Genomic DNA, 61,498 nt, shown 5'->3' with positions numbered 1-61,498 from the left:
ATTATAGAAACCATATCGCCAGAATTTAATAAAAATGTACTTTACAATATGTATCTAGTACAATGTCTACAAATTTTCATTTTTTTTTTACAATTTTCTAAAGAAAATACATTTTCAACCAAGTTATCTTTCATATTTGTCCCTTATACAATAGCCCCTTCTAATCATTGTTGTGTGTTTTCAGGAAGTGGGAGTTTGTGAGTGCAATACATTTTCCGCTCAATGTTGAATTTGTGTTTTTACCTTAATTTTTGAAGGAAATAATTATTTTTTTTAAATTTCAACCCCCCCCCCCCCCTCCAAACCCTACCCCTCCCCTGACCAATTTAAATTCCTAGTAAAACCTTGAGATTTAGAATTGTTTATGTCAGTATATAAGATTTAATTGATTTAGCTAAAGATAGCAAAACATTTGACACTGTTTGAGTCCTTTAAGTTTTCTGGAAATATGACTTTCATAATGCTTAAAAACCATGCAATACTATTGTTCGTGTTTGTTATTTTTCTAATTAATTTATCATGTTGCAAATATACATGTATAGCATATTTCTTTCTTATTTGTCTATACAGTTACCAATGATAAGGAGATGGAGACATGAATTCAAATCTATACAGATAAGATAAATTATAAATATAATGATTTATTTGCAAGCAGTCAGAATGCTCAATTATCAAAAACATTATCAAAATCAAAACAAAACAAGAAACAGATTCTTCTTAATATTTTATTTTCATTCAAATAGAAAGGCAATAAGGGTACTATAAACATATTACAATTTGATGGATATTTGAAGAAAAACACAATTTCTACTTCATACAGTTACATTTACGACAAAATTTATGTCGATAAAAAACCTCCTGATCTGAGTCCTAATCTCCTAACTGAGTTTCACAGTCCATCACATGTATGACTTTCAAGTAGTTCAAACTGCTAAAAAAGGGTGACTCATTTATTTAAACTAAAGACCAGCCTACAGTTACTTTTAAGTTATCAATTTTACCCCAAGGGTGACTGGGGAATAGAAATATAGTCATTTGGTCATCTGACCGGCAGTAAAACCCTGACCAGGCCAGGCTGTGCAGGATGTACAAGAACTCAGCCAAGTCTGATCAGGAGGGGGACCTGAAATTTGATGCTTTGATCTGTAGTAAATATATTTGAAAATCAGAAAATTCAAGAAGTATTGGCATATTTAGTTTACAAGTAGAATATCAGAGACATGAAATTTTGGTTTCTGAGCTTTGTTTTGGTTGAGTGCATATGAATGTTTATAGAAGCTGAATTTTGACAATCCTCGAGAATTGGATAATCCCTTCAGGGAATTGGGTACCGCAGAGAGGGTTTTTCTGTTTGACCGCCAACACAATCAGAAAAATTCTGCCTAGGTATCTTAAACCCCAAAGTGATTATCTGGTTCTCAAGGATTAACAAAATTCAGCTTCTATAAGCGTCAATATGCACTCAACTAAAACAAAGTTCAGAACCCAAAATTTTATGGTGCTGATTTTCAACTTGTAAACTAGATATGGCAATACTTCTTTAATGTCCTGATTTTCAAATATACTTGCAAACAGCTTCAGATTTAAGGTACCCATTCTGATAAGACTTGGCTAAATAATTGTACATCCTTCACTGCCTGGCCTTATAGAAAATTGGGTACATGTTAAACATCACATCATGATATCATTTGACAGAATTAGTGTTCTAACTAATATTTTATTTTTTTGGAAAACCACAAAGATTTTTACCATGACATTTGGTATATGGATACAAAACCCATGATAAGGAAGACTTTTTTGACTGATAAAATGACTTGTCATAAGATGACTCATGTCGCAATGTTTTAGTTTTATTTTTTATTGCTCAATCCACAAATTAGAGAGCCAAAGAATTTTCTATAGATCAATTGAAGGCTGACTTCAGGCCTCGACAATAACGCTTGTCTGATTGTCCGGTACCAGAGGGAAAAAAGGTCGGACAAGTAAAAGCTGTATCAAGCTTGTCCGTAGGGACAAGTGCAATTATTCTGCAGAAACTAAATTTAATCCAACTTTGATGAACAAAGTAATTTATTATAAACAAAAAACAAGAAAACAAATATTAATTTGACATGTTTCTGTATTCTGTTTTTTCAAATGCAAAACCTTTTCCTTCAACATGTTTACTTGCAATCGATAATTTTTTACTGGTTCTTTGTCAGGTACTTTTTAACAGGTAAAAGGTATACTATTCTCGGAAACCAGTTATGATCCGGAAACCAGTTATGATCCGAATCAATGATGCCCTTTGTAGGACAGTTCGACACCTCGAAAGATTCAGCTCCAAGTTTAATAGACAGTTTGGCACCGTAGGAGACATATTTAGTAGACATGATTGATAGACAGTTTGACAAGGCAGGAGACATTTCGGGACCAAGACAAATCAGTACCTTATTTTGCTACCTTATTCTGTTCCTTATAATAAATACCATGCCTAATTTTTTCACAATTTTTTTATTTTTATTTACCAAAAATTTCACAAAATCATATTTGATCATAAGTAGGAAAAAAACAATACTTGCAATATGGTGACCTATAGTTGTTAATTTCTGTGTCATTTGGTCTCTTGCAGAGAGTTGTCTTATTAGCAATCAGACCTATGATTGATTATCTTCTTCTTTTTATTGATTGCATTTGAATAAACTTTTTTTCAACTTAAAAAACAAAACAGAATACAAATCCAATGAGTGTACAGGCCTATCAGATGGTGCCTCATGTTTAGAGTAAGATGGGACTAGCTAGCATTGATAAAAACTAGAACCTAATTCCTGTGACATGACTAGTTTCGCAGTTGTACTTGACTCATATTTTTGAAAAGTATTTCAAAAGAAATACCTCAAATTCTGTTATATTGTTTAAATACGTTCTGCTCCTTTAATCAACTAAAAATGTAAAAAGGTTATTTTTAATGGAATTTTTTTGGACAAGTAACAATTTCATTCGGACAAGTAAATTTTGGTATGTACTTGTCCTACAGGACAAGTTGAAAAAAAAGTTATTGTAGAGGCCTGGACTTGATCAAACCTTATCAGATATTATAAAGAGTTGTCTTCGCCTAGATGCATTACCTCCAAAGGCTGATGATTTTCATCTGGTTAGCTACTAACCTATAACTGGAGCAAGATTAATGAGTGCTAGGCTATGTCCACAGGCAAGGAGCCTCACACTACACCTAGGGTCCCTTCTAATCAGATGATCTGGGTCTACAGTTATGCCTAGGATTCTAGATCCTAGTAACCATATGCTGTCACAATGAGGCAGGGACTAAACTTAACGGTTGCCAGGTCGCCTAATGCAACTAAATTTTTGGCTTGGTGAATATATATATCATCAAGTTTGCCAAGCTGGCGACAAATAATATTTTGCATTGAATCCCATGTCTATCCTTTCCCCACTTTATACTTTCGTCAATGAGGAAAATGACAGCTTAAGCAATATTGATAGACAGATGCCAAGTGATAACTTTTGAGACCTACATGACATGTAAGCACACAGGAGACGATGAATGCCAAGTGACGCCCCTAACACATTCTATGTAATCCTGGATACTACTAGTGGTGAATTTCGTAATGGTCATTTATTTATAAAACACCACTGGGTTGCTGAGAAATGTTCCTACATTCAGTGAAATATTGAAGGTGGTAGATTGGGGTGGATGGTGGGTGAAATTGAAAACTTATTCCTATCATAGAGTAAACGTCCTTTGTATTCAACAGCCAAATCAAAAGTGAGAAGCTGGCAGTCTGCAATTGTTACAATTTATACTTTTGTCCTTGAGGAAAATGACAGCTTAAGTAATATTGATAAATGGATGCCAAGTGGCGACTTGAGACCTACATGTGACATGTAAGCACATAGGAGAAAATGAATGCCAACTGCCATTTTGAATTTGAAAGATAGCTAAATCAAAACAAAATCTTGTTAAGTACACCAAATCATTCAAATATGTTGAATTTTGTGTTTCCAGCATCAAATCCACTGTGGGTTGTGTAATACTTGAAAATATTTTAAAATGTATGACAGCCATCTTGAAATAAGCCGCCATATTGAATTTTGAGGTTGGATCCATAGCTAATATTGCTCAGTACACAAAAATGTACCTTCATGCAAAATGTGGTGCTCAATTCTTCATTATTTGAGCAATTTTTTCACCAATCGGCCAGACTAGAATATTCATCAAAGAATTACACTTGCCATCAGGCCACATTGAGTCCACACAAATACTATAGGCAACCATGAAATTGAACTGTATTCAGTGGTAATGAATTGAAAAGCTTCTTTGGTCAAATACTAAATAAATGTTTTCATTGGTTACTTTCAAGTAGTTCAAATTGGTAAAAAAGGGTGACTCATTTATTTAAACTAAAGACCAGCCTACAGGTACTTTTAAGTTATCAATTTTACCCCAAGGGTGACTGGGGAATAGAAATATGGTCACTTGGTCATCTGACCGGCAGTAAAACCCTGACCAGGCCAGGCTGTGCAGGATGTACAAGAACTCAGCCAAGTCTGATCAGAAGGGGGACCTGAAATTTGATGCTTTGATCTGTAGTAAATATATTTGAAAATCAGAAAATTCAAGAAGTATTGGCATATTTAGTTTACAAGTAGAATATCAGAGACATGAAATTTTGGTTTCTGAGCTTTGTTTTGGTTGAGTGCATATGAATGTTTATAGAAGCTGAATTTTGACAATCCTCGAGAATTGGATAATCCCTTCAGGGAATTGGGTACCGCAGAGAGGGTTTTTCTGTTTGACCGCCAACACAATCAGAAAAATTCTGCCTAGGTATCTTAAACCCCAAAGTGATTATCTGGTTCTCAAGGATTAACAAAATTCAGCATCTATAAGCGTCAATATGCACTCAACTAAAACAAAGTTCAGAACCCAAAATTTTATGGTGCTGATTTTCAACTTGTAAACTAGATATGGCAATACTTCTTTAATGTCCTGATTTTCAAATATACTTGCAAACAGCTTCAGATTTAAGGTACCAATTCTGATAAGACTTGGCTAAATAATTGTACATCCTTCACTGCCTGGCCTTATAGAAAATTGGGTACATGTTAAACATCACATCATGATATCATTTGACAGAATTAGTGTTCTATTTTACTAATCTTTTTTTTTTTTGAAAACCACAAAGATTTTACCATGACATTTGGTATATGGATACAAAACCCATGATAAGGAAGACTTTTTTGACTGATAAAATGACTTGTCATAAGATGACTCATGTCGCAATGTTTTAGTTTTATTTTTTATTGCTCAATACACAAATTAGAGAGCCAAAGAATTTTCTACAGATCAATTTAAGGCCGACTTGATCAAACCTTATCAGATTTTATAAAGAGTTGTCTTTTCCTAGATGCATACCTCCAAAGGCTGATGATTTTCATCTGGTTAGCTACTAACCTATAACTGGAGTAAGGTTAATGAGTGCTAGGCCATGTCCACAGGCAAGGGGCCTCACACTACACCTAGGGTCCCTGCTAATCAGATCTGGGTCTACAGTTATGCCTAGGATTCTAGATCCTAGTAACCATATGCTGTCACAATGAGGCAGGGACTAAACTTAACGGTCGCCCAATGCAACCAGATGTAAGCACATAGGAGAAAATGAATGCCAAGTGGCGACTTGAGACCTACATGTGACATGTAAGCACAAAGGAGAAAATGAATGCCAAGTGACGCCCCTAACACATTCTATGTAATCCTGGATACTACTGTGCTTTATGATTACCTCAAGACCTCTAACTTAAATTCGGAGATCCTCTTATATGATAGTTTCTTCAAGTGTTGCTCTTTAACCCTGGAACGGCTGGTGTCAAATTATACTCAACATAAACCTGTACATGTATATACAACAGGGAACCAAATGCTACAGTCTCTGAACTTGTCTTTAGATGAAGAACCACAATTACTGACCACATAAAAACCAGAACCAGACAAATGACTAAACCTGATGCAAGTACTTCGACGAGTTGATAAGGCTTTTGATAACAAAGGCTTGATGAAGTTTTACTTTTATTATATAATATAAGTTTGCACTCTGGGAGTCAGTATTTCAGCTGGGAAAATTTTGCTCTAGGCCCTGTCAACGACACTTTGTATAGTGGGTAGCCCTGTGAACTTGGACACTCCGCCAATCAACTAGAACGCAGAGGGTTTCAAAAGACATAGAACAATCACTTTTGTCTATCATATCATTAACACTCATACATTCATCATTGTTTGGTGATGACAAATCTAAAATTAATCTTTTCTTATCTGAATATTTCCCTGTTGCTACCCCTAGAGGGCTTACTTTAAAACGAGGAAAAGGACTATGTTGAAATGGCCCAATACACAAAACCTTTTTCACATTCTTTCTTAATCAAATCTGAGACAACTGTAGATTGTGACCTAGCTGAGTAATTATTTTTGCATACTTTGGTATCCCATGTATCGTATCTTACCATAAAATCGAAACCATTTCTTAATCCATTTATCAAGTATGATCTGAAATTTATATCTGGATGATTATGATAGTTGATGTTTTCATCGAATAATCTTCCAAATGTACATGTAGTCATGATTTGTTATCAGGTTTAGTCTGAGTGAAATCTTTGCTACTAGTGTTATTTTTGTAGGTTTGTGAATATTTTTGAGGTACCTGAACATTGTGATGGTTTTTTCTATTACCTGTTCATGTAGGTGCTGGGTGACCTGTAGATCTACAAGTTGAGCAAGCGTGAAGAAGGTTGCATGTTGTTCTGAAACAACCCCTGACATTATGATAATTGTTACATACTTCCTTACCATTGTAAAATACTCTACTATGACCTTGTTTATCAGAAGCTTGTTTGGTATGTTTGGTCTAACTGACCTGTTGTAACCTAGTTGCTATCTTCATGTATAACCTGATGAGCAGAACACTGCAATGCACAACATTCTGTGGCATGATCAACTTGATGACATAAGTTGCATGCATTTACTCTAATACCCCCACTAACTAGTGAAAAAATGTCATGGTCTCTTTTACTCCAATCAACCTTGATGTGTTTCTCTCTTAGAAGTGTAACTACCTTTGCTGAGAACAGCTTATGGTAGGTATAAAATTGATCTCCATAAAATTTATGGATTTGAATCAAATCTACTTCATATGCATCCAGCTCTTCACGTCTTTCCGGATATGACGAACTTTAAATGAAGTTGAGATGTGGGGCAGGACTTTGGGTTATACCAGAAACTGGGATAAGTGGGACATCAGAAGCGTTTCGTTGTTCATACCATTAAGCTAGATCATAGGACTTGGTGAAGGAATCCGGTGTTGGTCTAATGTTGGAAACGGATGGTTGGTTAACCATTGTTGATGTAAACAAAGCGGCCATATTGTTAACATTGAAGTGCACACGTACGTCGTTTCCGGTTACACTATCCATGCACGTTGATATGGCAGAACTTCTTTGATCTGTGGCTTGAAGTACTTCTCTTGGTTGCCTAATATGGTCGTTTGCTGTGACGGTTGCACCTTCTCGAATTTCATCAGTAAATAGGCACTCCTTGTTATCTAGATACAGTTGTTTAAGTAGTTTTAGACCAGCTTTTTGGAATGTTAATTCCTAACTTCCGTAATTTGTCCTGAAATCTTGCACCTGTCCAATGTTTTGGATTTTCCATATCCCATTGTGAGCTTTGTGTTGCATTTTTAACCGGATTTTTGTGACAAAAATGTCGGTTATTGATTTGGGGATGTACGGCGGTCGGCCGGGCGGGCGGCAATCAAATGTTGTCCGTGCATTAACTCATGAACCGTTCAACCAAAGCTGTTAAAATTTTAATATGTTATTACTGACAACTATACGAAGGTCAAGTTCAATAATGGCGATTTTGACTTTTACCGTTCAGGAGTTATGGTTCTTGAAAGGCGGCAATCAAATGTTGTCCGTGCATTAACTCATGAACCATTCAACCAAAGCTTTTAAAATTTTAATATGTTATTACTGACAACTATATGGAGGTCAAGTTAAATACCAGTAATGGCGATTTTGACTTTTACTGTTCAGGAGTTATGGTTCTTGAAAGATTGAAAAATGGAGTTTTCAGTCGTGTCCGTGCATTTACTCATGAACTGTTCTACCAAAGCTTCCCAAATTTTAATATGTTGTTACTGATGACAGAATGGAGGTCAAGTTCAATAATGACAATTTTGACTTTTACCGTTCAGGAGTTATGGTTCTTGAAAGATTGAAAAATGGAGTTTCCCGTCGTGTCCGTGCATTTATGCATGAACTGTTCTACCAAAGCTTCCGAAATTTTAATATGCTGTTACTGATGACAAAATGGAGGTCAAGTTCAATAATGACGATTTTGACTTTTACCGTTCAGGAGTTATGGTTCTTGAAAGATTGAAAAATGGTGTTTCCCGTCGTGTCTGTGCATTTTCTCATGAACCATTCAGCCAAAGCTTTTGAAATTTTAATATGTTGTTACTGATGACAAAATAGAGGTCAAGTTCCATAATGACGATTTTGACTTTTACTGTTCAGGGGTTATGGTTCTTGAAAGATTGTAAAATGGTGTTTCCATTCACGTTGTTGCATTTACTCATGAACCATTCAATCTAAGCTTTTCAAATATTATTATTTCAAAATGTTGATACTGATGACAAAATGGAGGTCAAATTTGATATTGATGATTTTCACTTTCACCATTCATCAGTAATGGTTCTTGTGATATTGCCAGGACACAAATAAATGTAAATAAATCCGGTTTGCTGTCGTTGTGACAGCCTCTTGTCTTCGTTGTTATATGGATGTTGTGTTTCTTGAATGACGGACGGTTGCATCTGTTTGAAGAAGCCATGTTATTTACTAAAGTTTTTATACTAGTAGCTGAAAATCACGAAACTGTTGAATAAAACTGATTTAAGTTCTCAAATTTCGGGAAATAATAGTCCAATATTGAATATCAAGAAGTGATTGGAAAACCGAATTTAAACTGCAATGAATATTATGACCGAGATCACTAATATACGATGAGGTTTTCAAGAATTATCTACAGTTTTTCTGAATAATTGTAATCACTTTTAGGAAATAAAAGTCGTGTATAAAATACCTTGTGTCTCCAAGGCAGGAGAATGAAAATAAAGTTATATAAATCCTGACAATCTTCCACAATAAAGTCTTTAAGTTTAACAGCAGAAAATCAGTGTAATTAGTGAAACTGTAAAATGGAATTGAAAACAGAGTAAACGTCCTTTGTATTCAATAGCCAAAGCAAAAGTAAGAAACTGGCAGCCTGCAATTTTAATCTGAGAACCTAATCCCTGATATCAGACCAAATTAGGCATGACCTTTGACCTTATAATGAAATCGACTGTCCCATCTTATGGAAGAAACCATCCCGTCTGAATAAAGAACACTTACACTTTGCATAAGTTACAAGATATAATAAACAAAACACTGGCGTATAAAAACTGTTCCAATATGTAAACTGGATTGTTTTGTTAAAGAGGGAAAATAGAACGGCAGATTTCTGGTAACCTGTTAGGTCATTCTCATAACCAAAATCCAGTCGGACAACTAAGTTTTTGATGCGAAGTCACAATTTGACACATGTAATCACCTTCTCTAAACATAATTTTTTAAAGCTTCTACAATTAACTAATTATTTTTAAAGTGTTTTCGTTACGCTTTTGAATCTGAATTGTTCTAAAAAAAAACGTCCCAGTTGTTTAAGGAGTTATTACAAGTCTGTTTTTGACAAAATCTTGCAAAGACAACTTGTTCTTCAATGAAAAATATCATTATATCTAGTATGGGAACCAATCTTCGATGAAAAGTAATTGAATAGTATTTTTGATCAACACTTATTAGAGGATGGCTTGGATTTGAAATAACATTTAATTATTTATCGAAACAGCCCTATTGTCAACAGGAAGTTCTAATTGAAGGGAGACCATTTTGGCAGGAAATCTTCAAAAATCAGTACTGTCAAATCTTATGATATATTTCTGACGGCAATGATTTAAATATTATGAAGTTATCATACATTATCTTTTATAGACTCAAACATAACATATAGGATTACATAAAAAGGCTTTATTAGTATATGAAAAGAATATTTAAGTTTTATTTTATTAACTTTAATAGAAATTGGTTGTATATGGAGAAAACAATACCATGCTTTCTGCAAATGAAAACCCTCTCATCATTGAGGTGTCCAGTCAGGGGGGTACTTTGAATCTGAGGCCTTGTATATGGAGAGAACAATTGAAAACATCTACTTGAAAGTGGGTCTCATTGGGGTCTAAGCGTGACGCGGGATTGCCGATTTTTGGTAAGCGTGACACGGGAAAGTCAAATTATTGTGTCGTGAAAACGGGAAATGAGGTCTAGCGGGACCCGGGAAATGACAAAAAAATGAGAATTGCTTACGTACATAGTGTAAGCGGGATCCGGGATCGGAACCCCCCAATGAGACCCCCTTGAAAGAATGGTCTTATTCATCAAAGGCTGAAAATTCTCTTAAGAGTGAAGATCGTTATAATCGATGATGCTCAATAGTTTCAAAAAGACTCTTTTTTGTGTACACCAAAGTTGGATTGAAAATGTCTACATGAAAGAAAAGTTACTTGTTCACCAAATTTATGTTGAAAATTACGTAATGAAAGAACAAAACTCTTATTCACCAAATATAGGTTGTTAAATGTCTGTAGGAAAGAACTAGACCCTTATTCAGTAAACTTGGGGTTGAAAATGTTTCTTCGAAGGACCTGCATATTCACGAATATAAATCGTAGCAAATATGTAAAACTTTGATTATTTCTTACTTACCTACATCAAGTAAATTTGAGAGTCAAAAAATTAATTTGCTGCGAAATAGACTAGAAAGGGCTTTACACGAAATAAAGTATCCGCGAAAAATAAGTTGGTTTACAGTAGACAGGTGTTAATATCATATTATGGCAATTTTTTAGATTCTAACATTTTGTACAGCTACATTCTGATTTATTAAATTTTCAGACATGCAAGGGTATGATTTTTTTTTTATAAAGAAGTTCAACAAAAAAATGAAGAAGTACAACATAACTTTTAAGTCTTATTTGCAGATCCAAGTAATAAAGGGGGAAAAATCATTTGATTTAGTTTTTTGTAACGATATGGGCCTCGTCTATATATATTAGTTTTTGGGTTGCGACTAACTCAGAAATAAAAACATGTCTTACGTTAACGACTTTTAATAAAAGAGAGCGAGTAAAACAAAAAGGTGTATTCGGACATCACTTGTAAAATTCCGTAAAACATATATATCTAGATATATAACATTTACATATTCCACCATATCTCAAAGTATTAAGTTACCATAGGACATTAAATCAACTGAATGCACCACAAGTAATTTACTTTAGAAAAAATTCTATTCATTTGGGGAAAATTGGCCTCAACTTTTCAAATTTGATTTTTAGAATTTGAAAACTAGATTAGCCAAAGCTTTCATTATATCTTAATTTAAATTGTCCCAGAATAAGAATGTAAACAACTTTATAACTTAATAAGTATAACAATCATAATATAAAAAAAAATGCTTATTTTGATAATTACATGTATATCAATGTAAAGAGCTGACATTAAATGAGAAACATTATATTGTCAGCTTAGAAACACTCCATTTTGGGTTTGTGATATACTCAGATATGTTCTTGCACATCTATTGTGCAGTATTATTTATTTTATATTAAAGTATGTTATCGTATAATCAGTATTTGGAGATTTAAAGCTATTACAAAAACCATTTGTCTCTTCAAAATGTTTCATCAATCTTAAAATAATAATTTTAGACATCTTTAATTTTACATTTAAATTATAATAAATGAGAATTTAGTGTATGACAGCCATTTGTGCATTATGACATTCAGATCAACATCAGGTAAAATTGGGATAAGACAATCTGCAAATTCTTTTTCAAATAAGTCTTCAAAAACTAGGTAAAAAAATAATAGAATAACAAATCACTTACAGGGGCATAGCTATTATAAAATGAAAATTTTCCAAGACCATTTTATGCAGAATTTTTTTTTTTTTTTTTATTTCGGTCATAGGAAGTTTGTGCTCATAGGACTTATAGACATTCATTTACGCAAACCTATTCAGAATTCATTTGAATAGGGTAAATTATGGTTCATTGAATACATAAGCAACACACATATTTGTGAGACTGAATTGACTCAAAATTGTCAAAAATCTGCTCTTCGGGTCTTGGCAGAAACAAACTTCTCCATAACTTTGTCCAATGATATTCACACTGAAATTCTGATGAATATGCATTAATGCTAGCAATGATGATGACCTATCATTATTCATTGTTAATTGTACATATGTTTTTAACCGACATACTACACTGAACGATCTATCTGCATTAGTGCTTGTTACCAAGATTGTCAATACAAATGTACTCAAAATAGTATCTTTATACAGCACTGGGCTTGTCACATCGAGTGTCTCACACATCCAAGTTGGCGTCTGATCGCAAGGTGTTATACACCAGCGTGTTCTCAATGATGCATTGAGTGACCTCTCAATTGATGTGAATCGTAGTTTTTTTTATGATGCATGAAACCAAAGTAAGACAACAATTAAAAGAAGAATGTGTCTGAAGGACATTGAATCCTGGCCTAACTAGAAAACCATATATTGGATGAGGGCACAAATCAAACTTGATCTTTCTTTTATGGTACTTAGCATTGTGTATAAGTTTAAAAACATTTGGTTGAGGCTTTATATATGCTTTTACATTCTGGCTTTTGTTATGTACATATTTTTTTTTATATATATTTTTTGTATATATTTTTTTATATTATATTGTATATATTTTTTGGTGTATTATAGTGTTTATTTATTAAACTTGTTTATAAATATTTTTTGTTTTATATTGGTCCGAGACCACAATTGTCGTCCCTTGATTTTCTTTTTTCACGAATATAGTCCCTAGTGTTCACAGTGGGTTACTTGCCTTTAATTTTTATACCCCTTCCTAATTTATTTCTCCATGTTTAATGCCTCAAATTGCAAGTAGTGGGGTGAAATTACACTGTTAAAAAATTTGGGTCCAGAATTTTAAAGGAAAGTAGTGGTTTGGTCCAGCTGAAAAAGGTTAAAAATTAGCACTTAGAAAGCTGTCAAAAGATTTCAAGACGCCCTAAACATAAAATTGTCCATATTTTGAGTTAGAGCTGATGAATTTTTTTATAATTTTGATATAAATTGTCCCAAAAGTAGTACAACACACTGTAAAAATTTCTTGGAGAAAGCGCAGGTGGGATTTTTTTTATTTTCATTTATGTTCTAAAAGAAATGCACTAGTACGAAATAATTGTGGTCTCGGACCTATTAACCCGAATAATTCAGTCCCTCCTCGTAATTGATCTCTCCTACTTGTGAGGGCCTGAATTCCTACATGATAAAAACTCTTCATGAATCCTGGATTTTGATTGGTTCCCTATAGAAGAGGTGACATCAGCTCAATTTTATCAAGATAGGTTAATCCTGAGCTAATTACGATCGAATGGTTGATTGAAGATTTTTCATTGTCTATGCGTTCAGGCATTTAAATGTAGTGATCGTAGATCAGTGGAATATAACAACTGAATTATTCGGGTTAGTATTATATTTTTTAAACTATTTTATATTTTTTTCTTTTTACCTGCAACTGTTGTACAGATTGCAGGTATACAAATAGATATTTACTTAAATTGTACCATACCAATAATATCTTATTTTATACTTCTATGTTTTACAAATATTGCAAGTTCATTAGTCGCCTTGGTAGTTTCTCTTTTATGCCTTTTGAATTTATAACAAAAATAAGACTAGTAGTTGAAATTTTTAAAAGAATGTGAAAGGGTCAAAAGTGAAAATGCATGCTAAAAATGATATTTGTACATTTTCAGTAAATTGTAAAGCATTAAAATTTCTTGCAGGGTTGCCACATGAATACTTATTTCTCTAATTCTTAGGCAATTAAACCCTTTTTGAACCATTGTATAAAACGATTTAATCAACGTGTGGTTGCCAATGATCTCAACATGGTTGGCGGAGTTTAAGGATCGTAATCTTTATCAGCTCCCTGGATGTATTGAAATGTGTTAACAGGTGTTAGAGAAATTGACAATTTCATCAAATTTGGAAGGTGCAAAAAGGGATTTTTCGTTCATCAAAAAAGAAAATTTATTTGAGAATCGTTTTAAAAACAGATTTATGCATAGTTATTTGCGGATTGTCAGATTTATCCCATTTTTAAAGTCCTTGCCAAGGCTCAGAATTAAAAATTTGATCATACAACTACTTGTTACATAATCTTGATTTGATAAATTCTATAATTCACTGGCACCAATGTATATTTATCAAATTTGTGCACAATTATTCCCTGAAGAATACTCATTTTCATTTTGTTAAGTTTATATTAAAGTCACAATGCCAGGCTCACAATTTATTTTTAAAAATCCTCCGGTCAGAAAAACGCTGCAGTTCTTCATTTAAAAAACTCAACTACTGTATCAAAAGCCTGTCAACATGCATGAGATTGCGAGTGCAATCTTAATTGACTATAAATGTTGGTTTTCCCACTGAAGGTCTGTTGTTATATCCAAAATCTTTAAGCTTCCTCCACCAATAAAAAATGACTGCTACCTAAACAAAAGTGTTGAAAGTGGCATTAAAACCAAAAATAAATCAATGAATCATTCATTATAGAATGTAAAATAAATAGTTATTTCTAAAAATTGCATTAATAAATTTTTAATTAGCTTACTTATTACCTTTCTGTGACCATTAAAACTTAATTTAATTATGCGGGAACAAAACCAATTTTGATTATCAAGTAATACGTGGTGGAAATATTCCACATCTTGGGTGAATTTTTGGTTTTTGATAACAAATTGTTGCTCAATTCTATAAATAGTTTCGTTTATTCTTTTCACTGTTTGTTATTAAAATATCTCTGAAAATTTCTGTCTATTGAAAATTTAATCCTTATGATTATTGATTATCTATATGGTTTTGGAAACAAGAGTGAAATTCTGGGATGCAATCTCATCGAAGGCTGTAAGGCGCCAACCCCTGAGATGAATTGTAGCCTAGAAAACCACTCTTGTTTCTAAAACTGTAGATAATTATAGATTATCGTTGATTTTTTTCTTGAGCCAGTACGGTGAAAGGGAGTAAAGCAATCTAGTTGAGATGACCAATGATAATCTGTTCATCGCTATTTTACCTATAACGATGTCATTTTCATTAGCAACGACATGTGCCTCCTTAGTTTCTAGCGATAATTTTCCATCTCGAGCAAGAAGCATGATATGAAAAATTATCCCCCAAAAAAATCAAAGGAAAAATGCACAAAATAGCGATAATCTATAATTATTAGGAATAAAAATTTGATAGACAGAACTTTTCAAAAAGATCATGATTTATGTGTTTATAGCTTTTTCCAAAGCAATGTTATTGGCACATTCCCAAATCTATTTCACCAAAAGAGAGAAAAATTCTCAGTCAAGTAGCTTGTGACAAAAAATGATTAAACAAAAATTCAAAGATTTATGAAAATAGCAATATAAAAGAAATACATTACATTTTATACAACACGTACAATGATGATATATTAATAGATATGTTATATTTTGTATTAAAGAAATATTTTTGTAACTGTTTTTATTTATTATTATCATGATTGCAATGTGTTTCATATACAAACTTGATAGTAGGTAACCTTTTGATATACATGTAGGTCTTTCACTTAAGGAGGTATTATGGTACAACGTTGTCCTTCTGTCCATTGTCAACATATCAAACACAAACTTGTTCACCAGTTTGTATGAAACTTTGGTGAATTGTTTATTTCTATTGATGTAAGCTCCTTTTCTGAGTTAAGTGATTTTGCTCCTAGACAAGGGGGGATTTTCCAGTTTTCGGAACTGGTTTATTTGCCACAGATTTATGAAATAGATTTAAACCCTCAATGGTACTGACTTGATATTTAAATCTTCGAAAGTTTATTACTACTTTTGAGATATAGTGCAAAATGATGTTATACTTGTTAAGAAAAATATATAACTTGTTCAAGGTGCAGAATTCAATCTTACATCTGTTCTAAAAAATATCAATATGTCATTGTTAAAGTAATCTTTAGATTGGTCGTATCTTTCTTAAAGAATATGTTGGATAAAATCAAATGATATAGTATTACTGAACAATACTAGTTGAAATATAAGGTGAACAAAGTCTTTACACCAATACCATGTGAAGGTCTGCTTGGCATGACAATGGGTGCATTTCTGTTTTTAGTTTACTTGAATTCATTCACAGGCATATGAATAAAAGGAGATGCGACAAAAAATCTGAATTTACTATTTTTTGGTAGTATATTAGTACGACATTTGTGGCGTCGTCGTCTGAAGACGTTTGGTTTTCGCACTATAACTTTAGCTTAAGTAAATAGAAATCTATGAAATTTAAACACAAGGTTTATGTGTTTTGTCTGATGCTTGGTCCGTTTCTGTGTGTGTTACGTTTCGGTGTTATGTCGTTGTTCTCCTCTTATATTTAATGCTTTTCCCTCGGTTTTAGTTTGTTACCCCGATTTTGTTTTTTGTCCATGGATTTATGAGTTTTGAACAGCGGTATACTACTGTTGCCTTTATTTATGACCATTAAAGGAAGGTTGGGATTGATTTTGGGAGTTTTGGTCCCAACAGTTTAGAAATTAGGGGCCAAAAAGGGCCCAAATAAGCATTTTTCTTGGTTTTTGGCACAATAACTTTAGTATAAGTAAACAGAAATCTATGATACTTTAAAATAAGGTTTATAACCACAAAAGGAAGGTTGGGATTGATTTTGGGAGTTTTGGTCCCAGCAGTTTAGGAATAAGGGGCCAAAAAAAAGTCCCAAATAAGCATTTTTCTTGGTTTTTGCACAATAACTTTAGTATAGGTAAATATAAATCAATGAAATTTGAACACGAGGTTTATGAGCACAAAAAAAAAGGTTTGGATTGATTTTGGAAGTTTTTGGTCCCAACAGTTTAGGAATTAGGGTCCAAAGAGTCCAAAATTAAACTTAGCTTGATTTTTACAAAAATTGAATTCTTGGGGTTCTTTGATATGCTGAATCTAAACATGTGCTTAGATTTTTGATTATCGGCCTAGTTTTCAAGTTGGTCCAAATCAGGGTCCAAAATTATTATATTAAGTATTGTGCAATAGCAAGAAATTTTCAATTGCACAGTATTGCGCAAAAGCAAGAAATTTTCAATTGCACAGTTTTGCGCAATAGCAAGAAATATTCAATTGCACAGTATTGTCCCGTTTTCAAATTGGTCTACATTAAGAACCAAAGGATCAAAAATTAAACTTTGTTTGATTTCAACAAAAATTGAATATATGGGGTTCTTCAATATGCTGAATCTAACCATGTATTTAGATTTTTAATATTTGGACCCGGTTATCAAATTGGTCCACATTGAGGTCTAAAGGGTCTAAAATTGAACATTATTTGATTTCATCAAAAATTGAATTCTTGGGGTTCTATGACATGCTGAATCTAACCATGTATTTAGATTTTGGATATTGGACCATAATAGGTAAATGTTAAAATTTTAAAGTTTTTTAAGTTTAAGTTCTTAGACCACATTCATTCTGTGTCAGAAACCTATGTTGTGTCAACTATTTAATCACAATCCAAATTCAGAGCTGTATCAAGCTTAAATGTTGTGTCCATACTTGCCCCAACTGTTCAGGGTTTGACCTCTACGGTTGTATAAATCTGAGCCCTGCGGGGCATCTGGTTGTGATTTTTGTCGAGCCTTCGACTTTAGTCGAAAAAGCGAGACTAAGCGATCCTACATTCCGTCCGAGTCGTTGGCGGCGGCGTCCACAAATATTCACTCTGTGGTTAAAGTTTTTGAAATTTTAATAACTTTCTTATACTATACTGAATTTCTACCAAACTTGGACAGAAGCTTGTTTATGATCATAAGAAAGTATCCAGAAGTAAATTTTGTAAAAATAAAATTCCTTTTTTTCCGTATTTTACTTACAAATGGACTTAGTTTTTCTGCTAGGAATCATTACATTCACTCTGTGGTTAAAGTTTTTAAAATTTTAATAACTTTCATAAACTATTCTTGATTTGTACCAAACTTGGACAGAAGCTTGTTTATGATCATAAGATAGTATCAAGAAGAAAATTTTGTAAAAATAAATTTCCACTTTTTCGTATTTTACTTATAAATGGACTTAGTTTTTTTGCCAGAAACAAAACATTCACTCTGTGGTTTAAGTTTAAAAAATTTTATAATGTTCTTAAACTATCCTGGATTTCTACCAAACTTAGACAAAAGCTTGTTTCTGATCATAAGATATTATTCAGAAGTAAATTTTGTAAAAAAAAATTCACTTTACGTATTTTACTTATAAATGGACTTAGTTTTTCTTCCAGTTAACATTACATACAGTGCAGTTAAATTTTATAAAACATTTATTAGATTCATAAACTATCCTGGATTTTATACCAAACATGGAAGCTTCTTTCAATCAAAAGACAGTATCGAGAGGGAAATTTTTATTGATGTTTTTCCTCATTTTTGTTGAGTCTGCGATTAACAGCAAAAGTAGGCGAGACACTGGGTTCCGTGGAACCCTTACAAATTTTTTACTTTTTAATGATTACAAAAAATATCAGCAGGGCAAGATATACAATGAATAATTTACAAAAAATATCAGTAGGGCAAGATGTACAATGAATAATTTACAAAAAATATCAGCAGGGCAAGATATACAATGATTAATTTACAAAAAATATCAGCAGGGCAAGATATACAAATGAGGATTTTTGTTTACCCTCTTGTGTTTTGTGCAATGACTAGAGAATGTAGAGAGAAACGAAACAAAACAAATGATCAACAATACAAGATCAACAAAACAGAAGTTTTTGCCATTAATTTTATTCTCGTCTACAATGTTTAAGAAAGTCCTTTGTGGAATATGCACATTGACCAAGGTGAGTGACAATGCTGTTTAGAATCTTTAGTTTTATTATAATAGCTCTTCAACTGTTATAGTTTTTTTATACAGTTTTGCACATCATTGACTTCCAAAAATTCAGCTTTGATGTAAAAAAATCCAGTCGAGTCAATCCAGAAAATCACCTCAGACATATGACATTTATAGAGTGTTATTTTCATTTTTTGGTGTATGACACAATAATATTTAAAAAATATAAAGCAAAACTTCGCAAGTTACGAATACTATTTATACATTTTATAGGTATACTATGATAGATTAGACAACATGCTGTTTATTTAAATCATATATTATGTCATAATGGATTGAACTTTAAGATTTGGTAATGGATACATGTAAATGGATTTTTTTCTTTTTTTTTTGGCGAATTTTTTGCGAGAATCTATTTTATACATGAACATGTGCGCCCTGCGGAGAATCTGATTATCAATTGAATTGTTTTCATATTTTTCATGTCGGAGCCTTTTTATTATTTTTCAGTATTTTACTGATGTATCCACTTAGACCTGCACAGAGATCTTTTACAGATTGTCTTGACTCATTATTTTGACATGATAAATTTGTAAAACTTTATGGATTAAAATGAAACTAGGACGATCTTGGACAACAGCTTATCTTTAAGATCAAGAAATAGCATCTAAAGAAAATTTTTGATATTTTGTCTTGCCTGTGACGAAAAAATCATATATTGCAATACTTTGGGATTGCAATCCGGTGACAGTTGTATAAACGGCAGATACAGCCTTAAGCTTTATATTTCAGTAGGTAAAAACCCTGGGTGTCTCATACCTTGTATGCAGATACCTTATATTACGAAGTATCAGTCTATCATATGCACATATTTTCATGATTCAGCGACTGTTGTTGTCACTCACTTACATAAAATATATTATGAACAATAGAATAACTTTATTTAGTACTAAAACACACCCGTGCAATCGCGGGTCCGTGACTGAATTAAAGTAAATAACTGTGTAAGCCTTATTTTAGTATTGGTAGTGTCATCTCTGATAAAGGGGTGGACCCCCCTTGTTTTGGACGATCAATGCATTTCATTTGAATGGAAGCATATAGTTGGAACCCCCTTGTTTAAATTGCTGGTTCCGCCCCTGAATTATGACCCGTATATATAGCAAAATCCTAAATACACCGTTTGGTGGTGCACCTGTCAGATGCGGAACGTACAGATAAGATAATAGGTAACAGGTGAATATACTATTGGTATCGGTATCGGAATCGACCCGGGACTTGTTAATTATTGGCACTATTAATTATGTCGAAAACAAAAGTGTCTGGAGTAGTGTAGTTTTTAATCTACACCATTGTCCTATATTAGCTATATATAAAGTTGAATTCTTTGATTTGTCGTTTTTACCCCATGACGGCTAACAAATTGGACCTGGTTATTTTAGTATTATATATATATGTTATGTACATGTTATTATTTTGTACAGGTTATTACTTGTACAAACATTTTATACAAGTAGTTACTTGTATGATGCCAATTAATTACTAGTACAATTTTTACTGAGAAAAAGATAATAACTTGTACAAATCATTATTTTACCTTGGCCTACTCGAAGTTCATAACAAATCGTTTCCCTTTTCACGAATAATTTATAACTTAACCAAAAGAGACTAAAGATTTAGATATTGGAGACAATGTAATAATGCCAGTGTAAAGAGTAGACCAAAGACTGATGAACTGTTAAATTATCAAAGGTGTTGTGCTAAATATTGCAGAAAATGGATACAAAATAGGAACAAAAGTTGGAATCGTGATTGGATTAATGAGTCAGAACCAAATCGAAAAATTTCAGAGAAAGGATTTGACAATATTGAACACCGGACTGGTTATCATCAGGAAAGCAGTAACATTTGTGTTTGGATGGTTGTAAGGGAGCTACCATTTGATTTTTAGGGGGGGGGGGCTAGGATGAAATTTGAAAAAAATAGGCAGGACAGGAGTTTTGAGTAAAAAAAAAGGCAGGATGAGACACTTGCAAAAAAAAAAGTCAGGACTACAATTTAGGTAATAAAAAGTCAGGATAAACTAAAAAAAAAAAAAGCAGGACCGAACAGAGTGAAAAATAAAAAGGCAGGACAGAGATTACAGCTAAAAAAAAATGCAGGACAAAATTTTTCATCCTAGCCCCCCCCCCCCCCCCCCCCCATAAAAATCAAATGGTAGCTCCCTAAGACAGGCAAATGTAAACGCAAAAGATTGGAACTTATTGTGTCATTCCAGATGTAATGCTTCCTTGTCTTGTGCAAACAAATAGATTATTTAATCTATTAGGCTTGACTTTTGTGTCGAATATTTGATATTATGTATGCAATTTTTTGTCATGATTTATGTTTGAAGATAAAGGGTAGAAGGACCAGGTCCACTGTGTGTAGTATTTTTATGTGTATCCATCTGACATTTGTTACGTATTCTTCAACTGATTTAAGTTTTTCGTTCTTATGTTGTACTGTTACAACTTATACCACTGTCCCAGGTTAGAGGGAGAGTTTGGACCACTTGTGGAGTTATTGTCCTTTATTTTATAGTCAATTTTTAATCATTGTTCTAAAATTTTAGTAATCTTTTTAAAAATTCTTTTTCTCTGAAACTATTGGGCCAAATTTAACCAAACTTGGCCACAATCATTATTGGAGTATCTAGTTTTAAAAATGTGTCCGATGACCTGCCCAACCAACCAAGATAGCCACCATGGCTAAAAATAGAACATAGGAGTGAAATGTAGATTTTGGCTTATATCTCTGAAACCATAGCATTTAGAGCAAATCTGATGTGGGGGGGGGGGGGAGGTAAAATTGCTAATTAGGTTGAAATCTATCTGGCCTGAAATTTTCAGACAAATCGGACAACCTGTTGTTGGATTGCTGCCCCTGAATTTTTAATTTTGAGGAAATTGCGGTTTTGGTTATTATCTTGAATATTATTATAGATAGAGATAAACTGTAAACAGCAATAATGTTCAGCAAAGTAAGATCTACAAATAAATCCACTAAACCAAAATTCTCAAATGACCCCTTAAAGTCATAAGAAACCTCAAATCAAAAAAAAATTAATGCATATGATTTTAATAACTCAATGGATAGTTTTCATTATAAAACTTATGTACATATACTTTTTTCTGAAGAAAATTCTTTAATTTATTCATATTTAGAAGAAGTGTACTTTATTTTTATTGCTTCCTTCCAGCAAGCAATTCCCCCGATATATTCTCCGTATGCAAAGTGACCTCAGTGTGACCCATCTCGTAAAAATCCGGTGGTCACAATACGCATGAATGTCCTTAAAATAAACTATGATCTGAATTTACATGTTAAACACGTGCTCTCGTTCCATGCTTTTTTGTTTATTTTTTGTCGATTGTTGACAAACAGGTGAACATCGTTAAACCTCGGCTTCAAAACACGAACTTTAATTACCTGCCATATTCTCACAACAACACTGACCGATTGAAAAAAAAATTGACGATCATACGAAATTTACACAAAAATATGATAAATTACGTGCACAGAAGACTAAGTTTATGATGTTTGTATGCATTGGTAAAAGAATTGGAAGAACATTATTTTTCACCGGTCACTCGTTTCTTATGACTTTAAGGAGTTATTGCCATTTATAGTAATTTTTTAACCATTTTACTAAAATTTTAGTAATTTAAAAAAAAAAATCTTCTCTGAAACTACTGGTCCAAATTTAACCATACATGGCCACAATCATCATTTGGGTATTTAGTTTTAAAAATTTGTCCGATGACTCGACCAACCAACCAAGATGGCCACCATGGCTAAAAATAGTACATAGGGGTAAAATGTAGATAGAGATAAACTGTAAACATTAATAATGTTCAGCAAAGTACGATCTACAAATATGTCAACATGACCAAAATCGTCAATTGACCCCTTAAGGAATAATTGCCCTTTATTGTCAATTTTAAACAATTTTCATAAATTTTTGTAAAGTTTTAATAGGTCAAGTTCATTATAGATAGAGATAATTGTAGCAACAAGAATGTTCAGTAAAATAAGACCTGCAAACACATCACCATCACCAAAACACAATTGTCCATTGTTTAATATACACATAGACCAAGGTGAGCGACACAGGCTCTTGAGAGCCTCTTGTTTATATTTACAAATTTTTTTTGCCTTTAACGACTTTAGAAATAATCAATATACTTACATAATATGGCCCCGACGAGTGATGATGATCAATCAAAGATAACTCTTGCAAGAATAAATAAAGATGCATAGTAGATCTCTTTTGCAGAACAAAATTACTAAAAAAATAACATATTTATCATTGTCTATGTTATTTATATTTATAAATACTTATTTTATTATTATATTATATGTTATAACCTCAATAAAAAAAAATTTAAGTGTGGACGATACGTCTCTCAATGTGTGGCTGATATGTCCCATTGACGATGTGGCGGTCATGCGCGTAGCTACGTTTACGTCAAAACGCCCGGGCGTACACTTGAATTTGGTAAAAAAAAAAATTTTCATATAAATAGAAATAAAGGAATTGGTTAACAGTACATCAACATTCTAATTCTTTCTTCAATGGCTTGTAATTGCGAATAAAAGTGACGAAAATTAGTTTCATATTATTTCTGTCAAATTCTAAATCTACTGTTAATTCTTTACTCTCTCTCCTTAATTTTTTTAAGCAATTCATTATGAGCTAAGATTCGATTCAGTGGCGGATCCAGAACTTTCCCTAAAGGGGGGGGGGGGCCGCTTCAGTCATGCTTCAATGATTCCCTATATAATCAACCAAATTTTTCCCACGAAAGGGGGGCCCGGGTCCCCCAGGCCCCCTGGATCTACCTATGGATATGTGACTTTCATTTTTTGTCGAGCCAGTGACATTTATGTCGCGAAAGCGAGCTATTTTGATCGTAAATTTCGTCGGCAGTGCCAATATTATAACTATGTACATGCAGGTTCATTACGTTGTTTTAGTTTTAAGATATAAATAACTTTGTCAAACATTTGTGAAATTTTACGGTAGCTGGACAAAAACTGTTGATGCTCAAACGAGTATCCAGAGCATAATGACGAAATTATATATATATGATGAGTTTTCCCGTATTTTTTTTTTTTTTTTTTTTTTTTTTTTTATCTTTTTTGCCTTTACAGTCTGACGTTAAAAATTATTACATAACAATTACTTTGTTAAACCTTCGTCGAATTCACTTAAACTTCCTTGAATTTTTTTTTTCATGGTTAATTTCAGAAGCCATTTTTTTCCGTTTCTATTTTAGTTTTAGCGCGATTTAAGTTAGACGATCTGGTCACCGTTTAGTAACATATTGCAAGCTTTCAAATACTTGTAAGATCTAGTTACGTTGTTACATCAGATCGACAGATGCAGAAGCCATCGCTTTGCTGGGTTCAATTTCAGATGAAAACATTTTACGAAAGAAGTCGAGAACACTTTTCTGCGATTGATCCATCTTGTTTTCATAAAGTAAAATAATTCTAAATGAAAGACCACGCATACTGCTTCGGTAATGATTGAAGGTTATCCACGGCTCCCTTTAATCATAGTTTAAGGTAACTGGTTTGGACGTTTACTCCAAATTAAACCAATGACCGTCATTAGATTCATTCTAAATAGATTTTAAACACAAAAATAGATTAAACATAAAAAATAAATTATATTGAATCTAAAAAATGTTGTTATTGGTGAGTTTTCAATGACAGGAATTTTATGACATTCTCTATTACTCTAAAACTTCCGGAGGCTTGTCCCTGCTTATCAACTTCCAGTATTTATTTTTTTGGCCTGGAACCGTTTGGGCATTCAGGCCCCTTACCGAGGTTCGGGCGTACACGTAAAAATGACCTAGCTACGCCACTGGCGGTATGGAAAAAATAATCTATGGTCGACGCCTAACGTGCTATGAGACAGCTAGCTTTTTGAAAAAGCTTTTACTTGTTACAGATACAGATCTATACGGTATCCCTTAACAAACAATCAGAACTGCGCATGTCCTACACTCCATTTATGTTATGACTTTGTGTGTTAAGAGAAATATTATGCAGTATGATTTTAAAGTTTCATTGTTCGCTCTATGCGATTTTTTCCTGTCTAACAGTTATGACAGCAATATGTCATGGAAATCGCATAAAGAGAGGTAATGATTTCAAATTCACCTATTCTTTTTTTCCAGAAATTTAACGAAAATCTGTGTCCATGTGATGTACATATAATTTATATATATATATATTTATATACTAGTATTACTACATTTATGATGCTATATAGATACTTCGCAATACAGGAACACTTATTGCTATTGGTTATCTCTACATTGAAATGAGAAAAGTGGAACCGATTGTAAATATTACTCGCAGTGCTTGATTAAAGCGTACTCTTGTTATTATACGGTGTTACAATAATTTACGTCCTTGCTGCTTGCATGTATGCTTTTCAAGGTTAACAACCTGTCAACCTCTGAAACCTTCAAAGAGGGAGATCTCCCCCTCAGCTATGACAGCCAGAGACATGTCTCTGTGACAGATAAGGAGAGATTTTACGTATGACCTGTTTTACGTAATCATATAAATTAAATGTTCTATTGCTGACTATTAAAATTACTTCAATTGATTTATATCATATATGGACCATAATTTGTTATTGGGCTCGTTTCCTATAACGATAGAAAAGTGATAAAAATGTGTATTACTGTAAGAAAAGTTGTAACTACATCTAAAGATGCCTTTATTTTTATCAACATACAAGTGTATGCTACTCTTCCCTAGAAAAAAAATTGAAATTAACAAATTTCAAAGATTATACGACCATATTTTTGTGTCGTTTCTCGCGTTACTTTTCGCTTCCAAAGTGCATAACGCTGACTGATTTGTAGATAATCGTCACCGGTAAATTCGTAACTTTTGCTTTCAAATAATAAAGAACATCGACCAATAAGAATAGTCAGAAGAAAATGCCGAGAACTATAAGTATTTCTGTAGCAGGTGTGAGAACACTAGCATTACTTTGGTTTCCGATTTCGTAACGCAAATTTTAGATGATGTAATCTGCTTTGTTGCAATAGAATTCTTTATAACAATATGCAAATATGAACTCTCGCGAGATGTTCAAACAGGTAAATCAGAGATGATTTACATTCTAGTTTTGTTCTTCGTAATAATTAAGTTAGAAAATGACGTTATCGTTATGCGTTACATTTCACACGAAACAGAAGTCCAGTTATTTCCTTTTTTTTTTATTAAAATTGTTTTTGTCGTTAAGTTCTAATCATTACTGGTCATACGTGAAACATGTGACTAACATGTGATCACATCCTTACAGCCGGATATATGAAATACTAGGTCTAAACATTGTTTTTGTTTCCAACGGGATGTTAGCAAACATAATCTGTAGACTTGTTTCGTCTTGTTTAAAAAAGGAAAATACAATTTTCAAAGAGATTGCGCCGGGGGTCTATTATTTTTCCTATGTGCATAATGTTACATACGATCTTGTGTGAAAATAAATGCCCAATGACTTGACAAAATTGATTTCAGATTTGACAGACGTTATAACACACTTCGTTTTCAGATAACGATGTAAAGGGTCCTTGGAAAATTCAATCGACATTACGTCTCTTATCATTGTGCCGATGCTCGTTGGATTGATTTTGCTTCAGCAGTAAATATTACTGGATATTTTAGGTGAATAAAGATAATTTAAAAAAAATACATGTTAATGTACCGTTACACTTGGAATGTACAAAGTTGGTATCTTTGTCACAATATTTAATTTTTTTTTTTTATTCATGTTCTGCAAACACTTTTCAGAAACACAATAAACTTGTCAAAGGAGAAGTAAACTTTTACCATGCATGACTTGAAAGGAAGTACTTTATTGATTTTAGCCCACTAAAGTAGGTTAAAATGCGGAAACCATGTAGATGGTGTACAGGTCACAAATATCACATGGTGCCTATTTTAAAGATTTTAATTCCAAGTTAAAAGTTTTTTTCTTTACTGGATTTAAAGAATTTTACATTGCCAATGATTTGGAATAAATTGTATATAACTGGAATTTCAAAACCAAATATAAATACATTTTTTTGGCTAAAACATCAAGATACAATGATTATGGTATCCTGTATCAATGAAGAAAATATGGAAATTTCTGAATAAATTGTACTAATTGTTTTCAAAACAAGCACATATTTAGGAGTTTTATAATACTGTTACATTTAAGATAGATTTTAAGAAAAAGTATACTGTTCAGATTATTTTAAGCAGATTTTGCATTAAAATAAAACTAAAAAAATGCTTTCGGTTTCTTATGGTTTCCTGTGGCGTTTAAAAAAAACTTTAATTTAACATTGAAAATAGATTTTAAATATTAACATGAAGCAAGTAACACTAGTTATGGTGTTCATTTATGTCTTTTGAAATATATTGTGCAAAATAAAGAAAATAAAGATTGGTTTCCTGTTTGGTTTCCTGTCACGTAAACGGTGAATCAAAATGTATTAATTTTTTCTTGAAAAACTCAATTGTTCCATTAATACTATTCTAACACCAACACAACCCACAGAATAAAAGTTAAAGTTTTAGAACTTATAAAAAAGGATACAAAAAGAAACCAAAGGCCGAATACCAAATTATGGTCCATATATGCTGTGACTTTTATTTATATGACCATTATTTATGGCACTGTAAGTGTAAATTGGAAATCAGTGGCGGATCCAAAACTTTTCCTAAAAGGGGGGGGGGAGGGGCTCGCTGACTGACCTAAGAGGGGGCCCGCTCCAGTCATGCTTTAATGATTCCCGATATAATCAACCAAATTTGTCCAACAAAAGTGGGGGCCCAGGCCCCCCACCCCCCTGGATCTGCCTATGGAAAAAAATAATCTATGATAAAATATTTAATTGTTAAATATTGGGTATACAGGGATGTGCCAAAAATATGGGTAATGTTTTTGCTAGATTTTATATCTTTTAATGACATCCTGTCATGCCTGTAGATATTAAAATGCATTTATGTTTGATAAGTTTGATAAATGTATATACAAAAAAACGAGAAAAGAGAATGAGAAAAAACAGCTATGAAAAAAACTAAAGCTTAGATACAAGTAATAAGACAGGGGTGGATCCAGCCATTTTAAAAAGGGGGGGGGTCCAAACCCAGGACAAAAGGGGGAGAAAAAGGCTATATGTCCCCACTCAAATGCTCAAATGCATTAATCAGCCAAAAAAGGGGGGTTCCAGATAGCAAGTTAGAATGCCACTTATGCATCAAAATTGAAAAAGCTTTTAAATGCTCATTTTGACCATGTAATGCCAAAATGGTAAATTTTTGCAGATTTCTATCAAATAAAAGTTTAAATCCTTTAGTTTTATGCTTTTTGACAAATTGACACCATTAAATCATTCAGAGAAGTTGCCAAAGTACAGATTCTACATTGTATATTTCATGACTTCACCTCTTAGGTCCGAGTACACACTGACAGTTATTATGTAGTGCATTTCTTTAAGACAATAAATGAAAATAAAAAAAATCCCACCTGTGCTTTTCAATAATATTTTTACAGTGTGTTGTACTACTTTTTGGATAAATTATATCAAAATTATAGAAAACTTCATCAGCTCTAACTCAAAATATGGACAATTTTATGTAAAGGGGTTCTTGAAATCTTTTAACAGCTTCCGAAATGCTAATATTTTACCTATTTCAACTGGACCAAATCACTACTTTACATTATAATTCATGAATCAAATTTTTTTACAGTGTAATTTTATCCCCCTTCTTGCTACTCGAGGCATAAAACATGAAGAAATAAATTTGGAAGGGGTACAAAAAAAATTGACAAGTAACACACTGTCCACAATAGGGACTATAATTGCGGACAACGAAAATTAAGGAACGATAACTGTGTACTCAGACCACATGCTAGTGAGACTGGTGTTAAAATTATTGTATCAAACATGAAGTTTTGAAAAAAGTTTAAAAACTTGAAGTTGAAGTTTCAGAGAATGACAATCACAGGGGTAAATTTTATGGTATTAAAAACAGGTATAAAGATAGGAGACAATATAAAGATAAAACTCAAGATGTAAGATATCAAAGATATCCATACAATGATGTCAGACACACAGCTGTCGTGGCAGGGTAATCATTATAGCTACAACAATGAGACATCTCAAAACGTGAATAACAATTATAGATACAACAATCACCAGTCAAGGGCCTAACTTAAATAAGTTATCAGAGAAAAATAACATGCATGTGTTATTACAGACACTTTCATGAGTGTCTTTTTTCCTTAATCTGTAATAACATATGTTTGTTATCAGTTTAATATATCATAAATATTTTATCTTTAATGAGCACTTGGGAATTCTTAAAACTTTGGGCAGTAGCTTAATATATTAAATTACCTTGATAACTAATTTTCTAATTTCATTAATACTATTTTGATCAACCATGGTAAATCAATGAGACAAGGCTTTTAAGGGAAAACTAAGCTGTAATAACAAGGCTCAAGTTATTACAAGCATGTAACTTACTATATGCAGATATGAGAGTAAATGAGACACTTGGAATCTTGCGCAGTGCCTCATTACAAGCTCTGATATCATTTCTTACAATGAATTGAAATACATTGTTATGCATGTCAGAGCAAAGCCTTTAAAGAGATATAAAGAATCTGTAATAACACCCTTTAGTTATTGCAGGAATATATTTTCTGTAATGACATAGGTGTACTATGCATGATTGGTAAACTATGAGCTGTTATATCTTTGCAAAGATTAGTATACTTAAGGGACGACATCAAAAGATCGATGTAGGATAAAAAACTTAAATCAAATAGTTTGGGGGTGGGGGTTAAAATTCTGCAAGTTTTGTATATCTAAAATCGATTTTTACATATATCCCTATTGGTAAATCAATTTTTCCCAAATTAAGTTAAGAGGGGGGTGGGGGTCAGTGGAAAAAGTATGTGAATTAAGTTTTTTATCCTACATTGAACTTTTGATGTCGTCCCTAAAGAAAATTATAATATCAATAGAACTTGAGAAAAATTTAACAAAATAAAGGTTGTATATTTTCCCTTTGAAACATGTAACATACATATGTTATCACAGTTTTTTGATATTTTAGCCCACAATAACAACATGCATGTTATTAGGGCCCCGCCTTTAGGCGGGTCGCCCTATAGTGATCAGTCTTTCCATCCGTCCGTCTGTCCGTAACACTTAAACTTTGTGTCCGCTCCATATCTAGAGAACCATTATGATTTCATACTTTATACTTTACATGTTTATTAACCACCACCAGAGGGCGTGTCATGTTGTATGTACAACTTCAGAGGTCAAAGGTCAAGGTAAAAAAACTTTGGTTTCAGTTGACAACCCTGTGTCCTGTTTTGAAGATCGTGTCCGCTCTATATCTTGAGAACCGTTATGATTTCAAAGTTTATACTTGACATGTATATGAACCAACACCAGAGGGTGTGTCATAATTTATGAACGACTGCCTAGTGCAAAGTTCAAGGTCAAAAACTTTGGTTTCAGTTGACAATCCCATGTCCTATGGTAAAGATTGTGTCCGCTCTATATCTTGAGAACCGTTATCATTTTAAAGTTTATACCTGAAATGTATATAAACCAATATCAGAGGGTATGTCATAATTTATGTTCAACTTCCTAGGTCAAAGGTCAAGGTCAAAAACTTTGGTTTCAGTTGACAACCCCATGTCCTATTGTAAAGATTGTATCCGCTCTATATCTTGAGAACCGTTATCATTTCAAAGTTTATACTTGACATGATTATAAACCAACACCAAAGGGTGTGTCATAATTTATTTACAACTTCCTAGGTCAAAGGTCAAGGTCAAAAACTTTTATTTCAGTTGACAAACCCATGTCCTATGGTAAAGATACAATTTTTTAATGCACATTATTCACAGCGGGGCCCACAGAGATGGCTCCCATCTCAATGATATCTAGTTTTTCTCTAATAACTTATTTAAGTTAGACCCTTGACTTGATCACACAACACAAACTAACAACAGGGATATAATATGTTATCACTTATAGAATGTATAGGATGTATGTTAAAAGAAATGAAAAACACATAGTTCTTTGTTTTGAACTAATTGAAAAAAGCTAAATGATTTTAAACAATTGATAAATATATAGCAAAAAACAGGTATTTTTGTTGTTTTATTTTCATTTATTTATTGTGTTTGTTTGTGTTTTTTTTTTTTTTTTTTTTTTTCTTTATTAATTTCTGTTTTTGTTATTAAGATATTAAAGTATAGATTTTTAATTGGAGGGATGTAAAATTTTGCATCAATGTTGAAAAGAAATGTTTAATCTAATTGTTTTAAAGAAAAAATACAGTTCAGTCATTTTCAGTATAGTTAATTATTTTTGAATAATATTAGTTTAATGAAAAATATCTTGTATGATATCTGCGAAATAAGAATTGGTCATTTTCTGATTCATTAGGGACGACATCAAAAGATCAATGTAGGATAAAAAACTTAAATCAAATAGTTTGGGGGTGGGGGGGTTAAAATTCTGCAAGTTTTGTACATGTATATCTAAAATCGATTTTTACATATATCCCTATTGGTAAATCAATTTTTCCCAAATTAAGTTAAGAGGGGGGTAGGGGGGGTCAGTGAAAAAACTATGTGAATTAAGTTTTTTATCCTACATTGAACTTTTGATGTTGTCCCTTACAAAAACATTGATTGATTGATTGTTGGTTTGCTTAACGTCCAGTGGCAAATATTTCATGCATATTCAGGACAAGAACAAGTTCACAATAAATACAACAGGTAGGTCTTGTCTTAAAAGAGGCCATTTGGGATGATGGTCAGGGAAATAAGAACTGCCACTATAAAATGAGGGTATATTGGATAGGGACAGAAATTTTGCCTTGCAACAGGCCACCTACAGGCCCTCAAAGAGTTGTTGCAAGGGTTCTTAACATGCTTAACGTGCAAACAGTGTGGCACTCTCTTTACACGAGACATCAGATTTAACGTCCCCATTCTGACCGGACGTGACTGCGAACTTAATACATCCAGCACAGCCAAACGGACGCCACACTTCGGCAAGCGTTTTACTGCCGGGGTTAGGAGAAGACCAAGTGACCATATTTCTATTCCCCAGTCACCCTTGGGGTTGTTTTACAAAAACAAAATAGCTTTAAAAGTTATTAGAAACCAGGGCCGTAAATATATTGAGGCAAATGAGGCAAATGTTGGGAAAAAAACTGAAACAAAAGATTGTCTATATTCTTCAAATCAAATTGTTTTCACAGAAAGTTTCTTGCAAAAAGCAAGTTCTCCTCACTCTCTGATGTCGCCCCTGCATGTTTTTTGTGATCCATGTTTCTATTTTATTTTTAGTTTTCAGAGTTGATGGTCTATTGTTTGTACTTCTGTATCCCGGGTTTGTCTTTTGTTCATTTATTGTCCTACTTTATGACTAGAGTCTGATTGTTGATTTTCATTGGTAAACCTGTGGTTTTGCAATGTTGCATATCCATCGATGTCAAGACATTGTGCGATAAAATGTTTTAGGAATAAATGATGCTACTGACTACATAAAAAAATTGTCGTTTCTACATGGAGAATTGAACTTGATATCAAAGAATACAAAACTGGCTCTTTTTTTTTTTTTTTAGATAAAACTAGATAGCTGACATGGTTTAAATTAAAGTAAGACCACCAATTTCCTGGTATCAAATCATCTATAAAAAAAACATTAATGTATTGCCATTAGACCTTTTACATTAAAGGGTTAAACATGCATTAAGTCGTGTTCAGGCCCTTTAACAGAAATTAAAGAAATATGGAGTAAACGTGCAGGGTATCTAATCTCACACAATGTCAATGCATAGAAGAACGAGGATCAACATGATCAATGGTCAAAGTGTTTATTCCTGTTCTTCATCTTGATAGTTGCTGGAGGGTCTTCAACAATAAAAGAATAATTAATATCGTAAAACAAAGTCAAGATGGTCCTTAGTGTTGACTAAGCAGTACTAGTACTTAAAGTATTATACTGCACTGTCACTATATTTAAAACTTTTTTTTCTCAAATCTTCTGGGGGCCTTGAGTGGACCCTAGACCCTTTAAAAAAACCATCATTTTGCCTCGCTATTAAAAGAGGCTAGTTACAACACTGGAAACAACCATAAGATACACATTTGTGTATCAATTATTTTTATACAACCATGTCGTATAATGCTATCATGTCGTCATGGTAGTTGTCTGAAGGCGCATTTAGTTTCCGGACAATAACTTTAGTTTTAGTGAATGGATCTTTATAAATTTTACCGGAATGTTCAATACGACTAAAGGAAAGTTGGGATTGATTTTGGGGGTTATGGTCCCAACTGTTTTGGAATAAAGGGCCAAAAAGGGGGCCTAAAATAAGCATTTTTGTAGTTTTTAAACAATAACTTGTGTTTAAGAGTATGAATCTCTCTGAAACTATACCACAATTTTCCATACCATAGACAATTTAAAAGCAGTGTAAGGGAGATAATTCAAAAACATTTAACATACAATGTTGGGTATGTTCGGATTAACCTCCCTTGCATTACTGGTAAATTATGTATAAAGTAATGTCAGGTTTTAGACTAATTTCAAAAAAGGGGGGTAGAAGTAGTTTTCAATTTTTTTTTTCTCCAAATTTCAAATTTTTGAAAAGTTTGCAGAAGAAATCTTTAATTGCAAAATATTGTGCAATAGATTTGTAAGATCTTCACATTTGTTTTGGGAGAAACCCATATGTCAAAAATTTGATCACAATCCAAATTCAGAGGAATGTTGTGTCCATTCTTGCCCCAACTGTTCAGGGTTCAACCTCTGCTGTCGTATAAAGTTGCGCCCTGCAGAGCATCTGGTTTCTAGTGATTATATATGATCCCTAAAAATTTAGTGATTATATATAATCCCTAAACTAACCAGTGATTTTACATAATCACTGATTTTACAAATTCACTCTAACATATATACTTAACCATGTGTATATTAAATATTTATTATAGGACTAGGGAGTGATGATGAAGTTAGACTTGTTAATGACTTGTTTGGAGAAAAAAGTGGATATAATCCCTTAATCAGACCAGTTGAAAATGTCAATGACACCCTAACAGTTGCATTCAATGTTGCATTGAGCCAGTTGATCAATATTGTAAGTAATTTACTGATATATGCAAAAGTTAGACACACTATTTACATTTTTAATTTATAAAATTTAGGGCTTTGATAAACATTCCACAATAATATCTGTTAATCTTGGACTTGGAGTGAATCTGACCTATCTTATGATGGAGGAATATCACTTGTAAATTACATATTTAAAAAAATGTTTATAATTAGTGCTTTCCTAAATGCATGAAATGAGAGGCTTATAAATATTTTAATATAAACAAATATTCAAACACTCATTTTGAATTCAGAAAGATCACACAACCTCAGACAGTACACTGTACAGTAATATTAATGTGGAATCATTTATTAATTATAGAAATTCAAAATGTTACTGAATACAAGTTTTTAGATTCACAACTTACATCACTTTAAAAAAAGTAATGGTTGGTTACCTGAATCGCTCCCTCCCGGTGTAGCATTTTATTGCTGCATTGAAGACTCAGAGGTGGCCTTCCACTGTTATCTACTCTTTGGTTCCATTTTCTCTTTGACATATTCCCCATTTCCATTCTCCATTTTATTGTTTGTACTACTTCTGGATACCCATGATCTTGTAAATTCATGGACATATGACACTATTTTAATGTCGAAGCAAGTTTTGATGAATGTCAGAAAACATTTTTGATATGCCACAGGTGTGTATTTTAAGTTCACAGAGTGCTGAAACTATGCCATGAATATGTTACAGACACGCTAGAGCCAGATAAAAATGTTTATGCTGCATAAAAAGTTAAAATGTTCACCAAGTATATACCTTCTCATTTCGAAGTACTTCGAACTTATGCAATATTTGCCTGTTAATAATAGATATATTGTTATTCCTTTTTTATGTGTATGGCCAGCTCTGGTCTGGCTGTGGTTTAACATCTCAGAATTGAAATAGTTAAATTCATATTTATGATTTACATGTATGTCAACATTATTGTAACAATTATAAAAATCATTGTAATAAATTACTTTGCTCTTCATGGGCCCTTTAATTGGAATAAAAATATCTTATCTTATCTTATGCAATACACGTCTAACAATTGCTTATCAGTCCTCTTACTGCACCTGACTTAGTCAATTTTAGCAAATTAGTAGGCCAGTGTGGATTTCCAACTTAGAAATTTCAGAAATGGATATATAAATATTTATAGTTATATGACCTTTCATAGGGCTAAAAAATGGGAAAAGTTTAGATTCATTCTATTTAATAGACAAAACTCACTCTGAAAATATATATGTTCATTTTAATCTTTTGTAAATTTATATAATTCATATACAAATCACAGGCACTTGTCTCAGAATTTTTCCCCCTATATATCTTAAAGTCATAAGAAACGAGTGTTTATCCAATTCTTGCACCAATGCATGCATATATCATAAACCTCTTCTGTGCATGATTTTATCATTTTTTACGCAACCATATCGTATAATTGTCAATTTTTTTTCTCTCCGTTTGTTATGAAGTGAAAATATGGAAGCTACTTAAATGTCGTGTTTTGAAGCCGAAGTTTACCGATAGTCACCTTATAGTAAACAAATAACATAAAGCATGGGTATTGAGCACGTGTTTAACATGTACAATCAGATAATTGTTTATTTTAATGACAGATACATGCGTATTGCGATCACTAGATTTTTACAAGGAGGGTTACGCTCAGGTCACTATGCATACGGAAAATATGTCGGCGAATTCCTGGAAGGAAGCAGCAATTAAAAATAAGTAAACTTCTTCTAAATGTGGACGAATTTAAGAATTTTCCTCAGAAAAAAGTATATGTACATAAGTTGTATAATGAAAACTATCCATTTTGTTATAAAAATATATGCATTTTTTTTTTTTAATTTGAGGTTTCTTATGACTATAATATAAAATGTGTTATAAGTGCTTCTGATACAAATGTATATTGTGAATAAAAAAAGTTAACCAGTAAAACATTTTCATTTCAATGAAGTCTTTAATTCAGACTTCACCACGAAAACATAAACACCCTTTCAACGGAGGCTTTTGTGTTGTCAAAATCTCTTGACATTCATGCTTTACACATGTCAGTAATATTGTGTACCTTGTTGTGATATCACGCATAAAATAGAATAATGTAAAAATTTGAAAGAAATTAAACCTCTAAACTTTTTTATGAAGAAGAAATAGACAACAAATATGATATGAATACAAAAATATTTTACATTGAAGACATATTAAATAGATATAATAAGAAACTTAAGTTATTTACATACAGACACAAAAAACTTTGTCAAGATAAAAGCTTTTAATTTTGATATGGTACAATGATTTTATTGTAATGAAATATGTTACCAAATTCTGTATAAGCATAGAAGTTATATTTACTTCCATGGTATAAGTGACCAAAATCTAGAAATTGAAAAGAGTAAATATTTAAAATTCCCTTAATAGACTTTGCAAACTTTACAATGTTCTTGAAAACCAGGAACATTTCACTTTGGAGTGCAATAAATAATAAATCATGAAATTGGATTTAAAAAAAAATTTAAAATGGGAAACAAATTCATGTCACTTTCAACAGATAAAAAAATAATAAAATCATTAAAACTTTTATCATCTAATCTGAACAGATAAAATATATGCAAAATTATGGATTAAATTCAGTAATTAATATATGTATTGCAGGATGAAAAGAATCAGATAATGAAGACAAATGTCTGGCTTCAGATGGTAAGTTTATAATCATTTCAGATGACTTTAATTTCTATAGTATTAAGTTTGACATTTTCAGAATCCAAACTGTAGATGAGCTTTAAAATATATCAGCGTCAGCATGGTACAAAATAAACTGATAAGGAGTTTTTTAAAACTGACTGTGCCATGATGATAAGAAATAAAAATTAAAGCCCATGTTCAAATAATTCATCATAGAAATTCAAGTCAAAATATTACTTATTTATCATGAATATAGCAGTATAGATATAAAACAATTCATTATAGCAATTTGGCCTATTATATATACCAGTGGCAGATCCAGAAATTTTCATAAGTGGGGGCCCACGGACTGACCTAAGAGGGGTCACGCTTCAATGGTTCCCTATATAAGCAACCAAATTTTTTCCCAAAAAGGGGGGGCCTGGGCCCCCTGGGCCCCCCTCTAAATCCGCCTCTGTATACTACAACTGTTTGTCTTCACAACTCATCTGAAACCAAACTAGAGAATTTCTAAACTGTAGGTAATAAGGACAAAGTATGATATTAATTTTTTATACGACCGCAAAAATTGAAAATTTTTCGTCGTATATTGCTATCACGTTGGCGTCGTCGTCGTCCAAATACTTTTAGTTTTCGCACTCTAACTTTAGTAAAAGTGAATAGAAATCTATGAAATTTTAACACAAGGTTTATGACCACAAAAGGAAGGTTGGGATTGATTTTGGGAGTTTTTATCCCAATATTTTAGGAATTAGGGGCTAAAAAGGGCCCAAATAAGCATTTTCTTGGTTTTCGCACAATAACTTTAGTTTAAGTGAATAGAAATCTATGAAATTTTGACACAAGGTTTATGATCACAAAAGGAAGGTTGGGATTGATTTTGGGAGTTTTGGTTCCAACAGTTTAGGAATTAGGGGCCAAAAAAGGGCCCAAATAAGCATTATTTTTGGTTTTGGCACAATAACTTTAGTTTTAGTAAATAGAAATCAATGAAATTTAAACACAAGGTTTATGACCACAAAAGGAAGGTTGGGATTGATTTTGGGAGTTTTTATCTCAATATCTTAGGAATTAGGGGCTAAAAAGGGCCCAAATAAGCATTTTCTTGGTTTTCGCACAATAACTTTAGTTTAAGTGAATAGAAATCTATGAAATTTTGACAGAAGGTTTATGATCACAAAAGGAAGGTTAGGATTGATTTTGGGAGTTTTGGTTCCAACAGTTTAGGAATTAGGGGCCAAAAAAGGGCCCAAATAAGCATTATTCTTGGTTTTGGCACAATAACTTTAGTTTTAGTAAATAGAAATCAATGAAATTTAAACGCAAGGTTTATGACCACAAAAGGAAGGTTGGTATTGATTTTGGGAGTTAAGGTTCTAACAGTTTTGGAATTAGGGGCCAAAAAGGGGCCCAAATAAGCATTTTTCTTGGTTTTCGCACCATAACTTTAGTATAAGTAAATAGAAATCTATGAAATTTAAACACAAGGTTTATGACCATAAAAGGATGGTTGGTATTGATTTTGGGAGTTTTGGTCACAACAGTTTAGGAATTAGGGGCCCAAAGGGTCCAAAATTAAACTTTGTTTGATTTCATCAAAAATTGAATAATTGGGGTTCTTTGATATGCCGATACTAACTGTGTATGTAGATTCTTAATTTTTGGTCCCGTTTTCAAATTGGTCTACCTGAAGGTCCAAAGGGTCCAAAATTAAACTTAGTTTGACAAAAATAGAATCCTTGGGGTTCTTTGATATGCTGAATCTAAAAATGTATTTAGATTTTTGATTATTGGTCCAGTTTTCAAGTTGGTCCAAATCGGGGTCCGAAATTAAACTTTGTTTGATTTCATCAAACATTGAATAAATGGGGTTCTTTGATATGCCAAGTCTAACTGTGTAGATTCTTAATTTTTGGCCCTGTTTTCAAATTGGTCTACATTAAAGTCCAAAGGGTCCAAAATTAAACTTAGTTTGATTTTAACAAAAATTGAATTCTTGGGGTTCTTTGATATGCTGAATCAGAACATGTACTTAGATTTTTGATTATGGGCCCAGTTTTCAACTTGGTCCAAATCAGGATCCAGGGGTATCAATTTTTATACGACCGCAAATTTTGAAAAAATTTTCGTCGTATATTGCTATCACGTTGGCGTCGGCGTCGGCGTCGTCGTCGTCGTCGTCGTCGTCGTCGTCCGGCGTCCGAATACTTTTAGTTTTCGCACTCTAACTTTAGTAAAAGTGAATAGAAATCTATGAAATTTTAACACAAGCTTTATGACCATAAAAGGAAGGTTGGTATTGATTTTGGGAGTTTTGGTCCCAACATTTTAGGAATAAGGGGCCAAAAAGGGCCCAAATAAGCATTTTCTTGGTTTTCGCACCATAACTTTAGTTTAAGTTAATAGAAATCTATGAAATTTTGACACAAGGTTTATGACCACAAAAGAAAGATTGGGATTGATTTTGGGAGTTTTGGTTTCAATAGTTTAGGAATAAGGGGCCAATAAAGGGCCCAAATAAGCATTTTTCTTGGTTTTTGCACAATAACCTTAGGTTAAGTAAATGGAAATCTATGAAATTTAAACACAATGTTTATGACCACAAAAGGAAGGTTGGTATTTATTTTGGGAGTTTAGGACCCAACAGATTAGGAATTAGGGGCCAAAAAGGGACCCAAATAAGCATTTTTCTTGGTTTTCGCACTATAATGTTAGTATAAGTAAATACAAATCTATGAAATTTAAACACAAGGCTTATGACCATAAAAGGAAGGTTGGTATTGATTTTGGGAGTTTTGGTCCCAACAGTTTAGGAAAAAGGGGCCCAAAGGGTCCAAAATTAAACTTTGTTTGATTTCATCAAAATTGAATAATTGGGGTTCTTTGATATGCCGAATCTAACTGTATATGTAGATTCTCAACTTTTGGTCCCGTTTTCAAATTGGTCTACATTAAGGTCCAAAGGGTCCAAAATTAAACTTAGTTTGATTTTGACAAAAAATGAATCGGTTGGGTTCTTTGATATGTTGAATCTAAAAATGTACTTAGATTCTTGATTATTGAAGTTTTTTTGGTCCAGTTTTCAAATTGGTCTACATTAAGGTCCAAAGGGTCCAAAATTAAACTTTGTTTGATTTCATCAAAAATTGAATCCTTGGGGTTCTTTGATATGCCAAATCTAACTGTGTATGTAGATTCTTCATTTTTGGTCCTGTTTTCAAATTTCAAATTCTACATTAAAGTCCAAAGGGTCCAAAATTAAACTAAGTTTGATTTTAACAAAAATTGAATTCTTGGGCCTCTTTGATATGCTGAATCTAAACATGTACTTAGATTTTTGATTATGGGCCCAGTTTTCAAGTTGGTCCAAATCAGGATCTAAAATTATTATATTAAGTATTGTGCAATAGCAAGTCTTTTCAATTGCACAGTATTGTGCAATGGCAAGAAATATCTAATTGCACAATATTGTGAAATAGCAAATTTTTTTTTAATTAGAGTTATCTTTCTTTGTCCAGAATAGTAAGCAAGAAATATCCTATTTGTGCAATAGCAAGAATTTTTTTTAATTGGAGTTATCTTTCTTTGTCCAGAATCAACTTAAATCTTTGTTATATACAATATACAATGTATATACACTTTTTACTACCAACTGATAAATTTAAATAATCTTTACCATTCAGTGATAACAAGCAGTTTTTTTACATCTTAATATTTTATGATGTATTTAAATGAGTAGTTATTGTTGCAAACTCCATTAGAAATTTGAATTGATATCAGTTTTGAAAAAGGGAAACGGGGATGTGAAAAAAAAGGGGGGGGGGGTTAAATTTTTCTCATTTCAGATTTCATAAATAAAAAGAAAATTTCTTCAAACATTTTTTTGAGAGGATTAATATTCAACAGCATAGTGATTTGCTCAAAGGCAAAAAAACCCTTTTAAGTTCATTAGACCACATTCATTCTGTGTCAGAAACCTATGCTGTGTCAACTATTTAATTTTAGATTTAAAAAGTTTGAAGAAGAAATCTTTAATTGATTTGTAAAATCTTGGCATTTGTTTTGTGTAAAAAAAAACCATGTAATGTCAAAAATTTGATCACAATCCAAATTCAGAGCTGTATCATGCTTGAATGTTTTGTCCATACTTGCCCCAACTGTTCAGGGTTCGACCTCTGCGGTCGTATAAAGCTGCGCCCTGCGGAGCACCTGGTTCTCATTTGAAATTTCATAAATAAAAATAAAATTTCTTCAAACATTTTTTTGGGAGGATTAATATTCAACAGCATAGTGAATTGCTCAAAGGCAAAACAAAAATTTTAAATTCATTAGACCACATTCATTCTGTGTCAGAAACCTATGCTGTGTCAACTATTTAATCACAATCCAAATTTAGAGCTGAATCCAGCTTGAATGTTGTGTCCATACTTGCCCCAACCGTTCAGGGTTCAACCTCTGCGGTCGTATGAAGCTAAGCCCTGCAGAGCATCTGGTTTTTTCTATGCTTCTTTGAACTTATAATTATACCCCCGCTTTGAAAAAAGGGGGGTATACTGTTTTACCTCTGTCTGTCCTTCCGTCTGTCCCATGAATATTTTTCGTCACATTTTTCTCAGGAACTACACTACCAGGATTTCTGAAATTTGGTTTCAGCTTGATATAAGTCAGCTATACCGTGTGATGCATTTTCAGATTCATCACTCAACAACTTCCTGTTTACCGAACACTTGTTTGATTTTACACATGATAGCCAAGTTGAAAATTTTTCGTCACATTTTTCTCAGGAACTACAATACAAGGATTTCTGAAATTTGGTTTAAGGGTTAATATAAGTCAGCTATACTGTGTGATGCGTTTTCAGATTCATCACTTGACAACTTCCTGTTTACCGAACACTTGCATATTTTTACACAATTAATATTATCCACTTGCGGCAGGAGTATCATCAGTGAGCAGTAGCTCGGAGTTTCACTTGTTTTAACATAAATATACAGCTGCAACAGTCTGTCATGGCTACTCCTCCTAAAACACAAAACACAGAATTTCACGAAGCTTTCTAGTTAATGAATCCATTATATGTAGATGTGGATATCCATAAGAATTTTTTATCCGTTGACCCTATAAAGAGTTGTACAAAATCTTATAAACCAGGTCAAAGGGGACTAATAGGTTTGCACTCCATCCGTCTGTGTTTTCAGAGTTGTATACCTATATTTCTTAATATTTGTCATAAATAATTTGTGATGAAAAGAATCAAACTAAAGCTCTATTGGAGTAGTTGTGTTCAGAGACCTCAGTGTTTGTATTTCTCTCTATTTCTTAGTTATACAAGGTTACAGGTAGTGTTAAGATTTTTATTTTTATTTTTCAGTATTGGCATGACTACCAAATTAGATGGGACCCTTCACTTTATGGTGGCATTAAAAATATACGCATTGATCATGAGAAGATATGGAGACCAGATATTGTCTTATTCAACAAGCAAGTATATGTTTCTTAGTTATCTTACCTCATATACATTTCCAGTAATATCCTTGGTTAAAAGTGACCTCGTGGAGAGTGTTTATTTCATATGGGGTTAGTGGGTGTGGTTTATTGTAATACATGGTTAGTAGTGGTGTTACAACCTATTATAAAAAACAAAACAGCGTTGAAGAAATGTCTGAAAAGTTTTGCCGTGACAACAGATGAAGAAGTTGATAATCAAAAAATGCAGATAACACATTAAAAAAACTTACAAGTTATTGTTAGCATCTGATTTTGTATAGACCATTGGAAGTAATGATAGCTAGATCATTTATATTGAAGACTTGATCACTAGTCTAAATGCCACATGTTATAATAGTCAGTAAGATAAATTTGTTACACAGTGTTCTAGTGACTTTAATATGTATAGTGTCAGTAAATATGATATGGGGTTCGAGCTTAATTTCACTCTCACCCCTAAAAGATATATGTATTTTTGGGGTTTATGGCCCTTAACACTCACAATTCTGCATGTTCTGTGTACCACATTCACATTTAATTTTCTGACCAACTGAGAATATTTTCAAGGAAACACATGTTATTATTTTACAAAGATTTAATAAATTTAAATAGCATTCTTGATCACCTTTGTCTCAAAATGTACGGTAATTCTGATCTACGGTCATGCACATTTTATAAAATATACAAATAAATTTTAACAAATTTCAAATAACACAGAGACATTTTAGACTTTTTTTTGTTTCATTTTATAACCTAACAATCATAATGAAAAGGCATTCCTGTCCACAGTCCTGGATTTAGTGGTCCAAGAGGGTTGTTAAGCTTATATTGATACTCTTAATTGCTCATTTAAAAAATCCTTCATACGTTATTAACTTTTTCTGTTGTAGTGCTGATGGAAATTATGAAGTATCTTACAAATCCAATGTAGTGCTGAATTTTAGTGGTGATCATTACTGGGTACCACCAGCAATATATAAAAGTTCTTGTACAATTGATGTGCAATATTTTCCTTTTGACCAACAAATATGTGAAATGAAATTTGGATCATGGACATTCAAGGGAGACCAATTACAATTTAAGTTTTATATGAATATGGATTTTGTTGATCCAACTGACTATCTAAAGAGTGGTACCTGGGATATTATTGAATTTCCTGGCAAAATTCAAAGAATCAATGATACAGAATCTCATGATTACAAATATCTTATTGTTTTCAAATTCATTCTAAGAAGGAAAACATTGTTTTATACAGTGAATTTGATCATACCATGTGTTCTTATATCCTTTGTTAGCATTTGTGTGTTTGCTTTACCAGCTGATGCAGGAGAAAAGATAACTCTTTGTATTTCTATTTTACTTGCATTGGTTGTGTTTTTATTGCTGATTTCAAAAATTCTACCTCCTTCATTAAAGATACCATTGATAGCAAAATATCTACTATTTACGTTTATAATGAACATATTTGCTATTTGTTTGACTGTAGTTGTGATTAATAGGAACTATAGAACTCCTAGAACGCACAAAATGCCTTACTGGGTGCGATTTGTATTTTTATACATGCTTCCAAAACTACTTTTTCTTGAACGTCCAAATCATGATATCAGATGGCGTCACGTTAATGAACAGACTACATCTAATCAAGCAAATCAAGTGAAACAACAACAGCAAGTTCATCAAACAAGCTATTTTTCTCCAGAGCATCATCAAGTCTCAAGTAGTAGACAATCCAGTTTGTTGGAGTTAACTGAGATCCATCATCCGAGTTGCAGACTAAGTCCAAACCAAATCAATTGTGAAATGAGTGATGAAAATGGTGAACAGTTCCCGAAGAGAGTTACAGCTGAATTACATAAAGCTACAGAAGCTCTAAGTTTTATAACATGTCATCTGGAAACTGAGAATGAGTTTGAAACAGTAAGTATATAGATCGAAGAACTGGAACATGAGTTGGCTTTTACTTCTGGTTGACACATTTTTCACAGATTTTAAATATTTCACATATTATACCATAAATGAAGTTTTCCTACTTTGATTTAGTTGAAACTTTACATAACTGTTGGAATTGTTGAACATAACACTTTGATTTAAAAACAGGTATCCTAGGGCATGATTTTCTACAGAGCCATTGTATTTGCTAACAATTAAACGCCTTCGAAATATTCCATATTATTCTTGCAACAATTTTAATATACATTAAAATTGAGAATGGAAATGGGGAATGTGCCAAAGAGACAACAACCAAACCATAGAAAAAAACAACAGCAGAAGGTCACCAACAGGTCTTCAATGTAGCGAGAAATTCCCGCACCCGGAGGCGTCCTTCAACTGGCCCCTAAACAAATATATACTAGTTCAGTGATAATGAACGCCATACTAATTTCCAAATTGTACACAAGAAACTAAAATTAAAATAATACAAGACTAACAAAGGCCAGAGGCTCCTGACTTGGGACAGGCGCAAAAATGTGGCGGGGTTAAACATGTTTGTGAGATCTCAACCCTCATTGTATGTTTAAAAAAATTATATCATGCCCTCATGGCATCAGGGATGGGGTCGATTACATTGAAATGTAATCTATTAAATTACAATTACTTTGCTAATAGAATTACTTTGGATAACTTATGATTACATTGTATATTGCATTATCAAAGAATTTTTTATACTTTTTTCTCATCGTCGTAAACTTTAACAAAAATCTTCTTCTGAAACTACTGGGCCAAATTTAATCAAACTTGGGCACAATCTTCATTGGGGTAGCTTGTTAAAAAAAATGTGTCCGATGACCCGGCCAACCAACCAAGATGGCTGCCATGACTAAAAATAGTAGGAGTTATTGCCCTTTGTAGTCAATTTTTAACAATTTTTCTAAAATTTTAGTTATCTTTTAAAAAAGTCTTCTCCTCTGTAACTACATAGACAAAGGACAAGGTACGATAAGGCCTGTTTTTGCCCCCCCCCCCCCCCCCCCCCTCCCTATGTTTTCATTTTTCAAATTCTGTTTTGGAAAGCTACTTATTATGTTAAAATATTCCCTGATGTTTGAAGTATGTTTGGATAAACATAATTGTAATTATTATTCATTTTGCAGGTGATTTTACAACAATTTTTAGCTCACCTGTCCCGAAGGGACAAGTGAGCTTATGCCATCACTTGGCGTCCGTCGTCGTCCGTCGTCTGTCGTCTGTCGTCGTCTGTCGTCGTAAACTATTTCAAGAATCTTCTCCTCTGAAACTACTGGGCCAAATACTTTCAAACTTTAACTGAATGTTCCTTAGGGTATCTAATTTATAAATTGTATCCGAAGTTTTGATCTATCAACAAACATGGTCGCCATTGCTAAAAATAGAACATAGGGGTCAAATGCAGTTTTTGGCTTATAACTCAAAAAACAAAGCATTTAGAGCAAATCTGACATGGGGTAATATTGTTTATCAGGTCAAGATCTATCTGCCCTGAAATTTTCAGATGAATCAGACAACCTGTTGTTGGGTTGCTGCCCCTGAATTGGTAATTTTAAGGAAATTTTGCTGTTTTTGGTTATTATCTTGAATATTATTATAGATAGAGATAAACTGTAAACAGGAATAATGTTCAGCAAAGTAAGATTTACAAATAAGTCAACATGACGGAAATGGTCAGTTGACCCCTTTAGGAGTTATTGCCCTTTATAGTCAATTTTTAACCGTTTTTCTTAAATCTTAGTAATCTTTTACAAAAATCTTCTCCTCTGAAACTACTGGGCCAAATACTTCCAAACTTTAATTGAATGTTCCTTAGGGTATCTAGTTTGTAAATTGTATCCGAAGTTATGATCTATCAACAAACATGGTCGCCATTGCTAAAAATAGAACATAGGGGTCAAATGCAGTTTTTGGCTTATAACTCAAAAACCAAAGCATTTAGAGCAAATCTGACATGGGGTAATATTGTTTATCAGGTCAAGATCTATCTGCCCTGAAATTTTCAGATGAATCAGACAACCTGTTGTTGGGTTGCTGCCCCTGAATTGGTAATTTTAAGGAAATTTTGCTGTTTTTGGTTATTATCTTGAATATTATTATAGATAGAGATAAACTGTAAACAGGAATAATGTTCAGCAAAGTAAGATTTACAAATAAGTCAACATGACGGAAATGGTCAGTTGACCCCTTTAGGAGTTATTGCCCTTTATAGTCAATTTTTAACCATTTTTAGCTCACCTGGCCCGAAGGGCCAAGTGAGCTTTTCTCATCACTTGGCGTCCGTCGTCCGTCGTCGTTAACTTTTACAAAAATCTTCTCCTCTGAAACTACTGGGCCAAATTTAACCAAACTTGGCCACAATCATTATTGGGGTATCTAGTTCAAAAAATGTGTGGCGTGACCCGGCCAACCAACCAAGATGGCCACCATGGCTAAAATAGAACATAGGGGTAAAATGCAGTTTTTGGCTTATAACTCAAAAACCAAAGCATTTAGATCAAATCTGACATGGGATAAAATTGTTTATCAGGTCTAGATCTATCTGCCCTGAAATTTTCAGATGAATCGGACAACCCGTTGTTAGGTTGCTGCCCCTGAATTGGTAATTTTAAGGAAATTTTGCTGTTTTTGGTTATTATCTTGAATATTATTATAGATAGAGATAAACTGTATACAGCAATAATGTTCAGCAAAGTAAGATTTACAAATAAGTCAACATGACCAAAATGGTCAGTTGACCACTTTAGGAGTTATTGCCCTTTATAGTCAATTTTTAACCATTTTTCGTAAATCTTAGTAATCTTTTAGAAAAATCTTCTCCTCTGAAACTACTGGGCCAAATTTAACCATACTTGGCCACAATCATCATTGGGGTATCTAGTTTTAAAAATGTGTGGCGTGACCCGGCCAACCAACCAAGATGGCCACCACGGCTAGAAATAGAACATAGGCGTAAAATGCAGTTTTTGGCCTATAACTCAAAACCAAAGCATTTAGAGCAAATCTGATGGGATTAAATTGTTTATCAGGTCAAGATCTATCTGCCCTGAAATTTTCAGATGGATTGGACAACTGGTTGTTGGGTAAGTTCTGGATCCGCAACTTACTGTTTTCTTTTACAAAAATACCACAAGGTTTGTCTTCGGCATAAAGACATCGATCGAGGGAGACCTTTTCCATTTTTATTTCAAGGGCTTTCTTGTGATTAACAGTCACGATAACGTAAAGATATATATATATATAGATATATAGACGTACGTTGCTTTCCTTGAATTGGTAATTTTAAGGAAATTTTGCTGTTTTTATACGACCGCAATATTTGAAAAAATTTTCGTCGTATATTGCTATCACGTTGGCGTCGTCGTCGTCGTCGTCCGAATACTTTTAGTTTTCGCACTCTAACTTTAGTAAAAGTGAATAGAAATCTATGAAATTTTAACACAAGGTTTATGACCACAAAAGGAAGGTTGGGATTGATTTTGGGAGTTTTGGTCCCAACAGTTTAGGAATTAGGGGCCAAAAAGGGCCCAAATAAGCATTTTCTTGGTTTTCGCACTATAACTTTAGTTGAAGTTAATAGAAATCTATGAAATTTTGACACAAGGTTTATGACCACAAAAGAAAGGTTGGGATTGATTTTGGGAGTTTTGGTTCCAACAGTTCAGGAATTAGGGGCCAAAAAAGGGCCCAAATAAGCATTATTCTTGGTTTTTGCACAATAACTTTAGTTTAAGTAAATAGAAATCAATGAAATTTAAACACAATGTTTATGACCACAAAAGGAAGGTTGGTATTGATTTTGGGAGTTTTGGTCCCAACAGTTTAGGAACAAAGGGCCCAAAGGGTCCAGAATTAAACTTTGTTTGATTTCATCAAAAATTGAATAATTGGGGTTCTTTGATATGCCGAATCTAACTGTGTATGTAGATTCTTAATTTTTGGTCCCGTTTTCAAATTGGTCTACATTAAGGTCCAAAGGGTCCAAAATTAAACTTAGTTTTATTTTAACAAAAATTGAATCCTTGGGGTTCTTTGATATGCTGAATCTAAAAATGTACTTAGATTTTTTATTATTGGCCCAGTTTTCAAGTTGGTCCAAATCGGGGTCCAAAATTAAACTTTGTTTGATTTCATCAAAAATTGAATAATTGGGGTTCTTTGATATGCCAAATCTAACTGTGTATGTAGATTCTTAATTTTTGGTCCCGTTTTCAAATTGGTCTACATTAAAGTCCAAAGGGTCCAAAATTAAACTAATTTTGATTTTAACAAAAATTGAATCCTTGGGGTTCTTTGATATGCTGAATCTAAAAATGTACTTAGATTTTTTATTATTGGCCCAGTTTTCAAGTTGGTCCAAATCGGGTCCAAAATTAAACTTTGTTTGATTTCATCAAAAATTGAATAATTGGGGTTCTTTGATATGCCAAATCTAACTGTGTATGTAGATTCTTAATTTTTGGTCCCGTTTTCAAATTGGTCTACATTAAAGTCCAAAGGGTCCAAAATTAAACTAATTTTGATTTTAACAAAAATTGAATCCTTGGAGTTCTTTGATATGCTGAATCTAAAAATGTACTTAGATTTTTGATTATGGGCCCAGTTTTCAAGTTGGTCCAAATCAGGATCCAAAATTATTATATTAAGTATTGTGCATTATCAAGAAATTTTCAATTGCACAGTATTCAGCAATAGCAAGAAATCTTCAATTGCACAGTATTGTGCAATAGCAAGAAATCTTCAATTGCACAGTATTGTGCAATAGCAAATATTTTCAATTGCACAGTATTGCACAATAGCAAGAAATATCTAATTGCACAATATTGTGCAATAGCAAGAAATTCCAATTGGATTTCAATTGGAGTTATCTTTCTTTGTCCAGAATAGTAGTTGAATCAACTTAAATCATTGTTTTATACAATTTACAATGTATATTCACTTTTACTACCAACTGATAGATTAAAACAATCTTTACCATTCAGTAATAACAAGCACTTTTTTTACATTTTAATATTTTATGATGTATTTAAATGAGTAGTTATTGTTGCAAACTTCATTAGAAATTTGAATTGAGATCAGTTTTGAAATAAGGGAAAGGGGGATGTGAAAAAAAAATTGGGGGGTCAATTTTTTTCATTTCAGATTTCATAAATAAAAAGAAAATTTCTTCAAACATTTTTTTGAGAGGATTAATATTCAACAGCATAGTGAATTGTTCAAAGGCAAACATATTTTTTTTAAGTTCATTAGACCACATTCATTCTGTGTCAGAAACCTATGCTGTGTCAACTATTTAATCACAATCCAAATTTAGAGCTGAATCCAGCTTGAATGTTGTGTCCATACTTGCCCCAACCGTTCAGGGTTCAACCTCTGCGGTCGTATAAAGCTGCGCCCTGCGGAGCATCTGGTTTGTTATTATCTTGAATATTATTATAGATAGAGATAAACTGTAAACAGCCATAATGTACAGCAAAGTAAGACCTTAGATAAGTCAACATGACCAAAATGGTCAATTGACCCCCTAAGGAGGTATTGTCCTTTATAGTAAATTTTTAGCAATTTTCATAAAATTTGTAAATTTTTCTAACATTTTCAACTGAAACTACTGGGCCAAGTTCATTATAGATAGAGATAATTGTAAGCAGCAAGAATGTTCAGTAAAGTAAGATGTACAAACACATCACCATCACCAAAACTCAATTTTGTCATGAATCCATCTGATTCCTTTGTTTAATATTCACATAGACCAAGGTGAGCGACACAGGCTCTTTAGAGCCTCTAGTTCGTAAATCTTAGTAATCTTTTACAAAAATCTTCTCCTCTGAAACTACTGGGCCAAATACTTCCAAACTTTAACTGAATGTTCCTTAGGGTATCTAGTTTGTAAATTGTATCCGAAGTTGTGATCTATCAACAAACATGGTCGCCATTGCTAAAAATAGAACATAGGGGTCAAATGCAGTTTTTGGCTTATAACTCAAAAACCAAAGCATTTAGAGCAAATCTGACATGGGATAATATTGTTTATCAGGTCAAGATCTATCTGCCCTGAAATTTTCAGATGAATCAGACAACCTGTTGTTGGGTTACTGCCCCTGAATTGGTAATTTTAAAGAAATTTTGCTGTTTTTTGTTATTATCTTGAATATTATTATAGATAGAGATAAACTGTAAACAGGAATAATGTTCAGCAAAGTAAGATTTACAAATAAGTCAACATGACGGAAATGGTCAGTTGACCCCTTTAGGAGTCATTGCCCTTTATTGTCAATTTTTAACCATTTTTCGTAAATCTTAGTAATCTTTTACAAAAATCTTCTCCTCTGAAACTACTGGGCCAAATACTTCCAAACTTTAAATGAATGTTCCTTAGGGTATCTAGTTTGTAAATTGTATCTGAAGTTATGATCTATCAACAAACATGGTCGCCATTGCTAAAAATAGAACATAGGGGTCAAATGCAGTTTTTGGCTTATAACTTAAAAACCAAAGCATTTAGAGCAAATCTGACGTTGGGTAATATTGTTTATCAGGTCAAGATCTATCTGCCCTGAAATTTTCAGATGAATCAGACAACCTGTTGTTGGGTTGCTGCCCCTGAATTGATAATTTTAAGGAAATTTTGCTGTTTTTGTTTATTATCTTGAATATAATTATAGATAGAAATAAACTGTAAACAGCAATAATGTTCAGCAAAGTAAGATCTTCAATTAAGTCAATTTGACCTTTGTCCTTAAGGAGTTATTGCCCTTTAAAGACTTTTTTCACAATTTGTTCATCATGTTGACTTACTTTAAAAAATCTTCTCCTTTGAAACTGCTGTATCAATTTCAGCCAAACTTAGGCTAAATGAGTTTCAGAGTATCTAGTATAAATTTTATATTTTATTTCTTTGTATGTCAAGAAACATAGCTCCTATGGCTAAAATAGAACATAGGAGAAAATGATTATTTTTTTTGGCTTTCGAAGAAAATAGGACGATCCAAAAAACATTTAAATAAATTGAAAAGCCAAAATAATCATTGATGAGAGATTTAACCAAAAGAATTAAGGTGAGCGATTCAGGCTCTTGAGAGCCTCTTGTTTAGTTTTTTAGTGCCTGCGCCAACTTGACCCAGGAATATTTTAACGTGATAAGTAGCTTTCCAAAACAAATTTAGAAAATGAGAAAATAGGGGGGCCAAAAACAGGTCTTATCGTACCTTGTCCTTTAAACAAACTTGGCAACCATCATCTTAAGGTTTGAAGTAATGAATGTAATCTTAAATTCTAATATGATGTGCTTCTTTCGCTAAACAACACTTTGATAAAATTCTTGATATATCTATACTTAGCGCAGACTCAGAGATAAACATGAAAATGAATGTTGAAAACAATGAACCTCCCATATAAATCCACAAGTATTAGAACCTATTTGCAAACGCTTTGCCGATTTGTTTTGTTTTAATAAAATTGCAATTAAAAAAAGACAAAAGAACTTTTATTCTTATTCCGATGCAAAATAAAAAGAAATAAGGCACAAGATCTTGGAGAAAACAACAAAATTGAAATAAATTAAAATTCCGCGAAAGTTTATTAATGTTTTTGGCACATTTAAGTCATTTCAAAACATGACGTCATACTTATGAAAAAAGCTAGAGTTGAAGGTTCACCGTTACGTAAACCATCGAAATTCATATGATTTTGTATTCAAATGGAATTTTGAGGTAGGTTTTGAATCATTCTCTATTCTATTGTATTATTCACATATTTACTGATTTCAGCAAGTCAACGTGGCCACTCCTAACTAAGTTATGAAATGTCAATTTTGGATTTGACAATAGCTTACGAGAAAAACATGTAAATTGAAAATGGCAAATGTTGTGTTTGAGCATTAAAAGAATTGAACAGATTTTTTTCTATCAGTTATTCACAAAATGATCCATGAAAACTACAGATTTATTAGAATTTTTTAGCTTTATCTAATAGGGGGTAAAAGATAACAGCGACACACACGGCATACTTACCCTCGCTTCAGTTTTTTAATGCCCGTATTTGTGCTATTAGAATCGAAATAATTCATGGAAGCCATTGATTTGTTGGAAATTAACACATGGCCTGGGCCGTGATATTTGTTAATTTTATCCCTCTCTAACACGCAGGATAAAATTCGAATATCATGGCCAAGGCCATGTGTAAATTTCCAACAAATCTATGGCTTCCATGAATTATTAAGTAATCTATTAGTAATCATGATTACACCTGTTTTATGCAATGTAATTGATAGTATTATAATTACTTCTAATCAGAAATGGCATGATTACTGATTACATAGGAATACTCTGCAAAATGTAATCGATTACAGCTGATTACGATTAATGATTATGATTACCCCATGCCTGCTTGGCATAGCTGTTAATTTGCATGGCATTATCACCCTTTAATGTCTTCACCTGTTTAAATTCTTCAAGACTTTAATTTGACTTCATGTCGTCTATGAAAATAATGCCTAAAATTTGTATACACATATTATTAACATTATAAGTCATTTGAAAGAAAAGGCAGTATATTTTTCAATTGCAAACCAAAATCTCCAATTTAATCTTTGTATTATCTCTCCTAATCTGATGTTTGTTGATATGTATATACTACAAAGTTATCTTTTCTTAATTTGATTTCATTTCAGGTTTTAGATGATTGGCGGTATGTAGCCTTGGTTATAGACCGACTTTTGTTTTATGTCTTCCTGATTGTAACCATTGGTGGAACTCTGGGAATTTTAATGCAAGCCCCTCATATTTTAGAGTTTGTTGACCAAGATGAAATTATTGAGAATGTGATAAGAAAAATCAACACAATAAAGAATTAAAAGTTGAATAGAACATGAAAGTGTCTATGATCATGATGAGTGTTACTGAAATGGAGTTTAACATATAACTATTGAAGTTACTGTGCATTAGTGGTATGGAGATACACATATATACTATTAGTTGTAATGTGCATTAGTGGTATGGAATTAAACATGTATACTATTTTAAAAAGTTACTTTGCATAAGTGGTATATACTATTAGTTGTAATGTGCATTAGTGGAAGTTGTAGATGAAAGTGCACTTATCTCATCAGTGATGATTTGAACTTAACTCAATATCATTGTATAATTTTATTTTTGTTATTTAGTATTTATGGAGGAAAGGGTTAAGAGAAAATCATATATCTAATCAAATCTTAAGAAATGTACTTCTTATAATTCAACAATAGCTTTTCTGTAACCATGATACCTCTTGTTTGAACTTTGGCGAACGCACAGTGAAAATTTGATTGGAAAACTATGATTAATTGGGTCAACAAACATGGTAGAGTTAGAGTTTATTGATTCTGGAAGAACCAAATCATGTAGCAATTCTTATTTTTTAATTAACAAATATAAGCATGGAAAATTAATATGAAGTAAAAACATAGCATATCCCCATCATGCTCAACTTTCCTGTGTTGACTATTTATTAAGGCTACAATTGATAAACTTCAGCATTAAAACATGTGGGTTAATTAGAAGGGAAGTTTTTACTGAATAAAATTTTTTTGTCGATTTATGTAATGGATTTATCATAAATGTAAAAAAAATTGTGCAAAGAGGACTTTACATAAATTTAGTATATGCTTTCATAATGTTGGATGAAATACAGTCTTAGAATTTTATTGATTTGATTTGGCTTCTTCCTAGATTAAGGATAATGTAATCAGAAGGTGGCACCTGACCCTCAACCAACCTATAGAAAAATAATAATCTCTTTTGCTTTTGTCAGTCTTTAAATGGTGATAGCTCTAGATGTTGCATCATATTTGTGATGCATCCATCATCTCTTGATTTGTAGTCATTATTTATAAAATGCACCACCCTTCTATGTATCCTTTCTAGTTGGTCTTTTCCTTTCCTTGTATACATATGGTTTCCATATAATGGCTCCATATTTATGCATTTTTAACCAGATTTTTGTGACAAAAATGTCGGTTATTGATTTGGGGATGTACGCCGGGCGGGCGGCAATCAAATGTTGTCAGTGCATTAACTCATGAACTGTTCAACCAAAGCTTTTAAAATTTTAATATGTTGTTACTGACAACTAAATGAAGGTCAAGTTCAATAATGGCGATTTTGACTTTTACCGTTCAGGAGTTATGGTTCTTGAAAGATTGAAAAATGGAGTTTCCAGTCGTATCCCTGCATTTACGCATGAACTGTTCTACCTAAGCTTCCCAAATTTTTATATGTTGTTACTGATGACAAAATGGAGGTCAAGTTCAATAATGGCGATTTTGACTTTTACCGTTCAGGAGTTATGATTCTTGAAAGATTGAAAAATGGAGTTTCCAGTCGTGTCCATGCATTTACACATGAACTGTTCTACCTAAGCTTCCCAAATTTTAATATGTTGTTACTAATGACAAAATGGAGGTCAAGTACAATAATGACGATTTTGACTTTTACCATTCAGGAGTTATGGTTCTTGAAAGATTGAAAAATGGTGTTTCCAGTCGTGTCCGTGCATTTTCTCATGAACCATTCAACCAAAGCTTTTGAAATTTTTATACGACCGCAAAATTTGAAAAATTTTTCGTCGTATATTGCTATCACGTTGGCTTCGTCGGCGTCGTCGTCGTCGTCCGAATACTTTTAGTTTTCGCACTCTAACTTTAGTAAAAGTGAATAGAAATCAATGAAATTTTAACACAAGGTTTATGACCACAAAAGGAAGGTTGGGATTGATTTTGGGAGTTTTGGTCCCAACATTTTAGGAATTAGGGGCCAAAAAGGGCCCAAATATGCATTTTCTTGGTTTTCGCACTATAACTTTAGTTTAAGTGAATAGAAATCTATGAAATTTTGACACAAGGTTTATGACCACAAAAGGAAGGTTGGGATTGATTTTGGGAGTTTTGGTTCCAACAGTTTAGGAATTAAGGGCCAAAAAAGGGCCCAAATAAGCATTATTCTTGGTTTTCGCACAATAACTTTAGTATAAGTAAATAGAAATCAATGAAATTTTAACACAAGGTTTATGACCACAAAAGGAAGGTTGGGATTGATTTTTGGAGTTGAGGTCACAACAGTTTATGAATTAGGGGCCAAAAAGGGGCCCAAATAAGCATTATTTTTGGTTTTTGCACCATAACTTTAGTATAAGTAAATAGAAATCTATGAAATTTAAATACAAGGTTTATGACCATAAAAGGAAGGTTGGGTTTGATTTTGGGAGTTTTGGTCCGAACAGTTTAGGAATAAGGGGCCCAAAGGGTCCAAAATTGAACTTTGTGTGATTTCATCAAAAATTGAATAATTGGGGTTCTTTGATATGCCGAATCTAACTATGTATGTAGATTCTTAATTTTTGGTCCTGTTTTCAAATTGGTCTACATTAAGGTCCAAAGGGTCCAAAATTAAACTTCGTTTGATTTTAACAAAAATTGAATCCTTGGGGTTCTTTGATATGCTGAATTTAAAAATGTACTTAGATTTTTAATTATTGGCCTAGTTTTCAAGTTGGTCCAAATGGGGGTCCAAAATTAAACTTTGTTTGATTTCGTCAAAAATTGAATAAATGGGTTCTTTGATATGCCAAATCTAACTGTGTATGTAGATTCTTAATTTTTGGTCCAGTTTTCAAATTGGTCTACATTAAGGTCCAAAGGGTCCAAAATTAAACTAAGTTTGATTTTAACAAAAATTAAATTCTTGGGCTTATTTGATATGCTTTATCTAAATATGTACTTTGATTTTTGATTATGGGCCCAGTTTTCAAGTTGGTCCAAATCAGGATTCCATATCAAGTATTGTGCAATAGCAAGAAATTTTCAATTGCACAGTATTGCACAATAGCAAGAAATATCTAATTGCACAATATTGTGCAATAGCAATTAATTTTCAATTGGAGTTATCTTTCTTTGTATAGAATAGTAGTTGATAATATATGTTGGAAATTTGCCAGACATGACTATGATGTCATTTACTATTTTTATTTGCCAATAACTTTATGTAAATAACTTCATTGGAAATTTGCCAATATAAAATGTTGCTGATGAAGCTTTTTTTCCTTATCTTATCTAAAATGTTTTTAGATAATGTATGTTGGACATTTGCCAGACATGACTATGATGTCATTTTCTATTTTTATTTGCCAATAACTTTATGTAAATAACTTCATTGGAAATTTGCCAATATAAAATGTTGCTGATGAAGTTTTTTTTATTGTTTTATACAATAAACAATGTATATTCACTTTTACTACCAACCAATCTTTACCATTCAGTGATAACAAGCACTTTATTTTACATTTTAATATTTTATGATGTATTTAAAAGAGTAGTTATTGTTGCAAACTCCATTAGAAATTTGAATTGATATCAGTTTTGGAGAAAGGGAAACGGGGATGTGAAAAAAAAGGGGGGGGTTTAAATTTTTCTCATTTCAGATTTCATAAATAAAAAGAAAATTTCTTCAAACATTTTTTTGAGAGGATTAATATTCAACAGCATAGTGAATTGCTCAAAGGCAAAAAAAAACTTTTAAGTTCATTAGACCACATTCATTCTGTGTCAGAAACCTATGCTGTGTCAACTATTTAATTTTAGATTTAAAAAGTTTGAAGAAGAAATCTTTAATTGATTTGTAAAATCTTGACATTTGTTTTGTGTAAAAAAAACCCATGTAATGTCAAAAATTTGATCACAATCCAAATTCAGAGCTGTATCACGCTTGAATGTTTTGTCCATACTTGCCCCAACTGTTCAGGGTTTGACCTCTGCGGTCGTATAAAGCTGTGCCCTGCGGAGCACCTGGTTATATGTTGTTACTGATGGCAAATTAGAGGTCAAGTTCAATAATGACGATTTTGACTTTTACCTTTCAGGAGTTATGGTTCTTGAAATATTGTGAAATGGCGTTTCCATTCACGTTGTTGCATTTACTCATGAACCATTCAATCTAAGCTTTTCAAATTTTAAGATGTTGATACTGATGACAAAATGGAGGTCAAATTTGATATTGACGATTTTCACTTTCACCATTCATCAGTAATGGTTCTTGTGATATTGCAAGGACACAAATAAATATTAATAAATCCGGTTTGCTGTCGTTGTGACAGCCTCTTGTTCTTACATTCTTTGAGGCAATATTGTAAAATCTGAGGGATTTCAAGGTAAAACCTTTTTTTTTTTTTTTTTGCTAGTGTTTGCTAAATGTATCCCTCATTTTGGGTCGAAAGAGATTTTAATTCTGGGGTAAAGGGGGTACAAGAAATACCACAAAGGACCTTCTTAGTGCACTTAGACCTGAATTAGTATAAGGGACCTGATGGAATGATACGATTGGCACAAAGGACATACCATATAGAAGTAGACTTTGTAATAATACATAATTTCAAACTGTATAATCATATCTTTAGTAATTAGAAAGTGATTGAATGTTTTATTAACATTCACCAAACTCAGTTGATTGTCACTTACAAATGTATGTATTGATAGAAATTTATTTTTGTTCAATCTTGACTTGTCTAGAATCTGCTTGTATACTGTTTAAACATGTATTAGTATATGGTATTTTAAATGGTTCAATTTTTTGTTTGTTTGTTACTGCCATATTTATATATTTTGTATTTCTGTCTGTTATATTTTAAACTTCTATGTGATTGTGTATTTCTACTTTGTTTTTGTTCTTTTTTGTTTTGTTTGCTTGTTTGTTTAGATCATTTTTATACGACCGCAAAATTTGAAAAATTTTTCGTCGTATATTGCTATCACGTTGGCGTCGTCGTCGTCGTCGTCGTCGTCCGAATACTTTTAGTTTTCGCACTCTAACTTTAGTAAAAGTGAATGGAAATCTATGAAATTTTAACACAAGGTTTATGACCACAAAAGGAAGGTTGGTATTGATTTTGGGAGTTTTGGTCCCAACATTTTAGGAATTAGGGGCCAAAAAGGGCCCAAATAAGCATGTTCTTGGTTTTCGCACTATAACTTAAGTTTAAGTTAATAGAAATCTATGAAATTTTGACACAAGGTTTATGACCACAAAAGAACGGTTGGGATTGATTTTGGGAGTTTTGGTTTCAACAGTTTAGGAATTAGGGGCCAAAAAAGGGCCCAAATAAGCATTATTTTTGGTTTTCGCACAATAACTTTAGTATAAGTAAATAGAAATCAATGAAATTTAAACACAATGTTAATGACTTCAAAAGGAAGGTTGGTATTGATTTTGGGAGTTTAGGTCCCAACAGTTTAGGAATTAGGGGCCAAAAAGGGACCCAAATAAGCATTTTTCTTGGTTTTCGCGCCATAACGTTAGTATAAGTAAATAGAAATCTATGAAATTTAAACACAAGGTTTATGACCATAAAAGGAAGGTTGGTATTGATTTTGGGAGTTTTGGTCCCAACATAATAAGGGGCCCAAAGGGTCCAAAATTAAACTTTGTTTGATTTCATCAAAATCGAATAATTGGGGTTCTTTGATATGCCGAATCTAACTGTCATAACTGTGTATGTAGATTCTTAACTTTTGGTCCCGTTTTCAAATTGGTCTACATTAAGGTCCAAAGGGTCCAAAATTAAACTTAGTTTGATTTTGACAAAAAATGAATCGGTTAGGTTCTTTGATATGCTGAATCTAAAAATGTACTTAGATTCTTGATTATTGGCCCAGTTTTCAAGTTGGTCCAAATCGGGGTCCAAAATTAAACTTTGTTTGATTTCATCAAAAATTGAATAAATGGGGTTCTTTGATATACCAAATCTAACTGTGTGTGTAGATTCTTCATTTTTGGTCCTGTTTTCAAATTGGTCTACACTAAAGTCCAAAGGGTCCAAAATTAAACTTAGTCTGATTTTAACAAAAATTGAAATCTTGGGGTTCTTTGATATGCTGAATCCAAAAATGTACTTAGATTTTTGATTATGGGCCCAGTTTTCAAGTTGGTCCAAATCAGGATCTAAAATTATTATATTAAGTATTGTGCAATAGCAAGTCTTTTCAATTGCACAGTATTGCGCAATGGCAAGAAATATCTAATTGCACAATATTGTGAAATAGCAAAATTTTTTTTAATTAGAGTTATCTTTCTTTGTCCAGAATAGTAAGCAAGAAATATCTAATTGCAAAATATTGTGCAATAGCAAGATTTTTTTTTAATTGGAGTTATCTTTCTTTGTCCAGAATCAACTTAAATCTTTGTTATATACAATATACAATGTATATTCACTTTTTACTACCAACTGATAAATTAAAATAATCTTTACCATTCAGTGATAACAAGCAGTTTTTTTACATCTTAATATTTTATGATGTATTTAAATGAGTAGTTATTGTTGCAAACTCCATTAGAAATTTTAATTGAGATTAGTTTTGGAATAAGGGAAAGGGGGATGTGATTAAAAAAATTGGGTTCAATTTTTCTCATTTGAAATTTCATAAATAAAAAAGAAAATTTCTTCAAACATTTTTTTGAGAGGATTAATATTCAACAGCATAGTGAATTGCTCTAAGAGAAAACAAAAATTTTAAGTTCATTAGAACACATTCATTCTGTGTCAGAAACCTATGCTGTGTCAACTATTTAATCACAATCCAAATTTAGAGCTCAATCCAGCTTGAATGTTGTGTCCATACTTGCCCCAACCGTTCAGGGTTCAACCTCTGCGGTCGTATAAAGCTACGCCCTGCGGAGCATCTGGTTTATTTTTCTCTAGTAAATTTTATACTGAGACTATTATACTATTAGTTTTTTTATATAAAGATATGAAAATAGTAAAAAAACTTATATATTTTTTTACCAACACATTAGAATACATACACATTTTAAGGTAAAGATTGTATGAAATGTAATCCAAACCCTATGGGACTGACTTGATATCTAAATGTTCAAAGGCTGATCACTACTTTTTTGATACATAAAATAGAGTGCATTGATAATAACATTCTATACATACTATACATGAACATTTCCAGAAATTTGTCGATGTAATATATGCTCAGATATTCAAGGCACAAAATAATGTTTCTCTTCAATACATAACTTTTGCAAGGTGCAAGAATCTAATATCTGTTCCAAAATGATAAATGTGTCATTGTTAACCTTACCTTTAAACATTGGAGTTATCTTCCTTTGTCTAGAATAGCTGTTAAATCAACAACAACCAATGCAATATTTAAATTTACTTTCACTGATAAATTGAAGCAATCTTTACCATTCAGTACTTTCAAGCACTTTGATTAAAATATAACAGTTTATTACATGATTTAAGTTCATTTACATTTACAGGTATATACATATTTAGATGCACCATGTAACAGAAAGTGCAATCATCATTTGGGAAAAAGGCATTATTCTTGCAGCGGCACTTTATGGTCTATGTCCTTGACCATCTTTTAGCTGCACTTTTTATACAACTACAAACTATTTTGCAGTTGAATATTGGTTTCACGCCATTATCGTTGTTGTTATTTGAAGACATTTGGTTTTCACACAATAGCCCCAATAGAGGTTAAAAAAATCGGGCGAAGGGGGAAGATTTCAAACAAAAAAAATTGGGGGGGCAGAGGGGCCTATTTGAAACAGCATAGTGTATTGCACAAAAGAAAAAAAAATGAATATAAATTCAAATCACATAGCAAAGTTGGAGTGAGTAACAACCTTACTCAAGCAGAAGAAGAGGTTTCAGGGGACTATCACTACAAAGTAAGGATCCCTCCTTGGGCAAGAAATATTTCAAACTACAGAAGCCAGACTTTTAAACAGAAAACAGGAAATGAGAATGTAAATAATTTTAATTTAAAAAGGTTTTTAATTGGTTATCAAGGTACCAGGATTATAATTTAGAACGCCAGACGCGCGTTTCGTCTACATAAGACTCATCAGTGACGCTCATATCAAAATATTTATAAAGCCAAACAAGTACAAAGTTGATGAGCATTAAGGATCCAAAATTCCAAAAAGTTGTGCCAAATACGGCTAAGGTAATCTATGCTTTTAAAAGTGTAAATAATTTTACAGTTTTACTCAAATTAAGCT

At 32.6% G+C, this 61,498-nt stretch overlaps 1 protein-coding gene across 1 annotated transcript; it reads left to right on the top strand.

Annotated features, from left to right (window-relative positions):
- The first annotated feature begins 25,127 nt into the window (after positions 1–25,127).
- LOC143072463 (acetylcholine receptor subunit beta-like 1) lies at positions 25,128–60,729 on the top strand. The gene is made up of 6 exons (XM_076247385.1): positions 25,128–25,267; positions 34,174–34,319; positions 36,975–37,019; positions 42,376–42,485; positions 43,382–44,408; positions 53,125–60,729. Exons 1-6 carry the CDS (start codon positions 25,177–25,179, stop codon positions 53,305–53,307), a joined length of 1,602 nt encoding a protein of 533 aa, XP_076103500.1. The 5' UTR covers positions 25,128–25,176; the 3' UTR covers positions 53,308–60,729.
- Positions 60,730–61,498: the final 769 nt, after the last annotated feature.

This window comes from Mytilus galloprovincialis, chromosome 4, assembly GCF_965363235.1.
Source record: "Mytilus galloprovincialis chromosome 4, xbMytGall1.hap1.1, whole genome shotgun sequence".
Taxonomy (NCBI): domain Eukaryota; kingdom Metazoa; phylum Mollusca; class Bivalvia; order Mytilida; family Mytilidae; genus Mytilus; species Mytilus galloprovincialis.
The sequence above is the reverse complement of the archived record's forward strand: the minus strand, read 5'-3'. Positions and strand labels throughout refer to the sequence as shown.

Coding starts and splice junctions, on each gene's coding strand:
- LOC143072463 (XM_076247385.1), top strand. CDS start 25,177: ATGATTTTAAAGTTTCATTGTTCGCTCTATGCGATTTTTTCCTGTCTA. Junction 34,320..36,974: donor TGAGCCAGTTGATCAATATT/GTAAGTAATTTA, acceptor TATGTATTGCAG/GATGAAAAGAATCAGATAAT. Junction 44,409..53,124: donor CTGAGAATGAGTTTGAAACA/GTAAGTATATAG, acceptor ATTTCATTTCAG/GTTTTAGATGATTGGCGGTA.